At 42.9% G+C, this 72,089-nt stretch overlaps 1 protein-coding gene and 2 long non-coding RNA genes across 3 annotated transcripts; 2 read left to right on the top strand and 1 right to left on the bottom strand.

Moving 5' to 3' along the window:
- Positions 1 to 34,709: 34,709 nt before the first annotated feature.
- On the bottom strand, positions 34,710 to 40,097 carry LOC126991963 (sulfotransferase 1C4-like). Its single transcript, XM_050850626.1, has 8 exons — positions 40,039 to 40,097; positions 39,687 to 39,854; positions 38,989 to 39,134; positions 38,455 to 38,659; positions 38,008 to 38,134; positions 37,302 to 37,468; positions 36,743 to 36,851; positions 34,710 to 35,217 (listed from the first exon to the last, which is right to left on the bottom strand). Exons 1-8 carry the CDS (start codon positions 40,039 to 40,041, stop codon positions 35,117 to 35,119), a joined length of 1,026 nt encoding a protein of 341 aa, XP_050706583.1. The 5' UTR covers positions 40,042 to 40,097; the 3' UTR covers positions 34,710 to 35,116.
- A 12,343-nt stretch (positions 40,098 to 52,440) lies between these two features.
- On the top strand, positions 52,441 to 60,960 carry LOC126991962 (uncharacterized). Its single transcript, XR_007745983.1, has 3 exons — positions 52,441 to 52,573; positions 52,918 to 53,560; positions 60,828 to 60,960. It is a non-coding gene; the product is annotated as an uncharacterized LOC126991962 (long non-coding RNA).
- A 5,984-nt stretch (positions 60,961 to 66,944) lies between these two features.
- On the top strand, positions 66,945 to 70,920 carry LOC126991961 (uncharacterized). Its single transcript, XR_007745982.1, has 3 exons — positions 66,945 to 67,081; positions 68,141 to 68,212; positions 68,840 to 70,920. It is a non-coding gene; the product is annotated as an uncharacterized LOC126991961 (long non-coding RNA).
- Positions 70,921 to 72,089: the final 1,169 nt, after the last annotated feature.

Raw genomic sequence — 72,089 nt, 5'->3', positions numbered from 1 at the left:
TTGTCTCCCTTTTTGAAAATCGGCGTCACATTAGCTACTTTCCATTGATTGGGCACATACCCAGAATTTACCGACATCTTAAAGATATCGGCAAGAGGGCCACAAAGGACTTCCTTGCACTCTTTCAGAACCCTTGGGAATACTTCGTCTGGGCCTGGCGATTTGTTTTTCTTCAACCTACCAATCTCATCCTGGACTACTTGCCTAGTGATGATCACATCCCTCAACTTGTGGTTCTCGTCACCCTCATATATCTGAACTCTCTCCGGAATGGTCGTTAGATTTTCCTGCGTGAAAACTGAGAGGAAATTAATAGTTATTCATCATTTGACTCATATCTTCTCCATTCTCAACGAGCTCGCCCGTGTTTACCTTTGGGGTCCCTTCTTTGCGTGTCCCGCAGAACAGCTGAGGACTCACCAGCTGAAGGTACGTTGCTTGTGTCTCCTTATATATGTTGTCTTTTGTTATGTGTTTGTTCGTGATTTGTTTAGTGTATGTTTCTTGCTTATCCTGTCAGTCCATAAGAAGTGTGATGTACATACCTTCTTAGTTAGTACATAGTGTTTATTTATGTTTGTGTCCGTGTCCCACTATGTGTGTTTTATTGTTGCAGTGTGCAACTGCAGTGGAATTGATTGAACAATAAAACCATAGTTCTGTGTACACTTGGTTTACATCAATAAGCAAATACAATCTAAACAAATAATGTGTTAACTTTTAGAGTGAGTTGGATGTGATTCTAGAGTTTTACCAAGAAAGGTATGGCTCACCAAAAGCTAGCTCCTGTTCATTAAACTCTTGTAACACGTCCAGTCTATTAGACTGTGGCCTTGATGAGACTGTGAAATATCCATTGTGAGTCTGTAATAACAGCTAGAGCCCTGTGGGAGAGATCAGACCGAATAATTTTGGCCATAAGGGCCACAGCTTCCCTCATCAGCTTCGATGTCTAGACCTGAGGTGAACGATTGCTTCGTCCTTGTAGCTGTGCCTCTCTCACAGTGATTTCCATAGACAGTACAAAGGGAGGGCGGTTATGACAGCAAGACACACACAATGGCAGTGTGTGTGTCTTGCTGTCATAACCGATGGTTTCCTCCCAAGACGACTGACTGTTAGCACACCTCTGTCTTCTCAGCGGCCTTGCAGTTAATTTATAAACTTTTTATCCCCTCTGTGGCATGTTGCTACAGCCGAAGAATAGGTAGCAAGGCATTGTTACATTAAAAAGCAGTCGAATATGCTTCCAAAATAGGTAAAATTGTTTTTAAAACCACAGTTCAAAGTCGACGCGGTGCTCGAAGGGCCAAAAATGGCGCCCAGCAGCCTTATACACAGGGCCGCCTATGTCGGGACTCTCTCTATCAAGGGACTCTACGAGGAACCTTAGCGCTCATCAGCCGCGGACGACACAGAGTAAACACCTCGAGCACAAAATATACACAAATTCATGGACAATAATTATACATGGGAGAAGGCACCACTGTGTGGTTTCGCACTCTCAAGATAATACACTTTACAATACTAGATATCTGCTGCGTCCTGCCGACTCACAGTATCAGACAAAGAAATTATTTACTCATGAGAAATGCCAGAACTCATGGATGAATAACCAGACCTAGAAAACGATACTGCGAGGAACTCACGCCAGCAACACCACTCAAATCACGAGACATGGATATATTACAATCACCTCCTAACTTCTCACATTTACCAGAAGATCAATTGAATACTTTATGGGGGACTAACGTTACGACACGGTATGTAGCGATGAGTAAAGCCGGCGTCACACTGGACCAAATCTGGCGAGCACGAGCTTTTGCTGGCAGCTTTTGCTCGCGGGATGGCTCACTCGCGAGCTTTTGCTCCTGCGTCTAGCTCGCCGCTTGGACGGGGAGCAGTTCGGCGAGCCGCGAGCAGGCACTCAAATGAGCTCTTTGGTGCACCGATATGTGAATCATGATATTAGAGAACTTATTCACATACTCGTTTGATGTTTGATGGTGTTTGTAATAATTTATAATATTGTGAAAACTAGGGTTGGTTTTTATTTTGATTTCTGGATCCCTGACCAAGACCAAGACCGCCCAGCTGAAGTAAACACTCGCCATGACCACCTTCGCTCCTACTTCTAGAGTTCATTGGTCCTCCGGTATTATGCATTCTTTAATATTTAGAGTCAGGGACCATCCCGAGTTGTGGTACCACAGCCATCCACATTTATTTAAGTCTACGCTGAAGAAAGTTATGATGTTATGATGCTGTACACACCATGGGTCTCCCTCCCTTCTCTTCACCCATGACCGAACCCAGACTCGTCTTTTCTTCTTCTGAGCTCGTTGAATAACGGCAAGTAATGCCGTCACAGCTGCACACTTAGCCGTAATGCGAAGCGTAGGTGTAGTAGGCGCCATGGTTGAGGCTTTGTTTACATGTTGCTCGTCGCTCGCCCCTCGTAGCTCGTCAGTGTGACGACAACAGTGACTTGCTCGCGAGCAAAAGCTGCCAGCAAGAGCTTGTGCTCGCCAGATTTGGGTCCAGTGTGACGCCAGCTTAGGGGCTTGACTCCCGTGTTCCTGTCGGTCCTATGAACGCTCACAGGTTTTCTCGTCACTTACAGCGGTGGCAACGTTATTCAACCTTGAGGGGGATGTTAAATCATAAGGGTGAACATGTGTGTGTTTGTGTGTGTGTGTGGGGGGGGGGGGGCAGTGACGGGCGCCGACGGCCCTGTTAATCGGAGGAGGTATGATGAGTCACGAGAGATAAACATGGGTAAAATAAATTATTCAACTTTGTTACTCAATTGGGAGACTACTTATGGTACTAGCGAATAAGGGACGAGTCTACTTAAGGGAGCAAGGGGTTATGTCACTCGGAGGGGGTGATGAACACTGGGGCGGGGAGTACTTGGGGGTGATCGACACATACCTGCTGATCGGAGGAGGGATGATGAGTCACGAGGCCGAATGTTTCGTGTTACCGGTCCAATGTAGGGGTGGGGGATGCGGGGTGAAGCCAAGGGACGGAAGTGAGGGGGGCGTGGTTTGGGGAGTATAGTGTTTTGTGTATGTTTATGGGTGAAGGAAGGAAGTGAGGCCGTATATCCTACCCTGCGCTGTGACTTTAATATTGGCAGGTGTCGAAAACCCACTTAACGCGGCCAAAAAATCTACGAATGGACGAAATACTTATGGGGGGATAACTTTATAAGGGGTTGCATGGCATCTCGGCCAATGCGTGCGCCGCAGAAGGGGCGGAGCACGGAAGTTTCTAGAAGCAGCGTGGACTACGTGACTGGGGAGAGGTGACAAGGGTGAGGTGGAGGACGCCAAGCCAAGAATTTGGGCGGGAAGGTGGGCGTGTCTGGCCGTGTGGCGGGTCAGGGAGTATGTCTGGCGGAGAGTATAGGGGTAACGAGGAGGGAGTGGGGTGGGCCTCTCAAGTGCGAGACGCGGGGTAAATTCCACCTGGCAACAGTTCTGGCGACACATATCTACTTATAATACTTAACACTACTTTTCCTCCCTGATTTCTATTTTCCCGTACTTAACTAAATTTTAATACTTAAGACTACTTTTCCTCCCTAATTTACATTTTCCCGTACTTAACTAAATTTTAATACTTAAGACTACTTTTCCTCCCTAATTTACATTTTCCCGTACTTAACTAAATTTTGGCATTACATAGGTCCCGTTCCGGGCAGTCTAAAGCCTATACAGCTGTTCATCCTCCTTTCCGGACTGGTCGTTAAATGGGCACCCTGGAAACCTATGGCAGGTAAACAGTGCTAACCCGGAGGTCACACTGGCCCTGTGTCCCGGGGCAGTGAGTGTCTGTTACTCGCTACAGGCTCAGTGGCCAAGGAGACAGAGATAAGCACCGGGGCCACGCGCAACGATAGCGTATGCCCCAAACTTTACCTTTATCATATGAATTTTGTGGCAATATGTCCATCTGTTTTTTTAGATGTTTCGGTAACAGACCGGCAGGCAAACAAGTGAGTCAACAAACAGAATGACTAAAAACGAAAAAACTCTTATCGGCCTCCTCCAAACGGGCGACAAAGAGCCAGCCGTTCATGGCTCAAGGACAGCGTGGAGGAGGGCAATGAGTGCTTTGCTATCTTTATAACGGCCTGGGGCCTTGTGGGGCCGGTGTGCTCACCCGATGAAAACTGTGCATGAAGGATGGCGGTAGGCATTCTTTGGAACACTGTTCCATTTGGCATGTCATCACGCCATTTCCTAAATTATTAATGTTTTCTTCCTCGATTTTTTCAACAATGAGTGTTATTATTGCAAGAACTGAGGACCCAAGATCACCTTATAAATAACACAGAAATGCAAATTGAGAAGTAGTTTTCGGCAATCGGAAAATTTTCACAGTTCATTTTCCTGAGCATACAAACTTCACAACACTACTATTGCGCCGTGCAAGTCATCGATATTTAGACTTCCGAAGCTAAATATCTAAAGAGTTTTGTTAACAGAAACCAGGCTATCGCGAACCACATCCTCAAAAACTGGTTGAAGACAAATGAACGTATCAAGGAACGTACTTGTGGTGAGAAGGCCGGTGCGTGGCGTGAAGCTGCCTGGCTACGACTCAAGTGAGTGAAAGTCACCACAATCTGATACAATCTGGTTGTGTTTGGGTGAGGCTCACAGCGACCTTTGAACTGATAAGATCAAGCAACTGTGCAAGCCGACATGACTGTTCTATATACCCCGGCAGTACACTCCCTTATCGGCGTATTGATTTCAAGGCAACATACCATTGATTCACTAACCACGTTGCTCCAATAGAGACCTCAGGTCATGCGAAATGAAATGAGTCTAGGGATGGAACCCAAGAGTGTAGGACATTTTCCCCTCTGCACCTTTCCCGCCCAGATATTTTCCCTTTGACAAGCTCCCCTTCTGAACTTCCCCTGATTAGTATTACTAAAGATTTAGGCGCCCAAGTACGCATAGTAATTATTTGTCAAGGCTTTGTTAGGAGTTTTGGGCATTTCCAGGAGTAGTTTTATGGCCCTGATGGTAGTTTGACCCTTCTGTACCCTAAGCCCCAAAAGAACACTCATTAGAACCCGAGTGATCTCCTTTTTGGCCTTTTTAAATAGTTGATGTGAGAGGCAGCTGCGTCTGACAATACCAGTCATATTTCCTTCAGGACATCTTCCCCCCCTGTATATTCGTGCAGGTGTATGGTATCCGTGTGACACTTGGTAATTCTGGAGCTACAGCTGTTCATGCCTTACCACGAAACAAACAACGGCTAAGTTATAAAATAGTTATCAAGGTAGCTGTTGACAGACTTGAGGAGCTAGGATATACTCCTGATCCAAGCAGTTGTTATCACGGACTTAAAGACGTATTCCATGATTCCTGTTCAAACAGTCCTCGGTCACCATGTCCGAACTAAGGGATGCTTCCACCATCTTATAATCAAGGTCTATAGAGTACACAAGGTCTTCCACCATCTTATAATCAAGGTCTATAGAGTACACAAGGTCTTCCACAATCTTATAATCAAGGTCTATAGAGTACACAAGGTCTTCCACCATCTTATAATCAAGGTCTATAGAGCATACAAGGTCTTCCACCATCTTATAATCAAGGTCTATAGAGTACACAAGGTCTTCCACCATCTTATAATCAAGGTCTATAGAGTACACAAGGTCTTCCACCATCTTATAATCAAGGTCTATAGAGTACACAAGGTCTTCCACCATCTTATAATCAAGGTCTATAGAGTACACAAGGTCTTCCACAATCTTATAATCAAGGTCTATAGATGCTCATCCCTATACTGTCCAAACCCCTTATGCAAGAGTTAACCAGCATCTTCACTCTTTCATCCCTCACGCTGGCAAACTCTGGAACAATCTTCCTTCATCTGTATTTCCTCTTGCCTACGACTTGAACTCTTTCAAGAGGAGGGTATCAAGACACCTCTCCTCCCGAAACTGACCTATCTTTCGGCCACCTCTTTGGATTCTTTTTAGGAGCAGCGAGTAGCGGGCTTTTTTTTATTAATGTTTACTTTTTTGTGCCCTTGAGCTGTCTCCTTTGCTGTAAAAAAAAAAAAAAAAAAAAAAAAAAATACAAGGTCTTCCACCATCTTATAATCAAGGTCTATAGAGTACACAAGGTCTTCCACCATCTTATAATCAAGGTCTATAGAGTACACAAGGTCTTCCACCATCTTATAATCAAGGTCTATAGAGTACACAAGGTCTGCACGAAAAATGTTATTCTTCTCACAATATCCGAACATGTGTTTGCGTATTATATCATAAATAGTGAAGATGAACAATATACGAATCTTTGGCCAAACACCTTATTCCTTTCAGTCATACCTTTTTTTTTATTTATAAACTATAAATTACGTATACTCATAATAGCTTGAGTATTAGGCTAAACTGTCCCGTCTTGCGTTCCTACGATTAAAGTGTTCATTATGGGCCGCTTTTACAGTCGTTTTGTTTGTTTTGATCGTTACCAATGGCGGCGATCGCCGCTATAGAATTTCCACTTAAAAGTGGCGGCTGTGGGGTTAGCTAGGGTTGCCATACGTCCGGATTTACCCGGACACATCCGGAAATCAGATAATGAAATCTGCGTCCGGGGGGATTTTTTAAAATCCCACAAATGTCCGGAATTTCACCTTCTATCATTACTAAATGTTAAAAAATAACATTTATTAGATTTCCTTGTGTTGAAATGATGAGAGAGAGAGAGAGAGAGAGAGAGAGAGAGGGGGGGGGGGGGGCGGGTCACCGAGTCCGAGTGGCAGCTGCTTTGGTTTGGTTGCGGTCAAGACTCTGACGTGTACGGGTCCTGTATGAAGACGGTGCTCGCAGCCTTCCCAACACCGCCTCACTTGACGTCGCGCTTGCGCCCCAGTCTTTCACCAGCTCTGATAGGGGTCAGTTTGGATTACTGTTTGCGGCCTTGTGACCTCGTCATTACAACTATTACTTGTTCTTGTCGAGATGCCCAAACGAAAGTGTAAATTCACTGCAGAGATGCAGAACAAACTCCCGTGCTTCAAAAAAGGCAGGGATGAGTGGGAAGCAGAGTGTTTGGTGTGTAAACCAGGAACATTTGTCTCACTGGCACATAAAGGCATTACTGACTTACAGTCACATATGAGCTCTGAGAAACATAAGAGAGCAGTGCAAGAAGAAGGTTCATCAATGAAGATGACACATTATTTTGTAAAACCAGGAAGTGAAGCTGAAGATGTTAGTGCTGCAGAAGGTGCTTATGCATTTCACACTGTCAAACATCACGGTAGTTTCTTATCCATGGATTGTTCATCTGTTTTGGTAAAAATAACTTTTCCTGATTCTGAGGTGGCAAGAAAGTTTTCTAGTGCTCGAACAAAGACAGCAGCTATTATAAAAGCTGTGCTTGCACCTCATTCTGTTGATGTTGCCCTAAAAAGCCTAACAGAAAATGAAGTAGTATACTGTGGAATTGCTACAGATGGTAGTAATCACGATGCATTAAAGCTGTTTCCTGTAATTATTCAGTACTTTGACTGGAAGAATGGTGGTTTACAGTCAAAACTGATTGAGTTTAAGAACACCCCAAATGAGACTGCAGACACTATTGCCAAATATGTGAAAGAAACCCTAGATAAACATGGGCTTACTAAAAAGTGTGTGGCATTTACAGGTGACAACTGCAATACAATGTTTGGAGGACTCAAGCGTAATGAAGACGGGAATAATGTGTTTGCAAATCTGAAGAAGATGTTGGAAAAGTCATTGATTGGAGTAGGTTGCCCAGCACATATTCTGAATAATTGTGTTCATCATGGAGCAGAAAGAATGGATATTGATATTGAAAATATCATCAATAAGATTTATCAGTATTTTCATATCTACACAGTTCGCTCTGAAAAACTAAAGGAGTATTGTGAATTTGCTGAGGTTGAGTACAGGAAACTTCTCTCTCATAGTAAGAGTCGTTGGCTGTCACTATTTCCTGGCATCACAAGGCTGATACAGATGTTTCCTGCTCTTAAGTCCTTCTTTCTGTCACAAGAGCAACCACCAACAGTAATAAAAAAATTCTTTGAAAATGAAATGAGTGAGATTTACCTCTGGCACATGCACTCTTTAATGGCTGTATTTCACACACACATTCAAACAATTGAAAAGGAAAGTAACTCTGTTGTAGAGGTGCTGACAAATTTGGAGTCTGTGTGTAAAGTACTTGCAGAAAGAAAGACCCAGCATTTCATGTCTTTAAAAGTTAAAGGACTAATTGCTCAGAAGCGCACAGAAGGAAAAGAAGATGAGTGTAACAGGTTCTGTGTTGAAGTAGTTAACCTGTACAACAGATGCTCAGAGTACTTAGCTAAGTGGATGAAACCACTGGAAGAGTTCTCTTGTTTCAAGTGGATGGTCTTGAGTGAAGTACCAAACTGGACTGATGTGGAACCTTGTGTTGTGTACTTGATAGACAAGGGAGTAGAGCTTGATGATGTAAAGTGCTTTGACCAAGTTTGTAACCTGAGGCAGTTTGTAGAAAGGAACAAGGATGATGAAGACTTCAGTAAATTACCAGTACATAAGAAATGGACCAGGTACTTTGAAGCATCAAAAAATATTGAATGCCACTCAGAACTGCTCAGAATTGCACAATTCTTTTTTGCTGTAACATCCCACAAAGCTAATGTGGAGCGAGTCTTTTCGCTGATGCAAAGTCAGTGGACGAAGGAAAGGAACAAGCTGAGTGTTGATACAATGAAAGGTATTCTGACTCTACAGTACAACTACCGAGAGACCTCTTGCGTTGACTTCTTCAACTTTTTAAAGTCCAACAAGGAACTACTAAAAAAAATAAGATCTACAGGAAAATATGCATCGGCACATCAAGCAACACACGCAGTAGTTAAAGAAGAAGAAGAGTTAGAAGACAGCAAATAAGCTTATGCGGAAAACGAAAGCCAAATACATATATTCAATTGTGTAGCATACAGTGACATATTAGAAAATATAGAAGGAAGGGAAAGTGTGAAAGAAATATTAAACCAAAATAATCTGAAAACTGTGGCTGAGAAAAACAGAAGAATCATACAAAGAAGAGAATTAATAATAAAAATAAGAAGATAAAAACAAGGAACACAAAGCAAATACACAAAAACACATACATTGGAAAATAGACACAAACACATACAGACTGACAAATACACATAAAGAATTATAGCGCAAACACATACACAGTGAACATACACACACGAACACCAAAAAAAAAAAAAAAAAAAAAAAAAAACAAGGAAGAACCATTATCATGTTTGAAAGATACAATTGAGAAAATTAAGTTGCCATTGGTCGCAATATTGACTCATGGATAGGAGAATTAAATTAAGGCGCCAACAACAAGAACACTAAGTGGAGAAACGGAATTCAAGATTATCAGCCATATGCAAAGGTAAATAAGTTAAGTTTCCTTTAATTAATTTACATGTTTTCTAGTATCATATCAGGACCATAATCAGGTGTTAGTGAAGGTGTCCGGAATTTTGATAGTTCATATATGGCAACCCTAGGTTAGCCTAGCCCTGCACCTTACCACACACTCTCAACACCTCTCGCTTCCTCTGCAGCCGCCACTAGCCCATCGGCCAGTTTCACGTGGAAAATTATAGCGTCGATCGGCGCCATTGGTAACGATCAAAACAAAGTGACTGTGAAAGCGGCCCTAAAGATCTCTCTCTCTCTCTCTCTCTCTCTCTCTCTCTCTCTCTCTCTCTCTCTCTCTCTTTTTCTTTCCCTTGGTTAACGCTTTAATCTTTTGTTTATTCTGTAGTCCTGGTTTAACTATTTCACATTGATAAGAATAGATATGCCGCTTATCAAAATAGGCCACACAGTAAATACATTTATTGTGTGAAATGGTTGACAGAAACATCAGTTTGGAATGCAGTCAGCCAAGCTCCGAAGACTGTTATATGGTTAGCCCGATTTTCTTTTTTTATATTGTATTTCCATTGCGTAACACGGACAGAGTAAGATATAATGGTCTACCAGAAAATCAGTAACATCAGTAACATTGCTAGGTGAGTATAGATTGTTATGGAGTAAAATTGTTATGCTATAGCCGCAGCATTTATACGGTCAAATGTTTAGGCTAGCTAGAGTTATGACTGAAAGGAATAAATGAAGTGTTTGGCAAAATATTCCTATATTGTTTATCTTCACTATTTATGATAATTATAATGGTATGCAAGCACATGTCCAGATACTATGAGAAGAATATTAACATTTCTGGTGCGTGACATTAGTACGGTGGTCTGCGTAGTACGAGTCGGGGAGCGGGAGGCGAGAGAAACCCTTACCTTTACTGGACGGAATATATATTGCACCCGCCGGCCAGTCTTCTGAACCCTTTTTATAGGAGCAGTGATTAGCGGTATTTTTTAAATGATTGTTTCCCTTTTTTTGCCTCTGAGCTGTTTCCTTTGCTGTAAAAAAAAGAAATGACAATGCTGCTCACCCCCCCGTAGCCGCAGGTATTTTTGCTAAATGTAGCGGATCGCGGATCGTTGACAATACTGCTCACTTCTCGCTTCCGTAGCGGATCGTTGGCAACACTGCTCACCCGTAGCGGATCGTTGGCAACACTGCTTTCCTTTCACTGACTGGGCACACACTAACAGAGCTCTTGGGGAGCATGAATGTTCAGTGGATCATAGAAAAACAACTCTAGCCTATGTACAACGATAAAAAATCAGTAGTTGTATTGACAGTGGACTCCGTCATCAAATTGATAATGAGAGGAAATATTGGCACTCATTACTTTTGCGCTTGGTAGAAGTAATAAAATTTTTGAGTGAGCGTGGATTAGCGTTTAGAGGATCCGATCAAATCATAGGTTCTCCCTATAATGGTAACTTTCTTGGTATTCTTGAATTAAAAGCAAGTTTGAACCCTTTCTGGCTGATCACCTTTCACGGGATGGAAATAAAAACAAAGAAAATCCAAGTTACCTGAGGTCTACCATTTGTGATGAACTGATTTTGATAATGGGTAAAAAGGTTTGTCAACTGTTTGCAGAGACATTCAGAGTGCAAAATATTACTCCTTATGCTTAGATTCTACACCTGATACTTCAAGAACTGATGAACCTACAATCACGATTCCTATTCGGTATATTTGTTTATCTGGTGAACCAGTGGACCGTTTTTTGGTTTACCTTCTCAACAGTAGTCACGCAGGAGAGTATATGTGTGATAAGGTCCTGGACAAATTGAAAGAACTGGACATAAGATATTCAAAACTGCCGTGTACATCATACGATAATGCTGCCAACATGTCTCGCAAATATGCAGGTCTCCAAAGAAAAATCAAAGATGTAAATAATCTCGTTGATTATATACCTTGTGCTGCCCATTCATTGAACCTCGTAAGAGTACATAATGTTGGTTGCTGTTTGGAGGCAATAATTTTGGGGGGGTTGTTGAACAAACTTTATGCATTTTGCTCAGTGTCAACACATCATTGGGCTGTCTTGACAAAAGGTTTCACTCCAAATGAAAATAACAGGATTCTCACTTTAAAATATTTGTCAAATACGAGATGGTCTTGTCATGCTGAGGCAACAAAAGCTCTGTGCCTGAACTGCAGAAGCCTATATGAAAACCTAAAAAACTTGGCGGCTAATAAAGATGAGCCTGAATTTATGAGGTCAGAGGCAAATGGATTAATTACTGGCCTAGAAAAGATTGAAACAGGTTTCATGGCAAAAATGTGAAACAGAACACTTATTCGGTTCAATGAAGTTAGCCTAATTCTGCAAAAGGAATGTATCGATTTGCTGACAGCCACATCACTGCTCGAGTCTTTAGATGAGTTCACCATGCAACTCCGTGGCAAATTTGATGAGATGGAAGATGATGCAAAGAACATCATGTCATGCATAAACCAACATTATCAGTATGAAGTAAAACGTCTAAGAATACGAAAAAGGTATTTTGATGAAAGTAAATCGCCAGATGAAGAATTCACAGACTCCCCAGCAGGTAAGATGTTCAGAGTGTAAACTTTCACTGTAATCATCGATAAACTACGGACTTGTCTTGCACAATGTAAAGAAGCAAATGATTTTGCATTTCTTAAATGTTTCTCAGATCAAAATAAAGAGCATTTGCCAGCTAGAGTACTCCAACTCACATCAAAATACAGAGACGATTTTTACTCTGACTGTGCTGATGAATTTGAACATTTCTATGATTTCATGATCAGACTGAAAGAGAAATTGGATTCACCACTGTCAATGCTCAGGTTCATAAAACATCAGAATTTGGAAGCAACTTTTCTAAATGTCAGGGTAGCTTTGAGAATATTTTTATCATTGCATGTCACCGTGTGTGAAGCAGAACGCAACTTTTCAAAAATGAAACTGGTGAAAAGTGAAAGGCGTGCTACAATGAGTCAAGATAAGCTGAACTATCTTGCCATCATGTCTATTGAAAGTGATCTAACACGTGGGATTGACTTTGAAGATGAAGTTTCCCAGTTTCCTGCTATGAAAGCTCGAAAGGATAACTTTTAGTTACATACACTTTCATCAGTAAAGTTTTTCATCTAGTAAATTTGATTACTACAATTTTGTTTTATAAGAACCTAGTTTATTGAAAGACGGGTTTTTTTTTCTAAATATTCTAAGTACAACTGCTGCTAATTAATGTATGCAAATTGAATCTAACAGAGAACGTTAATTTACGTTACCTTACGGTTTATAATTTTGTGAGCTAAATTCACATATATATATATATATATATATATATATATATATATATATATATATATATATATATATATATATATATATATATATATATATATATATATATATATATATATATATATATATATATATATATATATATATATATATATATATATATATATATATATATATATATATATATATATATATATATATATATATATATATATATATATATATATATATATATATATATATATATATATATATATATATATATATATATATATATATATATATATATATATATATATATATATATATATATATATATATATATATATATATATATATATATATATATATATACTATATTTTATTTTTTTTCCTTAAAAAATAGGGGGATGGCCCGGATGGGATAGGGTAAGGGGGGCCCCTCAGGATGAGGTGCCCGGGGCCCTATAGATTGTCTTGATGCGGCCCTGAGAAAAAGGATCACTCCAGAGGTAAAATTACAGACTTTAGTGGCTGACTTTGAGGCTAGTTTTTGGAAAGCAATAAGGAGCGTATTTTCTGATATCATCATACTGCCTAAATGACCTTAAGACACTTAACTGACTTAAGGCACTTAAGAAGTGTGTGTGTGTGTGTGTGTGTGTGTGTGTGTGTGTGTGTGTAAAAAGGATTCATGAAGTACCAAACGTTATCGACACCACGACCCAAACTCATCACAGGCCATTTGGTGACACTGTCGGGCACTTCTTGCCTCTGCCCTGTCCAGACAACTTGCCTCGAGAGAGAGCTCCACCGTGCCTTTTGTGTACCAAAGTAATACGACGTAATCAGCATGCGTTTCAGTGTGATAAATGTGACAGATGGCAACATCGTGCTTGCAACAGTTTTTTTCCAGGCAACAGTATTTATATATTGTCAACGGAGACTACGAGCTACCCAGCTGGTATTGTTCTCCGTGTTCAGCTCCTGACAGTCACACCAATGATGATATCACTTCAGGGACTAACCAGTCTACCATTTTATCTGCTCCACACCCTAATGCAGAAAGTTCTCCTGTCTCGGTACCTGTGGGCGAACTGAGCCAGAATGATCTGGACATGAACCTAGAACCAGAGAGTAACGCACATACTGATATGGATGCACAGGTGAGACAGCCAGAGATCTACACTGCCATTTGCTTGAAGGAACTTTCAAGTGCCTATGATTCAGTAACCCAACAACACAAACAACGCTTTCTTGATAATTCGCTCAGCAATCATATGTAACTGATCGGCAATGTAGCAGATTCATATAGTTTTCATAATTCAAAGCTTAATCCCAATCACATTTTTCTCGCGCCCATACCACTTAACGGATCCTGATGAAAAAATATTTTTTCTAACATTGTCGTTACCCACTTTTTTTCTGTTTGTTGTTGTATCCCATTCGCAGTTTGTAACACAATCTCCAGAAACATTCAATGTCTCATCCGGCTTTGTTGTCAACTGTGATCATCCAGAAGATATCCTGCCTGAGACACAATTGCCTTCAACATTGCCCACTGTTAGACTTCATGATACTATTACATACAGCATTGTTGAAGAAGGTACCAAACGCGGACGAAATTTACTGGTGGACTCGCAAGGATTCATCTATTCGGTAAAGGTTGACAAATGCTATAAGGGTTCCAAGATAACATGGAGATGTACAGTCGCAGACTTTCGTTCACAGGCACTAAAGAGTTTTCCTTTTTTAATTTGATTCACAAGCAATAAATTTGTAAAATACCTGATAAAAACACTTACTTATAAATAAAAGAAGGTAACAGTACTTTGTTGGTGGTGAAAATATCCATTGAATGCTAAAACAATTATCACATCATTTATTTGACTTTGCTTTCTGGCAACTACCAATGGCTGATCTTTCCGCTATTTATATTATTATCATGTCCAACTCTTTTAATCAAACCGTAACATAAAATCAATAATCAACGTTAATACTTGCACATGATTTTAACTCGTATGATAAAATGATACTATTTGAGTGTGGAAGAACAATGGACGAAGATTTATGAAACGTTATCGTTCAGTGTAGGGAGAACTCCTTGGGGTGATAGGCTACACACATGATCTTATAAAAGTTATTAGCCTTATATTTTAATATGCATAATATATATATATATATATATATATATATATATATATATATATATATATATATATATATATTATATATATATAAAATGACGTGGCGGGCGCCATGGAAAATGATGCTACTATGTAGGAAAAAAGTGCTAGTGTGACACCGCCTTTAAGGCGGTGTCACACTAGCACTTTTTCCGTCGATTAATGCGATTTCCGTCGATTTTTCATCGCTCCGCATGAACTTATCGCATGAATTTGTCAGACGATCAGGATCGTTTCCGCCTGCAAATTTCCGCCTTTGTTTACATTTCCAAGACCAAGCCCGAGACTTTCCGCGTGGCTTCAACCTCTCTCAAACGCTCTCCTGCAGTGACAGCCTTCCTCATCCTGGTGTCACTTCTGGCAATAAGAGGTGTCACTAACTCCAGAACTCTGTGGTACTGGCTCTTGTCCAACCTGATCCAATTCTTCACAGTCTCATGATCCTCTAAACTCAGCTCTTTTAACAGCCTGTGGTACACACTTTCTCTTTCCCGACGAGCCAACCATGGCGCATCCATGCACGCTTTTTGGCTTGTTTAGCTCGTCTAAGTCTCACAATACACAGTATTAGGTTCAGGGCAGCGTATCTTTGCCGCAGCGTGGACTCCATGTTTGTTTACACTCCTTGGTCTGTGCCGACGGAAAGTTTCAGACGAAACACCGTTTGTGTGTGACAGGCCGCAGCCAAGATATCGACGATTTTCAGAAAAACGACGGAAAAAGTTGACGGAAAATGTGTTAGTGTGACACCGACGATGCTAGGCTACACACATCTTATAAGGATTATATCAATAGCTTAATAGTTCGTGTGTGTGTGTGTGTGTGTGTGTGTGTGTAAATATATAAATAAATAAGTAAGTAAATTAATAGATATATGAAATTAAAAAAAAATAATAAAGCATGACCCATGCTGCGTCCGACACCATCGTTGGTACCGTTAGTACCAGTACCAGTACCGGTGTGCAGTGGCGTAGTAAAGGGGGAGGCGGGGGGGGGGGGTCCGCCCCGGGTGACAGCCTGAGGTTTTTTTTTTTTTTTTTTTTTTTTACAACAAAGGAGGCAGCTCAAGGGCACACAAAAAAAGAAAACAATAATAAAAAAAAGCCCGCTACTCGCTGCTCCTAAAAAAGAAACAAAAGAGGTGGCCGAAAGCAGGGTCAAATACGAGAGGAGAGATGTCCTGACGCCCTCCTCTTGAAAGAGTTCAAGTCGTAGACAGGAGGAAATACAGATGAAGGAAGACTGTTCCAGAGTTTACCAGCGTGAGGGATGAAAGAGTGAAGATGCTGGTTAACTTTTGCATAAGGGGTTTGGACAGTATAGGGATGAGCATGAGTAGGAAGTCGAGTGCAGCGGGGCCGCGGGAGGGGGGAGGCATGCAGTTAGCAAGTTCAGAAGAGCAGTCAGCGTGGAAATATCGATAGAAGATAGAAAGAGAGGCAACATTGCGGCGGAATTTAAGAGGTAGAAGACTATCAGTATGAGGAGGAGAGCTGATGAGACGAAGACCCTTAGCCTCCACTCTGTCCAGAAGAGCTGTGTGAGTGGAGCCCCCCCACACATGAGATGCATACTCCATACGAGGGCGGATAAGGCCCCCGTATATGGACAGCAACTGTGCGGGGGAGAAAAACTGGCGGAGACGGTACAGAACGCCCAGCCTCGAGGAAGCTGATTTAGTAAGAGATGAGATATGAAGTTTCCAGTTGAGATTTTGAGTTAAGGATAGACCGAGGATGTTTAGTGTTGAGGAAGGTGATAGCTGGGTGTTGTCAAAGAATAGGGGATAGTTGTTTGGAAGATTGTGTCGAGTGGATAGGTGGAGAAACTGTGTTTTTGAGGCGTTGAAGGACACCAGGTTCCTCTTGCCCCAATCGGAAATAATAGTAAGGTCTGAGGCTAAGCGTTCTGCAGCCTCCAGCCTTGAGTCGTTAAGTTCCTGTAGGGTGGGTCTTCTATTAAAAGAAGTTGAGTAATGCAGAGTGGAATCATCGGCGTAGGAATGGATAGGACAGTTCGTTTTGGAAAGAAGATCATCAATGAACAACAGAAAAAGAGTGGGAGATAGGACAGAACCCTGTGGGACACCACTGTTAATAGATTTAGGGGAAGAACAGTGACCGTCTACCACAACAGAAATAGAACGGTCAGAAAGGAAACTGGAGATAAAGTTATAGAGAAGGATAGAAACCGTAGGAGGGTAGTTTAGAAAGCAAAGATTTGTGCCAGACCCTATCAAAAGCTTTTGATATGTCCAGTACAATAGCAAAGGTTTCACCGAAACGGCTTAGAGAGGATGACCAAGAGTCAGTTAAGAAGGCTAAGAGATCACCCGTAGAACGCCCCTTGCGGAACCCATACTGGCGATCAGATAGAAGGTCAGAAGTGGAAAGGTGCTTTTGAATCTTCCGGTTAAGGATTGATTCAAAAGCTTTAGATAGACAAGAAAGTAAAGCTATAGGATGGTACTTTGAGGGATTGGAGCGGTCACCCTTCTTAGGCACAGGCTGTATGAAGGCATACTTCCAGCAAGAAGGAAAGGTAGATGTTGACAGGCAGAGGCGAAAGAGTTTGACCAGGCAGGGTGACAGCACGGAGGCACAGTTTTTAAGGACAATAGGAGGCACTCCATCAGGTCCATAAGCCTTCAGAGGATTGAGGCCAGAGAGGGCATAGAAAACATCATTTTGAAGAATCTTTATAACAGGCATAAAGGAGTCAGAGGGGGGATGAGTAGGAGGAATATGCCCAGAATCGTCCAGATTGGAGTTTTTAGAAAAAGTTTGAGAGAAGAGTTCAGCCTTAGAGATCGATGAGACGGCAGTGTTGCCGTCAGGACTGAGGAGTGAAGGGAAAGATGAAGAAGTGAAGTTGGAGATGTTTTTGACTAGATGCCAGAAGTCACGGGAAGAGTTAGAAAAAGCAAGGTTTTGGCATTTTCTATTATTGAAAGAATTTTTGGTTAGTCGGAGAATAGATTTGGCACGATTTCGGGCAGAAATGTAAAGTTCATAATTAGCATTAGTTTGAAGGCTCTGGTACCTTTTTTGAGCTGCCTCTCTATCATTGACAGCACGAGAACAAGCTTGATTAAACCAAGGCTTTTTAGCATGAGGAATAGAGAAAGAACGAGGAATGTATGCCTCCATTCCAGAGACAATCACCTCTGTGATGCGCTGAGCACACACAGAGGGGTCTCTATCCTGGAAGCAATAATCATTCCACGGGAAATCGGAAAAGTACATCCTCAGGTCGTCCCACCGAGCTGAAGCAAAATGCCTGAAGCATCGCCTCTTCGGTGGGTCCAGAGGGTGTACAGGAGCGATAGGACAGGATGCAAAAATAAGATTGTGGTCGGAGGAGCCCAACGGAGAGAACAGTTTGACAGAATAAGCAGAAGGGTTTGAGGTAAGGAAGAGGTCTAGAATGTTGGGCCGGTCTCCATGATACAGGCTCAAGTCTAATGGCTAAATTCATTGACGTAGCTAAGGGAAGGGGTGTTGGGGTCATATAAGAAGACGCCCCCCAGGCCCCAACAAAGGGGCCCGCCGCCCCCCAAAATGGTCCATTTGGGAGCCCCCATTTGTTGCGATACTCATTTGTAGAAGCTAGTGTGTGGGGGGAACCCCACACGGAGCCAAGACCCCCGGGCCCCCGCCCCCCAGATCTCCAGCCATGCCGGCATATATAATGCCGCTGTGGATAATGATGAAGTTTTGATTACCCAGCTCCAGCCACGCGTGATACCGTGAGCGACGTCGCCTTAATTGTGTTTCATATGACTGCAGCAGATGAATGGGTTTGCTTGTAGCAGAGATGTTATTTACTATAAAGAACATATTTTTGCATAATCTTGAAGCTAAAGTACTTTATCGTGTGATGTTAAAAACTTGAATGTAAATGTTTGTTGTAGCATGAATCTCGCTGAACGGTATCGTAGGTAGGTGAGAGGGGAGACGCCTGAGTGTTTGTTGTAGCATGAATCTCGCTGTGCGGTATCGTAGGTAGGTGAGAGGGGAGACGCCTAAGTGCGTGACGGAAACAAAACAAGCTCGTCATGGAAACATCTTCGTCGCATGCTTTTGTATTATCATAATAATAATAATAATAATAATAATAATAATAATAATAATAATTATTATTATTATTATTATTATTATTATTATTATTATTATTATAATAATAATAATAATTATTGTTATTATTATTATTATTATTATTATTATTATTATTATTATTATTATTATTATTATTATTATTATTATTATCTTAATTATTAATATAATTTTATGTAGAACACCGAAATCGTCGTTAAGTGACTGAAGTATCATGCAGATATATAATAATAATGATAACAATAATGATAAGAAAAGGAAGGAGAAGAAATGAAGAAGAATTATAATAATGAGAATGATGATGATAATAAAAATAGTCAGCCAGTTATTTTCTGCTTTTCTGTGGTTGTCTCTGAATTTGTCTGGCTGGAATAGTAAGCAATGTATGGGGATAAAATAATAATAATAATAATAGCCTAATAAATTAAGGTAGGGCATTCAAAAGTTAAATCAAAACCACAATATATATATATATATATATATATATATATATATATATATATATATATATATATATATATATATAATATATATATATATATATATATATATATATATATATATATATATATATATATATATATATATATATATATATATATATATATATATATATATATATATATATATATATATATATATATATATATATATATATATATATGCACGTATATAGCAAGTCAGTATGGCCGCCGCGCCATGCCATAGAGGCCGGAGTGTTACACCGTGCACACGGGAGGCTGTAATAATTGTGAACGCCTGCTGCTGTAAGGTAGGAGTCGTTTTTTGGCAACCTTTTAGTACATGGATCTTAAGATACAGGAATGCTGGGGGCTGTGTGCACAGGGGCCCGCAGGATGGAGGCGAGGGCTGCATGGGGGCTGTGTGCACAGGGGCCCGCAGGATGGAGGCGAGGGCTGCATGGGGGCTGTGCGTTGTGGCGGTGTGTGCGTGCCGTGTGCTTGGTTATGGCGGTGACGTGTGTGGCAAAATGTGTACATAACACACCAGAACATGACAGTACAGGCTCAGGACAAACATGACTCGCGGCACCACACTAGTACTATGGCACACAGTAGGCTGAAGGAAAGGGCCGGCACACTCCGGCGGAGTGTGCCGGCCCTTTCTCTCTGAGTACTTACTTTCTACATAAAAAATCAGTATATAGGTATTATGAAAAGACTGGCTGAGTCGTCAAAGTAACGGCCTCGTGTTCAGGAGGACGCGAGTTCAATCCCCGCCCGGTGCCACCAAGCTGGGATTTTTCAGCCGCCGCCGAGTGGCTTAAAACTACCCACATGCTGTCCAGAAGACCACCTATCAACCCGGACTCTAGATTCTAGGATCAAAGATGAGCTCTGGGAGGGCAGCATGAGCCAATGCAAGATGGCGCCACTATAAACATTCGCCTGCGCCAGAACGGGCTGGGCCGACCATCAGGACCTACCGGAAAGAAGCCTTGGACCGACCATCAGGATCCACCGGGAAGAAGCCTACCGGCGCAATAGGCTGCAATGTAAAAAAAAAAACAAAAAAGAAAAACAGATATTAGCAAAGTTCTGGCGCCAACTTTTCCTATCTATTATACATACTGACAGCATATATGGTACCGGTACCACTGGTACTAGACTTCTCGGGACCGGTATTACCGGTACTCAGACTAACGGTGCCTACATATTAGTTGCCAGTTTTCGCTAGCTGACTGAATTGTTCTGAAATCTGTGTCTTCACTTCTGTCCGCGACTGTACATCTCGAGGTACTATTGGACCATGCCAAGCGAAGGTGACTCAAGATGGTGATATATATGTTCCTTCTATGCACTCACACAACCATCATGCCCAACCAGGACGAGAGCAGTTCCTCAAGACTTCTGCCAAAGTCAAGAAACGTGGTGGAAATGAAGTGTTCAGATTAGCACTCACCATCGTAGAAGTCATGGCTAGCAACATTACCTCTAATCCTTTACCCAGCAGCCTACCTAATCCTTACAACCTGGCACGATCTGTCAACGGAAAAAGACAAGGTAAGAGACCAAAGAATCCAAAGGACCTCACATTCAACCTCGAGAAACATCACATACCAGATGATTTCCTGATGTGTGATGTTGCTGTTGATGACGCTCGCCATTTAATTTTTTCAAATACAAGACAGAAAGATCTACGAAAGGATGCCAAAACGTGGTACTGTGATGGCACCTGCCCTCTTGTTAAGGCTCCTTTCATGCAGCTTTACTCGATACATGCTTTCATAAAAGGAGAGGAACAAGTCAAACAAATCAGTGAAACGCCAGCACTCCTCGAGCGAGCAGCTGGGGGGTCCTTCTGCGGCGGCGTGGTTGACCCGCCTGGTTATCCTCGCTTTGGACCCCCCCCCGCAGCAGTCAAGTCGACCAGTCGGCTGCTCGCCCGTGCACCACTACGGCCTACGGGTGTCTACTGGGCGCCTGCCCGGAGAGCCCGTGCCTCCGTCGCTGCTCGCCGGCTGTTACCCGTGGCGGGACTTGAATTGCCCGCCCCTCCTTACAGGGCCGCCTTTTGGCCAAAGGCCCTGTCCCCCTATTATGGGGGTAAATCTTAAGAAGAAGAAGTCAAACAAATCCCACACGTGTTTGTTCTAATGAGTAGGAGACGTAAAAGAGATTATAAGGAGGTCATGCAATGCATAAAAAGGATCACTCCAGTGGTAAAATTACAGACTTTAATGGCTGACTTTGAGGCTAGTTTTTGGAAAGCAATAAGGAGCGTATTTCCTGATATCATCATAAAGGGAGGTAGTTTCCATTGGCGTCAAGCTGTGTGGAGAAAGGCGAATTCTCTTGGGTTTCGAGTGCCTTATTTAATTAACGTGTGGGGCTATTCATTCCTATATTAAAGAGGCACTCGCACTCTCATATATACCTGCAGAGCACATAAAGCCAACATGTGAGAAATTGGCATTACGCGCACGACTTGCTAACCCCAAGATTCAAGAACTGATTGCATTCGTGAGGAAAACGTGGATAGAGAGTAGCTTCTGGAGTCCAGACATGGAGTGTATTTAACATGAGTGTTCGCACAAACAATGATGTTGAGGGGTGGCACAGGAGACTGAACAGTCGTGGACATACAGGTGTGCATTTTTATTAATTAATAGAAATGTTACATACAGAGGCCTCACTTGTACCTGTGCATGTGCAGTTAATATAAAAAAGAAAGCTAAAGCGTTACCAAAAGAAACATTTTAAAAATATGCAAATTCGCTTATTTAGCTTATGGGATAAATATATCAATAAAGAACTAAAAACCTCCCAGCTCCTGACAGCCTGCAGTCACCTCACAGCACCTTGTATTGAATAACAATGTCACATATGAATACAGTACCCTCTCGAGTTTCGCGCTATCCGAGTTTCGCGATCCTCGAGTTTAGCGCTTAGTCCTAAATTCTTACCATCACGACTTTCGCGCATTACCGCCACGAGTTTCGCGTTGCTTTGACATGTACGGGTCGCGTCTACCTACCGTCGGCGTCATGCGTGCTGCCTTAAAAGGCGGTGTCCAACCATTGGGGCTATGGGCAACCGCGGTTGCCCGTATGCCCGTTGCGAGTTGTTGGTTGTCCTTATGAATGGAAAACGGTTGTGAGTACGAGCGTGGGTACGTGGGTACCGAACGGCTGCATGTAAACAAACAGACGACGGCAGTGGCTGAGGAGTGAGGAGCAGTGGAAGATGGCCCACCAAGAGACTCGTAAAATGGACTGGCAGAGCTGCTTTGCTTACTACTTGATTAACAAGATAAGAGAACACCCCGTGCTGGGGAACCACAGTCCAAAACCCTTTTTCTCAAGTCTATGAAAATTGTAGATCTCCCGGTGTTGTTTTCCTTTTCTTCTTCTTCTTCTTCTTTTGACCTGTAATGCATGGCAGCGACGGTGAAAAGTAATAGTGAAAAATAGCAAAAGGGCATAGAAAAGCAAAATCAGGGAAAGAAAAGGACAGAAAAACACCCAAGTTCAGGGTGAAGTGTATAAGTGTGCACTGATAAGTAAGTAATAAGTGCATGTTGTGAAGTATAAAAGTGTGGAGAAGGACCTAAGAAGCGATACAAAGCGTTACAGGTCAAAAGAAGAAGAAGGTCCACTACACTGGCCGGTGTTGCGAGAAATATCTCCCCGATGAAATTAGTCATTCTGCTGTTCACCATGCATGCGCGCTGTGGGAATACGCGGCATTCAAAGTATTAATTTGCCTGGTTTTGTTCTAGTCTGTCCGCTTGTGATCTTTGTGAGCGGTGAGGAAAATATGGAAACAATAAGCAAGTTGAACCTCTCTGCGAGCTATTTTGCGGCGGCGGCAGCGGTTTACGTTCAATAGGCATTGAAAAGTCAATCATGATATTAGTGATTTCATGATTTCTAACAGAAAGAGTTCGCAGATTATGTCATAACACAGAAAACTACCAGAAACATATAGGTTTGTCCAACTGTCCCATAGGTGACCGCGAGCGACCACCCTTACTTTAGCAGACGACACCCGTGGATCACAAGCGTGTATTCAGAACTGCCAGCCAATTGTAAGGCAGCCGCCTTCAACTGCGGCTCAAAAACGATCTGTTCTTACTTCCAGTTTTCTGCCTATTAACAAGGTACGTATTTTGAGATAACAAGGGAGTAAAGTCGGAAAAAGTCATTATTTTCCACGGGTCGGAACCAATAAGCGCTTTTACATGGATTTCAATACCTCGAGTTTCGCGATCCTCGAGTTTAGCGCCATACCTTCGTAATGAAGCAAGCGCGAAACTCGAGAGGGTACATGTATAGGGACCGATTCCTTTTATTTTAGGATGTTATTTTTTTATAATAATAAAATAATAACAAAATAGCTGACAGCTTTTTAAGGGGAATGGATTACATACATACATAACATTGTATTATAACATTTGTTAGCCCTGATGAACCCTACAACATGGCATTATAAACAAAGTCAGATTTTTTTTATATATTTTTTTTACGTCTTGGCCTGTGGCGCAGGTAGGCCTTCATAGTAAGGCCTGATGGTCGGCCCCAGCCTGTTGTGGCGCAGGCAAGGGTTTATAGTGGCGCCATCTTTACTTCTCAGCATTTTCCATTTTAGACCCCTAGTTGCATAATATAAATTGTTGGGGGAGTGTTGGAGGGTTATGCGACGCCGATCTGTCACAGTTTTTGTGCTATTAACACTTGTTTTATAGTAATCTACGTGTGGTAGTACAGGATAGAATAGCTGAAGGCTCCTCTCCACCCACCTCTTCCTCCGGCAACGTGCTGGCAGGAAATAGTTAGAAGAGAACACCGTGTGCCTTTAAGGAAGAAAGGGACATGGAAATTTCACAGTAAAGAGAGAAAGATGAAGAAATTACTACCCTTAACTTACGCTACTGGTGACCTAAGCTATGGGGGAAATTATTAACACAAAGTGTTCAGGTTGGAGCCGTGCTGCAGTGTGCCTGAAACATACGAAAAGGGTCAGTAAAATCCTATATCCCTGAAGTACTTATCTAATGAAGACTTGAAGCTCTTGATACTCTGTGAGCTAACTACTGATGGCGGGAGTTTATTCCAGTGATCGACGACTCTATTATTGAAATAACTTCTGCGCGCCAATGCGTTACATCTGTTTCCCTTTAACTTCATACCGTTGTTGGGTGTTTTTTGTGTTGGGGTCTCTCTGAAATAGACTACCTGGGTTAATGTTTTCGAATCTATTAAGGATTTTGAACACTTCGATTAAGTCCCCCCTTATCCGTCGCTTTTTTACTAAAGAAAACATATCTAAACGCTTTAAACGCTCGTCATACGGCAAATTACGGAACGCTGGAACTTGTTTGGTTTCTCGTCTCTGTATCTTTTCTAGCAAAACTTGACCTTTGATATAATTCGGTGGCCAGAACTGGACGGCGTATTCTAGATGTGGTCTTACAAATGCTGAATATAATCTTTCATGAGTTCGGGTGATTTATAATCAAAGTTTCTTGAGATTAATCCAAACATCACATTGGCTTTTTTATTCCCCGCTGTACATTGATCGCTCATTTTAAGAGTGTTACTGATGATGACACCAAGATCTTTTTCTTGCTTTACTTCGCTGAGCTCATGTCGTTGGCTCTGATATTTAAAGTTAGGGTTCTTTTCAGTTATGTGCATTACTCTACATTTATCTACATTGAAACACATTTGCCATTTTTCGGTCCAATCGGCAAGTCTTGTTAAATCTGATTGAATATTCTCGCAATTTTTACTGTTCGTAACCATACCATACCCCCCTGGGACACACTCATTGTCCTGGGCGACTTCAGTGCTACTACTGGCTCTGACAGGGTTGGCTACGAGCTATGTGTTGGTCCCCATGGATCAATCAACATCAACATCAACAGCTCTCTCCTCCTGAATTTTGCAAAATCCAGAAGGTTGAGAATTGCGGGTTTCTGGTACCAGAGACCAGAGTTGCACCGCTGGACTTAATATAGCGATGCCGGAGGTGTAGCTAAGAAGATCGACCACATTCTCGTAAGTATTCGTTAGAGGATCCTTCAGAACTGCAGGGTTTACCGGAGTGTTGAGTTCTTTGCAACTGACCATAGGATTGTTGTTGCGACACTCAAGCTTCATGTCAGGTCGAGAAGAATCTCGAGATGCAACACTACTGTGTTCCATCTCGAGAGGCTGAAGGACCTGGCATGTGCTCAGGAGTATGCAATGACAGTCTCAAATCGGTTCGAAGTGCTTGGCACCCTGGAGGACCCTGCAGAGTTGTGGGATACCTTCAAACGTGAGACTCTGCAAGCTGCCAAGGAGTGCATTGGGGAGCGCCGGAGATCTAGGAGTGGCTTTGCCTCGGTGAAGACCCTGGAGAATATTGAGGAGAGTCGCGCTGCCAGACTTGCTGGGAACCGGGACCAATACAGGGCTCTGTCACGTAGGACGAGAGCTCTCCTGACGAGAGGCGAGGAGAGGTATGTCAGAGGTCTCGCTGAGGAAGTCGAGGGCCATCTAAGTGCGAATGACCTTCGACCTGCTTACCGAGCCCTGAAGAAGCTCCGCTCTAAGTCTCCCTCTCAGGTGAGCGCTATCCGAACAGCTGACGGCTACCTCGTATCGGATATGGATAGGCAGAGGGCGGACCCTCCACGTGGGCGGCTTCCAGTTGCTGGGTTGCAGGTGGCGGATGCTGACCCACCCATTGACGAAAGCCAGCCCTCTCTGGTTGAGGTCAGAGAGGCTGTGGCCAAGTTGAGGGGTGGGAAGGCACCTGGCACCTGCAACATCAGTGCGCAGCTGCTCAGAGCTGGAGGTAAGGCCATGATTCGCGGGTTGCATGCGCTCTTGACTGCCGTATGGCAGTCCGGTACCATTCCTCCTGACTGGAAGAGGGGGTTGGTCATCCCTATCTGGAAAGGGAAATAGGACTGCCAGGACTGCAACAACTACCGTGGTATTACACTGCTCAGTGTGCCAGGCAAAGTGCTTACCCACCTATTGGTGATGGGAATTCGCAGCCAGCTGCTGAAGCTGCAGAGACCTGAACAGTCTGGGTTCACGCCTGGCAAGTCAACAACTGACCGTATCCTAGCGCTTCGCGTACTGGTGGAGCGCCGACGTGAGTTTCGACAGGGGATGCTTGCAGTCTATGTCGATCTCAAAAAGGTGTTTAATTCAGTGAATCGTGAGGCACTCTGGGATCTTCTGCGACTCCGTGGGGATCCTGCGAGAACTATTGATCCGCTGACTGGCCTGTATTCTGGGACAGAGTGCTGTGAAGTGTGGGAAGGGCTTGTCCAGCTTCTTTCCAGTGAATGCGGGAGTGAGACAGGGCTGTGTCCTTGCCCCATCGTTTTTCATCACTTTTATGGACTGGGTACTGGGCAGAGTTGTGGGCCAGAGTCATTGCGGAGCATCCATTGGCAATACCAGGGTAACTGATCTTGTTTCTGCTGATGATGCAGTAATCCTGGCGGAGTCGCTGAAGGTTTTGGTGATGGCTCTCGAGGCACTGCACGAGGAGGCGAAGCCCTTGGGACTCCATGTCTCCTGGGCCAAGACCAAGGTACAGGTGTTTGGAGGCTTGCTGAATGACACAGTACAGTCTGTTCATGCGTGTGGCGAGGACGTTGAGATCTCAGAAAGTTTCATGTATCTTGGTAGCGTAGTTCATAACAACGGTGAGTCCGGCCAAGAAGTCTTACGGCGGATTGGTCTGGCACACGGTGTTATGGACTCGCTCAACATGAGTATATGGCGTTGTCGGTACCGGTGCAGAAGGACAAAGATTCGGATCTTCAAGTCCCTTGTGCTCCCTGTCTTACTCTGTAGTTGTGAGACTTGGACACTAAATGGAAACTTGGAGAGGCGGATTGATGCCTTTGGTAATAAGTGTCTACGCAGAATCATGGGATATCGCTGGAATGACTTTGTGTTAAACCGGCGACTACTCCGTGAGACTGATTCAACATATATTACCTGCATAGTCCGTCAACGCCAACTCCGGCTATACGGGCACGTGGCACGTTTTCCGGAAGCTGATCCTGCTCATCGGGTTGTCTCTGTAAGAGACAATCCTGAGTGGAGGAGGCCAAGGGGACGCCCACGCAGTTCGTGACTGGAGCAAGTCGATAGATCCTGCCGGGAGGTACTCGAGCTGGGAAGGGGGCCTGCATGGAGACTCGCCTGGAGGGACTCCCGGGCTTGACGTCGTAGGGTGGGCGAGGCGACGCGCCCCCCGGCGTATGCCCCCATTGATTGATGATTGATTACCATACCTCCTAATTTGGTGTCGTCGGCGAATTTGGCTACTTTTGATTGGATATCAATCTCTAAATCGTTCACGTAAATTATGAATAGTGTTGGTCCCAGGACCGATCCTTGGGGCTCGCCACTGGTTACGGGTTGCCAATTGGATGCTTCACCATTGAGAACTACACGCTGTTGTCTATCTGTAAGCCAGTCATGAATCCACGCGCACAGATGGTCACTTATACCGCGGACACGCAGTTTTGAAATAAGCCTAATGTGGGGAACTTTATCGAACGCTTTCTGAAAGTCTAGACAAATTATGTCATTGGAGCTCGTGCGTCCCAGCTGGAGTAGACGTCATTGAAGAAAGTTAATAAGTTGGTGAGGCAAGATCGGTTACTACGAAATCCGTGCCGATTATCAGTTATCAAATCATTTGTTGCGAGGAACGTGATCACTTTATCCCTGATTATTTTTTCGAATAGTTTAATTAGGACAGACGTAATGCTGATAGGACGATAATTACTGCCTTGCTTTTTATCTCCTTTTTTTTAAAGACGGGGTTACATTGGCTCTTTTTCACGCAGGGGGCACGCTTGCCTGTACTAATGACCTGTTGAACATTAACGTTATGAGTAATTCTAGCTGTTGGCTACATTCTCTTATGCGCGTGGAGATAAATTGTCGGGACCCGGAGATTTATTTGGATCTGTTTTTTTGCAGGTACACACGCACTTCACTGATATCAATTTCGGTCAACGTAAGCTTATGTTCATCATAACCTTGAAAAATGTTCCTCGGGGCGGGGATTGATGTCATGTTCTCTTCTGTGAATACGCTACTGAATGTTGAGTTTAGGACCGACGCCATACATTTATCATCGCTAACCGTATCGCCATTTTCTAATAGTGGGCCGATATTATTTTTAATAGTTTATTTGTTTCTTATGTAGCTGAAAAATAACCTAGGATTTTTCTTAGCCTCTGAGGTACTTCATTCACACACACACACACACACCAACACACACACACCCACACACACCGCGCCAGTCCACACTCTCTCTCTCTCTCTCTCTCTCTCTCTCTCTCTCTCTCTCTCTCTCTCTCTCTCTCTCTCTCTCTCTCTCGACAAAATAAACTAGACCTTGTTATAACGACCCAAGATAATCTCGTCAGTAATGTCACGATAGGAGGACACCTCGGTTCTTGCGATCATAAATTAGTGCGCGTCGACATTAGAGCTCAAACATCGGTGACTGAAAATAAAGTTAAGGTGCCCAATTTCAAAAGAGCCTAACTTCGTAGAAATCCGACGAAAACTAAAATAAATGCAACTATCAGATGACGGTAATGTAGAGGACGCCTGGCTAAGCTTTAAAAATCACTTATTCACTCAGCAGAACACATTCGTCCCCATGTGCGAGAAGCGAATTAACACTATTAAAAGCCCACCTTGGTTAAATAGCGAAATTAAACACTCAGTGAAGGAGAGAAAATTGTTTTACAGGTTAAAGAAAGAACAAAGCACGCCCGAAAACACTAGACTGTATAATGATGTCAGGCGACGAGTAAAAAGAGTAGTATTTCAGGCAAAGCGTAGATATGAAGAAAATATTGCAGCCAACTGCAAAAATAATCTGAATTCCTTCTTCAGTTACATAAACAACAGAAAGGCGATCAGAAGTGGAACTGGACCCTTAACAAACAGCGACGGTACACTAGTGACTGACAGCCAATACGTTGCAAACCTATTAAACAATTACTTTTCCTCGGTGTTTAATACTAACAGTCCTCCCACTACTACCACCAACACCAGTACTAATGTAAATCCCGAGCATGCAAAGTCCTTAAAGCCCTCCAATCACTTAAAATAAATAAAAGTCCTGGACCTGACAAAGTATATCCTACTCTGCTCAAAGAAACAAAGAGCGAAATACTCTCCTCCCTCACAACCGCATTCAATATGTCCTTGCGACAAGGCATCGTCCCTTCGGATTGGAAAAAGGCTAACGTGACACCGATTTTTAAGAAAGGAGACAAAAAAGTACCAGGTAATTACAGGCCCATTAGTCTACTGGGTAGGCGGTGGCCGAAGTGATAGCGTACTGGACCCACATTCGCCGCGTGATGGACGACGCGGGTTCGAATCCTCACGCTACCACTCGGATTTTTCAGTCACCGCCGAGTGGCTTAAAACTACCCACATGCTGTCCTGAAGACCACCCATCAACCCGGACTCTAGAGGAAGCCGTCCAAGCGAATCAAGAACGAGTTCCGGGGGGCAGCATGAGCCAATGCAAGATGGCGCCACTATAAACACTCGCCTGCGCCAGAACGGGCTGGGCCGACCATCAGGCCCCACCTGGAAGAAGCCTTGGGCCGACCATCAGGCCCCACCGGGAAGATGCCTACCGGCGCAATAGGCAACAACGTAAAAATAAAAAAAAAAAAAAAAAAAAAAAAAATCGGTTGTAGGGAAGCTACTTGAGAGCATAATTAGAGACAAAATTGTGAGTTACCTCGAAAGCCACTCATTAATTGGGGATTCACAACATGGCTTCCGTAACAAAAGATCCTGCCTATCAAACCTATTGACCTTTTATAACGACCTCTTCTCAGTTTATGAATTAACCAAATCATTGGACGTAGTCTATCTTGATTTCCAGAAAGCGTTTGATAAAATTCCACATCATAAATTACTTTACAAATTAAAGCAAATAGGTATTGACGGTCAAGTAAACCAATGGATCGCGAGTTGGTTGAGCAACAGACAACAAAGAGTGGTGATTGACGGATTTAACTCAGAGTGGGCGTCGGTCACTAGTGGCGTCCCTCAGGGCTCGGTTCTTGGCCCAGTGCTCTTCATTATTTACATCAACGACGTGGATGTTGGACTCAGTAATCGCATTAGTAAATTTGCAGACGACACAAAGATTGGTAACTCGGTTCTCACTGACGAAGACAGGCAAAGCCTCCAAGAGGATTTGCACAAAATTTCAGCTTGGTCGGATAGATGGGAGATGCCCTTTAACGTAGACAAGTGCCAGGTCCTCCAAGTTGGAACGAGGAATAAGAAGTTCGATTACAAAATGCGCGGCGTTAAACTCAAAAGCGTTCAATGCGTCAAGGACTTGGGGGTCAAAATCGCGTCAAACCTCAAATTCTCACAGCAATGCATCGATGCAGCAAATAAAGCGAACAGAATGTTGGGCTTCATTAAAAGAAACTTTTTATTCAAGAATAAAGATGTAATACTTCCGCTCTACAATAGTTTAGTCAGACCCCACTTGGAATATGCGGTACAGTTTTGGTCTCCCCATCATGCAAAGGACATTGCTAAATTAGAAGGTGTTCAGTGTCGGGCAACAAAAATTATCCCTTCCTTGCGGAACAAATCCTACGAAGAAAGGCTTTCCATCCTTAACATGTTCTCTCTTGAGAAACGTCGCCTCCGAGGAAAACTGATCGAATGTTTTAAAATACTTAATGGTTTCACGAATGTAGACAGGTCAACATTGTTTATGATCGATGACGCTTTGCGTACGAGGAACAATAGCGTAAAACTCAGATGTAGACAAGTAAATTCAGACTGCACCAAATTTTTCTTCACTAACGTTGTAGTGCGAGAATGGAATAAGCTCCCACCGTCAGTGGTCCAATGTAACACGATTGACTCCTTCAAAAACAAGCTCGAGCGTCACTTCCTTCAACTTAATATCAACTAGAGTAGAAATGCAACGTTTTGAAGCCTTCTGATTAATGTAAAATCACTTAGGTTTAAGAACAGACCACCTAGTCTGGACCATGGGGTCTGTGTGGTCTGATTTTCTATGTAAATCTATGTAAATCTCTCTCTCTCTCTCTCTCTCTCTCTCTCTCTCTCTCTCTCAGTTGTTTTTTTTCCTTTCAGGCCTTCTTTACTTTCTTCCTTGATTTCTTGTTCTTTTCCTACTTTGTTTTCTTCCTTCCCTCTCTTCTTTTTCTTCCCTTCTTCTTTCCCTTCTTCCTTCCTTCCTTCCTTGATTTCTTACTCTTTTCCTACTTTGTTTTCCTCTTTCCCTCTTTCCTTTTTCTTCCTTTCTTCCTTCCTTCCTCACTTATGCCTTTTCTTCTTTAGTTGTTCATTTCATTCAACGAAACAGTACAGGCCCGTAATTTTGGCAGACTTTGAGGGGCTAGACTCTAGCCCCTCAAAGTCTGCCAAAATTACGCTAGCTCTAGCCGCTAGAGCTAGGGCATCATAGCAAGATCATAGGTTCATGAGTTGGGGGAGGGAGGGCGATGAGCGAGGCGAGCAGCTGAGGGAATTTTTTTTAATTAAGCACTTTTAGGGGCATTTTGAGGGCGATGAAAGGATACATTTGACTGTTTAGATGATTATTCAATTTAGTGGAAATGGTATACAAATAGAACGAGACCATGATCTTGGCTAAAATAATATAAATTGTTACTGAGATATGAGTCTAAGGTTAATTTTCTTCAACAAAATGTATTTTAGACTCAGCCGCATTTTTGTTCAGTAATTTCCTAATGATCTTTTAACAATTTATATTTTTTTGGCCAAGGATCATTCATTGCCTCGCCTTATTATTTTACCCGTGTCTCTCACCACTCCTTTTTTGTGCATTTTTGAGGCCATATTATACTAAGGAAAGCTCTTCATTTGTCAAAAGGAACAGTAGATCCTAGACTATATAATATGTTCTGTTCCTCTTTGATAACAGAAGAGCTTTTCTTCGCATTATACAGCCACAAAATGCACAAAAAACGGGAGTGGTGTGGGATGACATGCGAGAAACAAGGCGGCGCCAAGCATTCCCTGCTCTTCCCTCCAATGTTTTCATTGTTTAACCAAGATATACCGAGTTTTGTCTTTCCTTTGTTTTCTCTGATAACCGAAGATTTCTACTAGTATAATACAGCCACAAAATGAACAAAAATGGTGTGATATGTATTGGAAACAAGAGTGCTGGCGCCTGTAACCATACACATGAGTGAGTGGCCATGGTGCTGAGCGGATGTGTTGCGTCTGAGAAAGTGCAGGAAAAGCTTGGATCAGTTGTTGACACAATTTGTATTGAGCGTGCTGAATCCAGTTGGGCTGAGGTGGCGAAGAGAGGCAGGAAAGTGAAGAAGAATCTGCTAACTCTGAAAGCTTCTACCCAGGAAAAGAAGGCAACAGATGTGAAGGATGAAGTCTCCCAGGCATTGACTGGTATTCATATAACTGATTCAAGATTTACAAATGGAGGTAATATTGTCATGAACTTTGATAATGAGAACACAAGGGATGAGGCTCCTCAAAAACTGGAGTCTGTTGAGCAAATTAATACCAAGAGTGTTGGAAAGATGAAACCAAAGATCATGATATGCAATGTGCATAAAGAGGAGACCAAGGAAAAAATAGAGACCATCTTGGACCGCAATGAGTTCTTACACACAATTGAGGGTGTTGAGAATAAGATTAAGCTGATTTTTAGTAAACCTGCAGCTGGCGGCACGATGCACTACATTTTGAGGTGCGACTCAACTGTGAGAGAGCTGATTCACAAGAATCACAAGTTAAAATTAGAATGTGGAATATACACAGTGAGAGACAGATACCATGCAATTATGTTGTCATTGTCAGAAATATGGCCATCTTGAGGCCAACTGTACTGCTAAGAGAAATGGAGAAGCCCCAAAATGTTTCAAATGCGCTGGCGATCATAAGTCGAAGGATTGCTCCATGGCTGAGAAGAAATGCATGAATTGTGTGAGGTACAATAAGCCTGAAATCAACCACTCAGCGAATGACCAGTGTTGTGTAGTTCTCCAGACTGAAATTGAGAGAATTCGTAACATAACTGATCATGGCTATTAATTAGTCTTTTTACTCGAAGATGAATTATGTATGATAAATGTTCAGTGAGTTGGAAATGACCGTTGGACATTTAATTGTGATACTATAACGAAAATATCAGACATGAAAACTGAACCAATGGATATTTGTGATATTATTCGTGAAAGCAATTAAGATACTCACTTACTACGATGTTTGAGAATAAGTGCATCGAGGATTATTATTGAGGCTAACATTGTAATTGTAGACGGCCCTCGTAGGGCGCTGCACCAGCAGTAGAGCAGGGCCTGAAACCTCATCAACGGTTAACGGTAAACGGTAAACAACTTACTCTGTTTAAGTGTCCACTCTCCAGTATTCATTTAAGGTCCGATAATGCCGGTGGTCACTGCTCCTAGGGCGGCTAGCCCATACACGATCAGCCAACCACAGCGCTACATTCATACCTCAATTACTAGGTTGAGGTTGAATAATTGTAAACAACAGACAGACATAATAACTAAATGCATGATATTATCTAGAACAATTCTGTCAATGCTACCAACAGTCAAGGAGGTATCGGCTAAAAAAGATTGGTGCTATATGCTATTGACCCCCTAGCCCCCCAAAAATACGGCCCTGTTCTGGGGGGGTTCTGTGGGCCAATTGTATCCTCAAACTTCCCTGTTGTTCGTGGGGTTCCTGTGGGCCGGTTGTATCCTCAAACTTCTCTGTTGTTCTTGGGGTTCCTGTAGACCGGATATATCCTCAAACTGTAATCCCCGAATTCCACTCAGCTATATCTCTCACACTACCACAGCGTCTCACAGAACACATGAGAAATTAATCCAGACCAGAAAAGTTTCACCGGCGCCAGGGATCGAGCTCGCGACCGGCGAGATGGAAAAGCCACTCCTTAACAAGTCGGCCAAGGCACCCCACTCGCGGAATAAGTTATGGGAGGCTCTCCCATCAGGCGGGTCAGGCACTATGAAACTCTTCTGTTGTTCATGGGGCTCCTGTTGTATCCTCAAATTCCTTGTTGTTCGGGTAGTTGTCTGCACTTATAATGATGGGATAGACAAACACTGAATAAACTAAAGTCCGTATATTCTATGGAAAGTAACAGAGTACAAACGTGTACGTGTGGGCGCGATCAAGGACAGGCGTGAACCAGCCTGAGGAGCCCTGAGGGCCTGAGAGGCACCGAGGGACAAACTGCTGACACTATAGAATTATTGTTGCCCATTAAAGAATTAACGGTGCCAATATCCCGAACTAGTATTACCTACACTCCTCATCTTGCCATTCGCCATTCAAGTTTCAAGGTGCTCGATGTCACCGATTTGCTCTGACGACGTGCTGCACGGCGTAATGCAGGGCCGATCTTGCAAGCTGTTCCCTCCATTCCTCTGTGCAGAATAAGTGCCGGCGTTTGGTCAGTGAGATCACGGACGGCGACTCAGCAGGTCATCAGATGCGATCAGGGTACCATTCAGATTATTTAAAGGAGACACCAAAATTAAAGTGTTTGACAATCCACGAGTCCATCTCAGCAACAAGTTCAGGAGTGAGGCTCTTCTTCCAGTCACCGCTCTTCCCTGGGAAGATTAAGGCTATTAGTAACTTAGTCGGATAAGCTCCAAAAACATAAGATAGAGAAAACGGGCCTAATGTTTGGCATTTTCTGAATACCATGTATTCACCCAACATAAAAATATTTTGTTGTCTTTCAAGTTCTTGAGCTTGTTTCCAGCAAGTAGTGGCTTGGGGAATGCCTCGGTATACTGGACACGTTTCTGTCTGGAGTGGCACTTAGCTAGCTGTATTATACCTGTAGTATCTCGTAATGTGTTATCTCAAGGCAGGAACAAAGAATAAGAAATATTTTGTCCCCTAAAATGAGTCACACAAATTAAGTTAATGCGCCCTATGACAGTATCCCACTAACACCCTCTCGTTAATCCCATAGCTGTAGTGAAAACAGATTGGCGAGATCGTATTTGCGTTGACTCCCGCGAGTCCTTTGCTCCCCGCCTCTCTGCCACACAGTCCCAACACCTGTCTCTTCCTCTCATGTATAGCTAACTTATGAGAGGAAGAGACAGGTGTTGGGACTGTGTGGCTGAGCGGCGGGAAGGAAAGGACCCGCGGGATCTTGATCTTGATAATAATGTGCATATTTGTGTTGGATGTTGGGGGGACGGGGGAGTCGAGTGTGCAGGGGAGGGAAGTGAATCAAGCGTAGTTGTTAGTGTTGGTGTTTTGTGGTGACAAGTGACTGTGTATTTGTTTACTGAAGAAGCCTATTGTACCGCAGTCTAAAATCTGTTGGGGGAGGCTGTTCCAGTCACATATGGTGCGTGGAAAGTATGAGTGCTTGTATGCGCCAGTGTTAGTGTGATATGTTTGGTATTTATGGTTGTGTGTTACGAGTGCGTTGACAGTTTGCGTTGTGTAAGTATGTATGTGGATCAATGTCAATTAATCCATACATACATGGATCATACATGTTCTTGAATAAACAAAGTCTGTGTGCTTGTTTACATATGTAACAAGGCTCCATGCTTATCTGTTGTTTGATCCGTGTTGTGATGCCAAGCATTCGAGTGTAAGTGTTTGTAATGAACCTAGCCGCCTTGGTGCTGATTAGCTCTAATCTATCAATGTTTCTGTGTGTGTAAGGATCTCACACCGAGTAGCAATATTCTAGCGTTGGTGTCACAAGTGTGTTATACACTATGTGTTTTATGTCAGGTGTAGCTACCGTTATGTAGAGTTCTCGTAAGGGAGACAACGCAAAGACGATTTCGCCAATCTGGTTTCACCATAGGAAGAGGATTTCCTATTTACCAGGGCTCCTCAGAATGATCACTACTATACATAGGCTACTACAGTATGTGCCGCTCGGCTGGTCAACAAGGTTAGCTTTATGAGGTAGCCAGTGGTCAGTCAGGACAAGCCATAACCAGATCCCATGCAAGTATTACACAATAGTCTCTTCTTGTTCTCTAGGCTCCCATTTTTTTCCCATACTTGTCTTTATCTACTAACAAATTAAAACTCTCTCTCTCTCTCTCTCTCTCTCTCTCTCTCTCTCTCTCTCTCTCTCTCTCTCTCTCTCACCCTTTCTGAAGAATCCTCCGTCTTTCTTATATACGTCTTGGTTGAAAAAGTCCTTCATTTGCTCATTGCCTCGGGTTTTCATGCTCTCGAAGGAGGTGTAGTCTGCCACCTGTAAAATACATGGTAGACACAATTATACAATACGCATACAGACATGCATATGCGTCACCTGCGCACACGCTTAGAAATACGTATGTTCTCTGAAATGTCAGTCTGCTATTCCCAAGAGATTCGTGTGTCAGCAGCTCCCTGCATGACACCACATTACCGCTCTGTGAATTCACCCTTCTCAGAGTATTATGGGATGGATGGCTGTTGATTCAAGTATCTATTTGGGCCTTTTTAATATCAGAAGACCGGTACTATTACTAACTTTGAGAATAAGAGTGTCTAAAATAATTATTCCCGTCTCGAAAGAGAAAGTCACAGGAAGGTGAAGGCAGAGACAAAGGAAGGCTGTTCAGTGTGTCCTAAAGTAATGGAGTGAAAATTTAAATGTTTGTGCAGTGTCAGCAAACATGAGGCTCTGGACTCCTACAGTCCTAGTAACTATTCGTACCTTCTTCAGCTGCTCCTCTGTCAGCTGAGTGTTCATGAAGTCATTTAGTCTGCGTAACTCCTTCATGATGTCGGCCTGCATGTCCTCGTAGAACACAAAGTGAAGGTTTGGGTGGGTGTGTCTCTCCCACCCCTCCCTTACATGCTCGTCATAGGGCCCGTACAACACTGTGGTGAGGGCAGTGAGTCAGTAGTGACGGTAGATAACCTCTAAATTTGTTTACAGTAAAACTTTATAACTCAGCACGAAAGGGGCCTTCCCGAGTTGATTAATATTCCGAGTTATATAACCCTCCCCCTCTTTATGACCCCAAAATAATAGCATGCCCAGACGAAGCAGAGAGCGCCGTCACGTGCCTCAGGCGCGTTTATGGCATACACTTTTTGAAACAGAGCAAGATGAGCAACAGCTGACTCGTCATGCCGAGTAGAGACCACTATGAGGTCACTTCTCTGCAAAATGCCAAGATGCATAATAATATTTTCCGAATTCTTTTCCGTCATTTGTTGGAATTCGAAATAAATTTTATGAATGAATGTTTCTTTGCCTTGCCGAGTTATATTAAATTCCGAGTAACAGAATGTCGAGTTATAAGAATATTACAGTTTCACTCAACATTTTAAAATAATCAAATTCAACCCACTGGAATAGTTGGCTAAATTAAGTAAATATTGCAATTTTCCAGTAATAAGGCACAGCTGCTCACAGTCTCCACCGATGAAGTATTTGTAGAAATCCTCCACTGTGCCTTGAAAGCCGTGCTCAAATAAGAGGCGTGAGTGGTGGCAGTAGGAGAGCAGCACATCCTTGGGGTTCCGGGCCACGTACACCACCTGTGAGAAGATGGAGGCTGCATGCACTTAGTGCCCACTGAGGACGCAACACACATTCTTAAGTGGGTATCAGACATCAGTGCAGTTATTGATACTCCCAGGCTGACGATCTATTCTATATAAGCAACAGTTGTCCACAATCTCATCAGCCAGGCTTTAGTGACTTATGTCTAGAGGAGCGCTGGTAGACATCATGAGCCAAGCAGAGATGAACATTTTGGCATCATCGTAAAGTTCTGCCTACTCTCAAGTGAAGTTAACCTGCTGGTGCTACTGGCCGGCACATAGAAGACAAAGAAATATACGTTGAGCATGGGAACCTTAGCTGTGTCTAGAAGTGAAGGGTGGAAGAAGGAGAAGGGCAGGTGCGTCTTTATGGTTCTTGGGACAGGCGCGGCCGCTGAGACCTGCAAGTACACTCCATCATTGGGGTCAGCGTCTGGACATAGGCGCAAAAATGATGGGGTCATTCCCGCTATTATTGGACTTTCCCTGGTCAGTCCATCTGGTAAGAACATGTCAAATCTGTTGGCAGAGAATCTGTTACAGCTAGGGACAGAAATACATAAACGATCAACCATGCTTGGCAAAACACTCACTGGATTCATGACTTACATTTTATCTTCAATCACTGTGGTTAGTTAAACTAACTACAGTGATTGAAGATAAGTCAAGTCTAAACTAACTTAGTTTAGACTTAACTCACACAAAAAAATAAACCGTAAGTTAAATGACATCAAACTGCCACTAGAACGTTGCATTTCTGCCGCAGCGAATATAAAGATAGATGGTCGAGTTTGTTTTAAATTCACGAATTATGTTGCTCTGAACCATGCACATAATGAACCACTCACTCAATGAAGGGAGCTCGGTCCATGAGGGGGTCATTGGCGCGGGGGTGGTCGAGACTGGCGTTGTTCCTCATGGTCCAGATGATTTCCTGGGTCCAGGTGGTGCCACACTTGGGGTACGTCATCAGCAACACGTCACTGCTCCGCCACTGGTGGCACAACGAACGTCACTGAGGAGCACTAACTTTGCAGAGGCATAATGTGATGCTTCAAACAGAACACTTCACTTCCTCAAACGATTTGTTGTTGATGAAAGACCTACCACCACTCAACTTACCCTGACTTACGTACCACTGAACCACTGCACTGACCACCCACCACTGGACCACTGAACTGACCGCTGATCACTGAACTGGCCACTGAACCACTGACCTGACCACTGACCACTGAACTGACCAAAGGACCACTGAACTGACCACCTCATGAGATGACCACTGGACTTACCAGTGCGAATGAGAAATCTGTGTTCCTTGGCCACTTTTGAAGGAATGATTTAGTCTATTGTTGCTAAGAAAATAATACAACAGGAATGAGGTGTTTGCCGTGATGCCACTCAATAACGCGCAGGCAATAAGGTAGCACAGGGAATGTGCATATTAAGGCATAAAACAAGACAAATATGGATGTTTGGTTTGAAGCTTGATGTAGTAGTTTATAAAAAGTAATCTTATAGTATAGTGCATAGTGCATTAATTAACAACCTTGAAGTTGTAAAGGCCATTAGCGAATTTGGTGAACTTCTTAGTCAAGAGCCAACCGCCGGGGCTGAAGCGAACCAGACCGTCCTTGTAGCCTGTGAAGTCCTTCTGCTGCTGCGCCAGCTCCTCCCCCTCCAGGAGTGTTGCCTTGTGGCCGCTGTCTAGCACCATCTTGTAGGCACAGGAATTATATAATTATTAGTGCCGCAAGCCTTAAAGATAGCTACATTAAGAGCTCTACAGTTAAGACAGTTGGACTGTCACTCAGTACAAGATGGTCAGAAATGAGCAAAATCCGTAGCAATATATATAGCGAAGCACAAGAAGAAAGTTGAGTATTAGATGCCTTGCTCACCATGTAGTAGCCAACAGCGGTGTGTCTGTGTGCACTGTGTGACGCTGGGCGCTCCGGACAGCCCCACTGGACTGGTTAGTGGTTACCCCACTATAGCCAGATTACTGATTTCATGCTCGAGAGGATGTCAGTAGTACCACTGCATCCCTGCGTTTCATGAGCGCAATTGTCTGTGGACGAAATTATATTTACGTAAACCAGCTTAATTTGTGTATAGTAAAGAGATTAGGGCTTTATTATCACGTGGAAATAAAATCTGACAATTCCCTGCGTGGTACTTTGTGGCTGGCCTTGACGCTGCCTCAGCGGGGCCTTGCAGGATGTGGCCCGTCACGTCGGCATGACTTGCATGCCAGGGCCGGGTGGGTACGCTACACTCGATCACGGCCCGTGCGGCCGTGCCACCTTGACGCGGGGGGCAGGACAGGAGGCATACACATTTCTCACTTCTTCAGCTTTTCCTGTGACGCCTGCTCACACGTCTACCACGACCCCTCCCATCCTTCCCCTCCGACATGCCTTTATTACCCTGGGCAGAATAGAGACCATTAATTAGGGCCGCTTTCAGTCATTTTTGTTAGTTTTGATCGATACCAGTGAGCGGCAATCGCCGCTATAGTATTTACACTTGAAACTGGCCGATGGGGTAGTGGCGGCTGCAGAGGAAGCGAGAGGTGTTGAGTGTGCGGCAAGGTGCGGGGCGGTATCACGGGCAAAATTGAGCTCGGGCATCCACATGCCGCTGTTATCTTAGCTCAAGCTCGTGTATGTGGGGTTCTTTACGACTGATATGGCGTCTAGAGCTAGCATGATCATCATTCTTTATTATGATGACAAAGACCATGTCAAAATTTACCACATTAAATAAGAAATTACATAAAGTTCGGCAGCTTTTCCTCGTCGCCGAGCCATCCTCCAGCCGCAGGATTTTTTTTTTTCAGAACACAGTATACATTACGTAGTTTGCATCGTGAATATTAATATGAGTGTTTTTAAAGTGCTGTTAATTAAGGTGAGGATAGGTGTTAATATGCTATCAGAATTGATATATAATGGCTCACAATATCATACGTAGGTGTCTTTCTTTATATATATATATATATATATATATATATATATATATATATATATATATATATATATATATATATATATATATATATATGAGAAGGTTTTTAGGAGCGATGTTATGTTAGGCAACACTTGATAGGGCAACTAACCTAACATGGATAAACCACGAATCTGTTAATAAATACTCACCAATGCTTTTCAAAACATTAAATCATGATAAAGTACTTGCATTAGCTGTGCCTAGAAAACATGATCGACCTAAGAGTCAATACATGAGAAAATCATGATAAGGAAACCAAGAAATTTACCAAATATTATTTATCAAAGAGCTAAAACAGGCTGCCCTACAGAAGTTGGTAAGTTAAGCTTGAAAAAGATGATTCTCTCTCTCTCTCTCTCTCTCTCTCTCTCTCTCTCTCTCTCTCTCTCTCTCTCTCTCTCTCTCTCTCTCTCTCTCTCTCTCTCTCTCTCTCTCTCTCTCTCTCTCCAATGAGGAGTGTAGAAACAATTCAATAACATATTGTTTCAGGACTGCAGATTGCGGGTGGTGCTGTGAACAAGTAATTCAAGAAGATGCAACCTTAAATTATGATATGTAGTGTGCATGAGAAGGATGGGGTTATTTTATGCAGTAGATGAAAAAAAAAAATTATATGAAATCCATTTCTGATGTTGCAAAGACAATGGAACTTTTCTAGTCTTTCATCTACATCCTACACAATGTGAGATAGACATAATGTGCACATTTGCAGCTACCACAATATTATAGATATGAAACCTATACTTGCATCACCAAATTATATCCATATCTGCATCACCAAACAGTATTATGGAAACAAATGTGTAGACTTGCATTTACTCTTTTGTATATACCTTACAAACAGCCAGAGGGTGTGAGGGTGTGATGTCTAGTCTGAGCCTACCCTCCTAAGGAATTAAGACAGATATATTGAATGCATTAAGTAATGTTTTCAATGCAGGAATAAAGGAATAATGGTATTATTCCTGTATTCCGAGACACTTGGAAAGTATCAAATAACAATTAATAAATAGAAGGCAAAGCCAACCATGCATAAGGGACTTTTAAGACCAATAGCACTAACAGATACAACATATAAGCTTATAACTGGGAACAATAAGAAATGAAATACAAAACCATCTTAAAGAAAATAGCAAGCATAGGACCAGGGTCCAGAGAGAACGCCTGCACTGAAAATAGGAAAGCAGCAAATAATTCATTAAAATGAAACTATTGTGTTCAAAGGAGTTTTGAGACCAAGAAACCGTTAATAGTTGTAAGAATTGAATTCCAAACGGCTTTTGAGTCTTAACATAGAAGCGCTAATAAGAATAATGATGAAAAATAAAATACACTTGAAATTCATTGATTTTGTTGCAAAAATATACAAGTGATAAGACTAAAATGTTCCTCAATAATCAAGATGCAATCTGATACAGGCAACTTGTTAACTTCACAGAGACAATATTTTTCTTCTTTACAATAGGACTTTTCACATGTATAAGCATCACTGACATGGTGAAACTTAACACGCAATGTACTGTCTAATCACTTACATAGTCTTTGACATAATCCCTCATCCTTGGCCAGTAATAATAAGAGGCAAAGTTTTCCTCTGTGGTATGTTGACCACAGTGGCCTGCGTCATCATGATACTGGGCAAGGGTGCCCAATATGTCCTAATGATGCAGGAGAACCTGCCGCCTCCTCCCCTCGGCCCCTTTGATGAGATATAGTTTATCTGTAAAATCATGCATGAGAATTTATAGCAATCGCATTGTCCATTGCGCTTCGTTTTCCCTTTAACCCAGCGCGTGCGCACACGCACACATACACACAGATTTGTAACTTTATATCCAGACACATGCTTTTGTTCCTGCCATATACATATAAAATATCTGACATTTGGCAATAGGAACACACAATAAACTTTTTTCAGTATATTTGTGTTGTATGAATTGTTGGTTGAATCTTGGATTTTTCACCTTAATGGTACTGTGTTTTATAAGGCAGAAGGTATAGGCCCCATTTTTACAATGACTCACACAGGCATGCATGTCAGCAAGAAGCACTGCAGTGACGAGACACAACACATCAAACATGCGACCTAGAAATCAATAACCATTTTTTTACCCACCACCAACACAGGGAAAATAAGGTCAAGCTCAATGGCGTCGTTAGCCTTGGGCTTCCGGGGCTTGAGCCCCGAATGTTTTGACTCTAGCGCCGAACCTTTTTCACCCCCGGGTCCCGTGCCCCCGTCCCTCCAAAAAATAATAAATAAATATTATCCACTGTTTGAACGGAGCTGATGTTATTCATGTAGTTCGTAATAAAGATTACATTTTGAAGCCATATACCAGTAATTTGAGCAGTTTGTAGTTTACTGTGCAATCTGGGAATGTAGCTGTATGTGTTTACCTTAGGTGCATGGTGGTGAACGCACTCTGTTAACTTCAGCCCCTGATGTTTTTCTCTTAGCCCTGAATGTTTTTGAGCCCTTGAAACGCCCCTGGTCAAGCTGAAGAGTTTTGGCACAGGAACAGATGACCTGCACTCTGCCGATGACCTTCAGGGCAACGCAAATCACAATACTAAACTCTTGTTATCTTGGTGATTTCAGTCTCATTCAGCTACAGTCATTAGTTTCTTATCCATATGTAGAATACATGCAAGACAGAGATTTCTATTTGTAATTACAGTGACAAGACAGCCAACATAATATCATTCATAATCCTGTTAAAAATAAAGCAAAGGTATATATATATATATATATATATATATATATATATATATATATATATATATATATATATATATATATATATATATATATATATATATATATACCAGCACTCTGTAGCAATCATAAGCAAAACACAACTCTGTTAAAAATAAATCAAAAGTATATACGTACATACCAGCATTCTGTAGCAATCATAAGCACAACACAACCCTGTTAAGAATAAAGCAAAAGTATATATACATACCAGCATTCTGTAGCAATCATAAGCACAACACAACCCTGTTAAGAATAAAGCAAAAGTATATACGTACATACCAGCATTCTGTAGCAATCATAAGCACAACACCAAAGCATAGTAAAAGAACCCACATGCATATTTTTGCAACATTCTGAAACATTGATATTATGTCACCTACTTACATTATTCGATGACAATTTTCACCCTGGTAGGATTGGAAAAAAAATATAAAAATCATGCAATAATATGATTAACTTAGCCTTAATAATGTCGCACATTTGCCTTTAGTTATAATAGACAAACAAAATATATTTTAATAAACATCTGAAGATAATATATAGCTTCACTGATAAGTTGGGAAAAGAAATGTTATCTTAAGTAACTACATATTTCATTTATAAGAATGGATATATATATATATATATATATATATATATATATATATATATATATATATATATATATATATATATATATATATATATATATATATATATATATATATATATATATATATATATTGTTACGTCACCAGTGTCGTAACACTGGTGTGGTCAGGGGTCTTGGGAAAGTTACAAAAAAAAAACAAAGGCAAAACAAAAACTCGGTTGGTTAGGCCTCAAAACACCAGGACCCGTATCCTCGTCAACTATTAATAATAAACTTGGTATTAACTTTCGACTTTGGTATTAACTTCACTCTCAAAGTGTATCTTCACCAACTATCAGCCTAATACCTACTATTAACTTCGGTATTAACTTGGGAGTGCTGGCGAGGACTTCTAAACACTTATAGCGTCTTCCATTAGACACAAAACCCGCAACCAGGGCGTGTTCCATATAGCGGAACCGATCAGCTGACGCCGCAACCTGCACCCATTTTAGAGGATCTGGGTGACCCGGAGAGATCCCACTGGAGAGCAGGGGGCGGATTCTGAAACGAAGTTACGGCGTCGTATCTGCTTAAGGCGCCGCAAGTCCGGCCGTAGCGCTTCCGCTGGTATACTCAAAACACCGGCGCGGCCATTTTGAGGAGAGTTACGGCGCCGCAGGTTAAGGCGGGTGTGGGCCGCCCTAAGTGAGTTACGGCCTCCTCTCCCTGCACGCCTTCGCTGCTACAAGTGGAACATACAGCCTTCATACAGGTATGAAATGCATATAAACGATGTTTACGTAGTTATACTACTTATACAACTGTAAGAAGTGAATGAACTACCAGTAAGATGTTTAGTAATACAGTAACTAGGAAGTTTGGTGAAAACTTGTGAGAGGGCTTCCCGCTGCCTCTTGCAATGATACATTTTTATTATGCAGAGTTGCAAAGAACTAGTAAGTAGATAGGTATGTTGCCATGTTCCTATGCACTAATGCTTTATGGACAGCATCACAATTGAAGACGGGGTAAATATGCATGCATACAGTTTACGCGCACGACACCATTTTCCTCATATTTCCCTTCCTAAAGCCTACAAACTTAGGGATCCACCCCCCTCCTTCGCAACGTAGTATCTTGCAGGCGTGGGTGAGCAGGGACATCACTGTGTTGCAAGTGTTGTATATATACCATAGTGCTGATAAATGTTAAAGGTAACTTTTCACAAAAATGGTGTTATAGCTTGCATATACAATATAGCATAGTCTGAATGTCTGAGGTTATGAACAAAGGTAGGTTAGGTTTGTGTCAGTGCTATTAGCATTAGTAGCTCCTCTTCCGAAAAGTTCGGCCTCCTTTTCTTCATAGGGTGCAAGGTAGGGGGTGAGGAGAGAGGCTTCATTGTCGTGAGAGTGTGGGCACCGCGGGAACGTTCACACAACAGCTGATTTGTGTTTATATCCCGCGATTGGTCGACGCTTCCTATTTGCCGACTAGAACTTGCCCCTGATTGGCCACTGAGATGCGGCCGCCTTGCAGCGGCGCGCGCCCTAAGGCCCCCTTACGGCGGCCTTAAAAAGTTTTGAGTATGGGAAAGGAATGCAGAGATACGGCGCCGTAGCGCGGCCGTAGCCAACGGCGCCTTGGTGAAGTTAAGGCAGCGCGCGGGCCTTAACTTACGGCCCTTCTCAGAATCCGCCCCCAGGGGGCGGATTCTGAAACGAAGTTACAGCGTCGTATCTGCTTAAGGCGCCGCAAGTCCGGCCGTAGCGCTTCCGCTGGTATACTCAAAACATCGGCGCGGCCATTTTGAGGAGAGTTACGGCGCCGCAGGTTAAGGCGGGTGTGGGCCGCCCTAAGTGAGTTACGGCCTCCTCTCCCTGCACGCCTTCGCTGCTAGAAGTGGAACATACAGCCTTCATACAGGTATGAAATGCATATAAACGATGTTTACGTAGTTATACTACTTATACAACTGTAAGAAGTGAATGAACTACCAGTAAGATGTTTAGTAATACAGTAACTAGGAAGTTTGGTGAAAACTTGTGAGAGGGCTTCCCGCTGCCTCTTGCAATGATACATTTTTATTATGCAGAGTTGCAAAGAACTAGTAAGTAGATAGGTATGTTGCCATGTTCCTATGCACTAATACTTTATGGACAGCATCACAATTGAAGACGGAGTAAATATATATGCATGCAGTATACGCGCACGACACCAATTTCCTCATATTTTATTTTTTTTGTTTATTTTTTTTTTTTTTTACGTTGTTGCCTATTGCGCCGGTAGGCATCTTCCCGGTGGAGCCTGATGGTCGGCCCAAGGCTTCTTCCAGGTGGGGCCTGATGGTCGGCCCAGCCCGTTCTGGCGCAGGCGAGTGTTTTATAGTGGCGCCATCTTGCATTGGCTCATGCTGCCCCCCGGAACTCGTTCTTGATTCGCTTGGACGGCTTCCTCTAGAGTCCGGGTTGATGGGTGGTCTTCAGGACAGCATGTGGGTAGTTTTAAGCCACTCGGCGGTGACTGAAAAATCCGAGTGGTAGCGTGAGGATTCGAACCCGCGTCGTCCATCACGCGGCGAATGTGGGTCCAGTACGCTATCACTTCGGCCACCGCCTACCTAAATCCTACAGACTTGGGGATGCACCCCCCATCCTTCGCAACGTAGTATCTTGCACGCGTGGGTGAACAGGGACATCACTGTGTTGCAAGTGTTGTATATATACCATAGTGCTGATAAATGTTAAAGGTAACTTTTCACAAAAATAGTGTTAGCTTGCATATAGAATATAGCATAGTCTGAATGTCTGAGGTTATGAACAAAGGTAGGTTAGGTTTGTGTCAGTGCTATTAGCATTAGTAGTTCCTCTTCCGAAAAGTTCGGCCTCCTTTTCTTCGTAGGGGGCAAGGTAGGGGGTGAGGAGAGAGGCTCCATTGTCGTGGGAGGGTGGGCACCGCGGGAACGTTCGCACAACAGCTAATTTGTGTTTACATCCCGCGATTGGTCGACGCTTCCTATTTGCCCCTGATTGGCCACAGAGACGCGGCCGCCTTGCAGCGGCGCGCGCCCTAAGGTCCCCTTACGGCGGCCTCAAAAGATTTTGAGTATGAGAAAGGAATGCAGAGATACGGCGCCGTAGCGCGGCCGTAGCCAACGGCGCCTTAGTGAAGTTAAGGCAGCGCGCGGACCTTAACTTACGGCCCTTCTCAGAATCCGCCCCCCGTTCTGCAGGGAGTTGCCGGAGCCAGTGATGCCGTCGGACATGATGCCACACTTTGAGGACGTAGCGATCATTCCTAACCCCGGGGAGCGCGCCGAGGCCATGCTCCACCTGATCAACCGCCTGCCAACCACCAACCGCCTGCTGCTCCAATACATGTTCAAGCATATGGGACACATCATTGCAAGGGTAACTAGGGATTTTCTTTATGGTACTTATTTATTTGCTTTTATATTTATTTATTTGTTTTCTCTTTGTGTGTGTGTGTGTGTTTGTGTGTGTGTGTGTGTATCTCTCTCTCTCTCTCTCTCTCTCTCTCTCTCTCTCTCTCTCTCTCTCTCTCTCTCTCTCTCTACAACAGTTTAGTCAGACCCCACTTGGAATATGCGGTACAGTTTTGGTCTCCCCACCATGCAAAGGATATTGCTAAATTAGAAGGTGTTCAGCGTCGGGCAACGAAAATGATCCCTTCCTTGCGCAACAAATCCTACGAAGAAAGGCTTTCTACCCTTAACATGTTCTCTCTTGAGAAACGTCGCCTCCGAGGAAAACTGATCGAATGTTTTAAAATACTTAATGGTTTCACGAATGTAGACAGATCAACATTGTTTATGATCGATGACACTTTGCGCACGAGGAACAATGGCGTAAAACTCAGATGTAGACAAGTAAATTCAGACTGCACCAAATTTTTCTTCACCAACGTTGTAGTGCGAGAATGGAATAAGCTTCCACCGTCAGTGGTCCAGTGTAACACGATTGACTCCTTCAAAAATAAGCTCGACCGTCACTTCCTTCAACTTAATATCAACTAGAGTAGAAATGCAACGTTTTGGAGTCTTCTGATTAATGTAAAATCACTTAGGTTTAAGGACAGACCACCAAGTCTGGACCATGAGGTCTGTGTGGTCTGATTTTCTATGTAAATCTATGTAAATCTCCCTCTCTCTCTCGTTTCCTCTTCTTTCCTCCATTTTCCTCTTCTTTCCTTCTATTTTCCTTCATATTCCTTGTGTGTGTGTTTCTCATTCCCCCCCTTTCTCTCTCTCTCTCTCTCTCTCTCTCTCTCTCTCTCTCTCTCTCTCTCTCTCTCTCTCTCTCTCTCTCTCTCTCTCTCTTTTTTCCTTCAATTTTCCTCTTTTGTCCTTCTTTTTCCTCCATATTCATTTTATTTGCCTTCTGTTTTCCTTTTTTTTCCTTCTGTATTCCTCTCTTTTCCTTCTATACTTCTATATATCAAAGAATTTGTGATCAGATTATGTATCATCTATTTTGGGGGTTTAAATCATGGCACAAATTTGGCCCGTCGCTGCTACACGGTAAAGCCACAAATTTGGCCCGTCGCTGCTACCGGGTTAATTAACGGCTGTGTCCCCCCAACATACCTTCTCCTCACCTCAGTCTTCCCCCTCAGGAGCGTGACACCAAGATGACCTACCAGAATGTGAGCATCGTGCTGTCGCCCACCATGCAGATTTCTCACCGGGTGCTCAATGTCTTCTTCCTCAACCATGCCTACCTCTTTGGGGGAGTCGCCATCAAAAAGTGAGCCTTCGGGGACTTGGGGGAAGGGACACACCCACACACCCACACAGAAGCATTGAACTATGGAATAGACTGGAGGAGGAGGTGGTTTGTGCAAGAAACATTCATGATTTTAAGGAAAAGTTGGATAAGGCTTGTGATTATTGGACAAAACTTTTGCAACCTCACAGAACACACCTTTGCAACAACAGCCTCACCCCTATACACCTTTCCTTCCGCCCCTCATAGGTACAGTCATCAAAACATTTTTCGTTACCTTTTTGGTGTGATACAATTTGACACAGCGCACGATGATTTCTGGTATAAGCACTGGGGTATGGTGCAAAGTTGGTTGCCTTGCTGTGCTGCGTTGCCAGTTACTGGGGGCCCCCACTTAGCCTATGCGTATGTCGCAATACCAATGTATGTATTCCCCTCCTGATTCTGTGTTATACACTAGGCTATACGTAACTGCAGGGGAAAAAAAAAAGTTTACCTACGCAATAACCTGCAAAGAGAGGAATGGGGAGGAAGAGAGCGGAGAGGAGGCAGGGAGGCGTACCAACTTCCACACGCTTTCACGGCTGCCGTGCAAGTATTCGTTGCGGCCTATATCGGACGGAGCCTTGGGTAACGAAACTTTTTTTTTGGTACCCATCAAAACATTGTTCGTTACCTTTAGGACGTGATACAATATTACACAGCACACAACGATTTCTGACATCACACCTGTGGTATGTTGCGGGGTTGGTTACCTTGCAGTGCGGTTGCCAGCTACCGCGGGCGTAGAGAATGCGCTCCATGAACCAGAATATGCTCTACAGAAGGAACTCAAACAACTACCCGTGTTAACACTAACACGATTATTTAGACTCCCAACAGACGACATTAGTTAGGTAAACAACCTGCAGGCAAGATCAGAATAGTCTCTCTCTCAACCTAACGTCTTAAATATAATTTATTGTGCCAGGAGCTAGTAGTAGTATTCTGAAGTAAAAGTAGTAGTAGTAGTAGTAGTGGTGGTGGTAGTACGATCATATGTCTTTCTTACGGTTAATTTGTATGGCAGGAAAAGAAAACATTGTTCTCCAAGATGTTAAACATTACTTTTATTCAGTAGGGAGTGTAGCTACCCCCTGCTGCTAGGACACAGTTCAATCTTCGTGGCATGGATTCACACACTGTTTGAATCAATGCCTGACCAAAAGGACCTCTCATATCTTCCCATGCTGTCCTGGTATGAGCAATTACCCCTGCTCTGCTCCGGTCAGGGATGTCATGGAGGTGACGTCTCTTGCCAAACTCTGCCCACACGTTTTCGATTGGGTTTAGGTCTGGTGATTTCGGAGGGTGTGGGACGAGGGTAATGAATGGATGGTCATGAAACCACTCCTTTACCACATTGCTGGTGTGAATGGGAGAGTTGTCCTGGAGCAGGTGGAATGGCATGTTGTCAGGGTAGAGTAAGGCTTGCACAGATGGAAGCAGGACCTCCTCTAGTATTTCCACATATCTACGCCCAGTGAAGCGGCCTGGACCAACATCTGCCAGCTCACCGACACCACCTGAGTGTATCCATCCAAATACCCCGGCAGTAACTCGGCCACTTCTTCGGGTTCCAACAACATGCCTGCTGTCGTACCTGGAAAAGCACAGTGAGCATTGAGAGTCAACATGACTTAACTTAATAGTAACGTGATTTTTGTTTCTTTTTTGTTGGTAGAGAGAGAGAGAGAGAGAGAGAGAGAGAGAGAGAGAGAGAGAGAGAGAGAGAGAGAGAGAGAGAGAGAGAGAAAGCTACACCATAGGTGCTGTGTCAGTAAAGGGCATTGTTATATGGCAACCACCCTACAAACCATTTCTCCCTGTAATTACACACACACACACACACACACACACACACACACACACACACACACACACACACACACACAAACTTACCGTTCGTTCTTGTGGCGCCATACTCTTGTCGTCGTTCTCTCATCAGTGGAAAAGGTCTTCGTCACAGAAGACAACGTTGTCCCAAAACGGGGCAGGCTTCTCTGCATATTCCAGTGCATACTCCATCCGGCGTTCTATGTCCAGGTCGGTCAGCTTCGGCTTCTTTGCTGGCACACGAGCGTGGAGATCCCGTTCGTGGTGGCGGTTTCTAATTGTCTCCGATGAGCAGGGCAATCCAGTTTGGTGACGGATAGCTGGGGCCGTAGTAAAAGGGGCATTATCTATGATGTTTGCGATCGCTGCGTCTTGAGCAGGCGTTGTGCAACGAGGCTCGCCTGCTCCAAGCTTATCCTTGGTATCTCCTGTTTCTATGTAGCGCTGTATCCAACGAACTACAGTTGGCTTGGACACGCCTAGTTCCCTGGCAATGTAGCCATTGCTGAAGCCCACTTCGTGGAGCGCGATGATCGATGAACGTGTCTTCTGTGAGGTCGCCATCTTCTGATGCAGATGTGTTTCGACAAAAAAAACATAACGGTTCCCATTGTTAGTTTCGAAGCTTCATTCCATGCAGGCTTCATCTGTTTCGCTCCCAAGTATCATACTCATTTTTTGTGCCAGCGAAACTTCCGGTGTATGTCTGTGGTGGCACTGATGTGTTATTTCAATACCAATCACCCCCCCTTCCCCCGTGGATTTACGGACCTTATGCATTGCATTTACTAACCTTTTGTTATATCTCATGTTGAAACGCATTCCGTGTTTGCTATTCACCTCATGCGTCCTGTTGCATCACTCTTACAATAAAGCGTTCGCATCAGTGCATGTGATCTTATATTACATATTGCCAATCATTGATATTTTGTCGCGAGTTACGTCTGCTGTTTCATATCCTAATGTAAAACATCCCGACATGGCACCCCCATTTCTTGGTTGGTTGCCTGGTCAAAGTTATATAGTCTTGCGTTGGATTACGAGTATTATCGGTATATTACACGGGTAGTCATAAGCTTTTTAAGTATATCGTACTATCAATTTATGTATCCCCAGTGCTGTGTTACATACTACGCTACACGTGACTGCAGAACACACACACACACACACACACACACACACACACACACCTGTAAAGAGGGGGGAGGGAGAGGAGGGGTGGGTAGAGAGGGAGACGGGAAGGAGTACCAACCTCCACGCGTCATCCCGGCGGATGTGATAGTGTTCGATGCGAATATTTTCGGAGCCTAGGGTAACGATAAATTTTTTGATGGCTGTACATTCCGCCCATTGGTAGCAGCAGCAGCGGCAGCAGTGGAGAGCGGAGTCTGGAACAGCTGCAAAGTGTTGCAGAGATTGAGGTGGAAATGATGAAGCAGGAATCTCGATTGGCACACCTCCATACTCAGGTGTGTGTGTGTGTGTGTGTGTCCATAGATAGATAGATAATTTGTATATATTTATCTATGCTAAATGTAAGTCAAATGCTCTTTTATATTATTGTCTGTCAATTGATATTTATTTCTCTCAATATTTTAATTATATATATATATATATATATATATATATATATATATATATATATATATATATATATATATATATATATATATATATATATATATATATATATATATATATATATATATATATATATATATATATATATATATATATATATATATATATATATATATATACATATATATATGGGGAGAGAGACAGATTTATTTATTTATTTATTTATTCTCAGGTAACCGCCGGGCAGGTGTCTCGGAGCAAGGAGGAGCAGCTTTGGGAGTCTACAGCGGCACCCTACTCAACCCACCACCACCACCCATAATATGACAGTTATTAGCACGGAGGAAGTGCCGACTAGTGAGACTGATTGTGTTTCCGACACTGTGCCACTGTTGACGAGTGCAGTGCCGTGAATGCCAGTGTTAGTGTGGCACCTCAGACGGAGGGTGATTCGGCACTCCAGGGTGATGTCAGAGTGCCAAGTGACGAGCCCAAAACCGAGGAGGAGAAGGAGGAGGAGGAAAAGAAGGAAGAGGAGGAGGAAAACAAAGCTAGTCAAGTGATCAAACTGGAGGAAAAGGAAGAAGAGGAGGAGAAGAAAGAGGAGGAGGAGGAGGAGGAGAGAGAAACACGGGAACAAATAGATGGAGAGAGGAGAGAAGAAGGAAAAAGGAGGAGAAGGAAGAGGAGGAGGAAAAATTCACCAACCTCACCACCAAAATTTCCACCAATGAAAGAGGACCCCAAGATACTGTCATACAAATAGTGCCACAGGGGACAGCGGGGGTGGCACAGGGGGCCTCGGGGGTGCCGCAGGGGAGGGGAGAGCTGCCCCCGCCCCTCGACTCGGAGCCTTGACGACACTAGGCCTAAGGGTGAGTGCAGTAGTAGTAGTGATAGTAATGGTAGTTCTTGCTTAGAATATAAATTCATTGATCTCTCTCCATATTTATTTATTTATTTTATCTATTAACATATGCACTGTCTTCATCTGTCTATCTATTAATCTATCATTTATCTTTATTTATCTATTGACCTATCCTCCCTCTCACACATGTATTTATCAGTTTATCTATCTATCTGCCTCTCCCCTCCTCTTTCTTTCCCACATGTATATATTCAAGCATGTATTATATTATCTATCAGCCTTTTCCCCCTTCAAACATGTATTTCTGTATTTATCTATTTACCAGTTTATCTATCTATCTGTCCTTTCCCATCTGTCTTTCCTTCACGCATGTATTTCTCATTCATCCATTTCATGGACGCTTGCTCCTAGGAGCTCCCACCAGGGGATGGCCACGGCAGAAGAGCTTCTCTATCCAGACACTCCCTCCTTGCCTGCTCAAAGATCTTTCCCCCCTCTCCCTAACGTACTCTTGCACCCTATCCCTCCATTTCACTGGAGGTCCAACATTCCCTCCCTCTATCTCACTCACATACACCCTTCTGGTCATCCTACTCTCCTCCATTCGCTCCATGTAGCCAAACCACTTTAAAGTCTGTCGCTTCACTTCTGCCCTTCACCCGTGTTGACACATTCCAAAACACACTTTCATTACTCACTCCATCCATTCTACTCACACCACAAGCACTCCTCAAATAACTCATTTCCACTGCCTGCACTCTAGACCTCTGACTTTCATTCCAGGCCCACGTTTCATATGTGAGGGTTGGTACTGTTATTGTATTTCTCAAATCCCTCTTTACTTCCATGCTCTCTCCTCATCTCTCTCTCCACCTCTCTCCTCATCTCTCTCTCCACCTCTCTCCTCATCTCTCTCTTCTCTTCCACCTCTCTCCTCATCTCTCTCTCCACCTGTGGTGATTTTAACCACCGACAGGCTCAGTGCAGGTTTGACCATAGGTTACGATGTGGTATGTGTCGTAAGCTTGGTCATAAGAGCCGTCTGTGCGATTACCATAACCAGTAGGAGTCCGGCAAAGAAGAAAACGCCAGTAGTAATACAGTGAAAGGCCACAATGAAAACGATTATCTGACAATAGAACACATTAATGCACAGAGCCTTCTAGGAAACAAAGTGGAGGTTGAATTATTAGTGAAAGATAGACATATAGATGTCCTTTGTGTCAGTGAGACGTGGCTCCTTCATCATACTCCAGACCAACTTATTTATCTTCCACAATATAAAGTTTACCGGTATGACACTGGACGGGGTGGTGGAGTTTGTATTTATGTTAAGGACTACCTGAGTGTTACTCCTCCCCACACACCCTGTTAGCAGGCCACCAGGTATTGAGGATGTCTGGGTCACCACACAACACCAAAAAATGCCATCTATCATCGTAGGATGTCTGTACCGCCACCCTAAAGCAACACAAGAATCATTTGATTATATTCAGGATATTCTTAGATTAGTACGTCTTCGAAAGAAAACGTTCTTTTTGCTCGGCGACCTCAACGATGATTATTTATGTACCTCAAGTAAACTCAGGAATATCATTACTAATGCCAAATTTTCTCAGCTTATTCAAAATCCCACGAGAGTTACGGCTAACACTGCAACGCTCCTTGATGTTATTGTCACTAACAGGCCAGATACAGTTATAACCTCTGATGTTCATCCATGCTCCATTGCAGACCATGACCTAATTTCTGTCACTACAAATGTACGCAAGCCTCAGTGCTGCCAACCAACTGTTGTAACAAAACGAAGTCCAGGAAATTACTCCCCAATCGTATTTTGTAATGCACTTTACAAAGAGACGATCAACTTAAGCCAAATCTTTAATACTGATGATGTTAACGTACAGACAAGTTTATTTACTAACATTTTCTGCTCATGTCTTGACCTTTGTGCCCCGATGGTGACCAAAGAGTTAAGAAGACCTCCCGCTCCATGGTTAACTGAAGAAATTCACCACGTCATGAAAGAAAGGAACACCAAACAGAAAGCTCTAAAACACGATAGATATAACATAAGCCTACAACAAGAATATAAAGTCCTAAAGAAAAAAGTCAAAGCCATGATGGGTACTGCCAGGAAGGACTATTATAAAGATAGACTTAACACGTCCAGAGGTAACACAACAGCTGTGTGGAAAATCTTGAGAGAAATAGTTCCTAATACAAAGAAACAAGCTAATAAAGTATATCAGGAATGCAATGTCGAAGACTTCAATAATTTCTTTGCTAATGTTGGAAAAAAAGCTTTCGAGGAATCTCAAAACAGTGTAAGAAACAATCACGATAACTCATCCCCTGAAAACAATAACAGTCGTAACACCTTTCGACCCCAGCCCACCGATACTGACACAATCATTCTCACTATAAAGCACCTCAAGGAATCCAACTCATATGGATCTGACAATATTTCCCTGAGATTCATCAAAGACGCTCTGCCAGCAATTCTACCATATATCACATGCATCATAAACACATCTATAACAACAGGTATCTTTCCTAATGCCTGGAAACATGCTATTGTCACACCAATATTTAAGAAAGGAGATCCAGAAGAAGGTAACTACAGGCCAATTTCCTTGCTCCCAGTTGTATCGAAAATATTAGAAAAGAGAGTCGTAACTCAATTGGTCCAATTTATGGAACGGCATTGCCTCTTTAGCAGTACTCAACATGGCTTCAGACCAAACTTATCTACTGAGACGGCACTCTTACAAGTTTCCAAAAAGATTTATGACACCATGGACAAAAGAGAAATATGTCTTTTAACTCTTTGCGACCTATCTAAAGCTTTTGACAGTGTCAGCCATAACATTCTACTTAGAAAATGTAACAAATTAGGAATAGATATATTTTGGTTTAAAGATTATTTGTGTAACAGGACTCAGTCTGTGCGAATCGGGGGAAATTTGTCCTCTACACTAGAAGTACCTTTTGGAGTCCCGCAAGGATCTATTCTCGGCCCTTTGCTATTTAACGTCTTCGTAAATGACCTGTCACAAGAAATTAAAGAATGTTTTATTATTCAATATGCTGACGACACACAATTCATTCATACTGGAAATACTGAAAATCTACCTGAATTAATTCTTAGAACAGAACAGACATTAGAAAAAATTAAAAACTATTTTAACAGGAACGGTCTCTTGCTGAACTCCAAAAAAACTCAATGTATATTTCTAGGCACAAGAGCTCTGATGTCACGAATACCGGATAACACCACTATCAAAGTAGGGGGTGCCTTAGTAAAACCTTGTCAAAATGTCAAAAACTTGGGGCTACATTTCGACAGTAACATGTTGTTTGATATGCACGTGACAGAAATCAGTAAAAAGGTATCTGGCATGCTTATGTACATCAGTCGTTTTCAAGACATGCTCAGCAGAGAAGCCAGGCTAATAGTGGTTCAGACACTTGTGTTAAGTCACCTTAACTATGGGATAACTGTTTGGGGCACCACAAATATCACACAGCTGAATAGAGTTCAGAAGCTACAGAAAGTTTGACCATGTCAGCCCACTCTTAAAAGAACTACAGTGGCCAAATATTACGCAGAAGTGCATTTTTGAACAGTGCGTCATAGTATTCAAAGCACTGAAGAAGCATTTTCCTGAATGGCTATTCTCTTTTCCACAAGTAGGACAAATAGTTGACATAAACACAAGACAACAAAATCTCCTCTGTGTACCAAAAACACACACTGACATCGGGTCCCGATCTATCACAGTCAGAGGGCCAAAACTATGGAATAACCTCCCCATAAAGGCAAAGAATTGTCACAGTCTGCATACCTTTAAGGTCAATCTGAAGAAACACCTCTCGCAAGATAGCTCAGGAAACTAATCAGACTGAATACTCTTATTACATTTTATCATATAATGATCTGCATGATGTCCTAGATATTAGTCCACACTTTATCTTTAGCACCAATTATATACTAGTTATATTTTAGGGATTATCTGTAAATTTTATCGCACTCCATATACCGTGTTCAATAGTTTTAAGCCAGTAAAGAATAACCATTGTATAAATGGAAATAAAGTTTCTGATTCTCTCTCTCTCTCTCTCTCTCTCTCTCTCTCTCTCTCTCTCTCTCTCTCTCTCTCTCTCTCTCTCATAACTTACTCACTTGTGCCCATAAACTTACTCACCAATGCCCATAAACTTACTCACCTTGCCCCCAAAATCTTACTCACCAATGTCCATAACTTACTCACTTGTGCCCATAAACTTACTCACCAGTGCCCATAAACTTACTCACCTGAGCCCATGAACTTACTCACCAATGCCCATAAACTTACTTGTGCCATAAACTTACTCACCTTTCCCCAAAAACTTACTCACCAACGCCCATAAACTTACTCACCAATGCCCATAAACTTACTCACCTGAGCCCATGAACTTACTCACCTGCCCCCAAAACTTACTCACCAATGCCCATAAACTTACTCACCTTTCCCCAAAAACTTACTCACCAATGCCCATAAACTTACTCACCAATGCCCATAAACTTACTCACCTGAGCCCATGAACTTACTCACCTGCCCCCAAAACTTACTCACCAATGCCCATAAACTTACTTGTGCCCATAAACTTACTCACCAAACCCCATACACTTACTCACTACCAGGGCAGCACATTTGAATTTTACCAGGGCACACACACACTAAGAATGATTTGTCCTGGTATAGTGTGGCTAATTCTTATGGCTCCGTGGTGTAGTGGTTACCATGCCTACCTATGAATCTGCTGACCAGGGTTGGAATCCCCCTCCCTGGACAGTCATTTAATTGTTGCCCACTTATGAATTTTCCCCAAAAACATTTGAGTAAGAATTAATTTTGTCATAGGTATGTAGGTGAGTAAGGTTAGATTATGTTCATCCTTCCTTTCAGGCGGGCTGGATGTACCTATTGTTAGACCTTGCTGTATAGATCTCTCTCTCTCTCTCTCTCTCTCTCTCTCTCTCTCTCTGCAAATAAACTTACTCACCTTGCCCCCAAAACTTACTCACCTGAGCCCATGAACTTACTCACCTGCCCCCAAAACTTACTCACCAATGCCCATAAACTTACTTGTGCCCATAAACTTACTCACCTTGCCCCCAAAACTTGCTCACCAATGTCCATAAACTTACTCACCTGAGCCCATGAACTTACTCACCTTGCCCCCAAAACTTACTCACCAATGCCCTTAAACTTACTTGTGCCCATAAACTTACTCACCTTGCCCCCAAAACTTACTCACCAATGCCCATAAACTTACTTGTGCCCATAAACTTACTCACCTTGCCCCCAAAACTTACTCACCAATGCCCATAAACTTACTCACCTGAGCCCATGAACTTACTCACCTTACCCCCAAAACCTACTCACCAATGCCCATAAACTCACTTGTGCCCATAAACTTACTCACCTTTCCCCAAAAACTTACTCACCAATGCCCATAAACTTACTCACCTGAGCCCATGAACTTACTCACCTTACCCCAAAACTTACTCACCAATGCCCATAAACTTACTTGTGCCCATAAACTTACTCACCTTGCCCTCAAAACTTACTCACCAATGCCCATAAACTTACTCACCAATGCCCATAAACTTATACTCACCTGAGCCCATGAATTTACTCACCTTACCCCAAAACTTACTCACCAATGCCCATAAACTTACTTGTGCCCATAAACTTACTCACCTTGCCCTCAAAACTTACTCACCAATGCCCATAAACTTACTCACCAATGCCCATAAACTTACTCACCTGAGCCCATGAACTTACTCACCTGCCCCCAAAACTTACTCACCAATGCCCATAAACTTACTTGTGCCCATAAACTTACTCACCTTGCCCCCAAAACTTACTCACCAATGCCCATAAACTTACTCACCTGAGCCCATAAACTTACTCACCTTGCCCCCAAAACTTACTCACCAATGCCCATAAACTCACTTGTGCCCATAAATTTACTCACCTTTCGCCCAAAACTTACTCACCAATGCCCATAAACTTACTCACCTGAGCCCATGAACTTACTCACCTGCCCCCAAAACTTACTCACCAATGCCCATAAACTTACTTGTGCCCATAAACTTACTCACCTTGCCCCCAAAACTTACTCACCAATGCCCATAAACTTACTCACCTGAGCCCATAAACTTACTCACCTTGCCCCCAAAACTTACTCACCAATGCCCATAAACTCACTTGTGCCCATAAATTTACTCACCTTTCGCCCAAAACTTACTCACCAATGCCCATAAACTTACTCACCTGAGCCCATGAACTTACTCACCTGCCCCCAAAACTTACTCACCAATGCCCATAAGCTCACTTGTGCCCATAAACTTACTCACCTTGCCCCCAAAACTTACTCACCAATGCCCATAAACTTACTTGTGCCCATAAACTTACTCACCTTGCCCCCAAAACTTACTCACCAATGCCCATAAACTCACTTGTGCCCATAAACTTACTCACCTTGCCCCCAAAACTTACTCACCAATGCCCATAAACTTACTTGTGCCCATAAACTTACTCACCAAACCCCATACACTTACTCACTACCAGGGCAGCACTTTTGAATCTTACCAGGGCACACACACACTAAGAATGATTTGTCCTGGTATAGTGTGGCTAATTCTTATGGCTCCGTGGTGTAGTGGTTAGCATGCCTACCTATGAATCTGCCGGACAGGGTTAGAATCCCCCTCCCTGGACAGTCATATAATTGTAGCCCACTTATGATTTTTTTTTACTCCGATTGCCTCACCATATTTAAACATTTTGTGTTATATTGTCTGACTACATCATACTCTGATCTTAACACTTTACTTTAACCTTTCATTATGATAACGTTTTACCTTTGTATGTTTAATACTTTTTACCTTATAACTCACGAATGTTGTCGAACTCAATTTTGATATAGGTATTTTCTTTTGTGTATTAACTTCATTTTAATGTTCTCGTAAGCGTAAGTCTCATGGAAAAGAATAACCATTGTAACAATGGAAATAAAGTTCCTCTCTCTCTCTCTCTTACGTACTTATGAAGACTCCTAAACACACACACACACACACACGTATCCTCCTCTTCCTTCTCCTCCTCCTCCCCGTCATCGTCCCCTCTAAAGTTTCCTCCACCTCCTCCTCCCCCTCCTACCCCGCCCCCTGCGCCATGTTTAAATGTTTAAAAGGCCTCGTCGCGTCATTTCGTCCCCAGGTTTAAAGCCCCGGATACCCAGCGACCTTGAAAGTGTCATAGAAAACGAAACAAGGGAAGCCAAGCTGGAGGGGAAGACAAGGGTATGGGACGCCTTGTGATGGGACGGTTAATATTTCCTGATCTCTGTTACTACTACTACTAGTATAAGAAGTGTAGGAAGAGTTGCTGAAAGTTCCGTTACCTTATTTTGAAGCTACTAATTGACCATCGCAGGAATTATTACACGTTTCATTAGTCTTCATTAATGACTGAGTGCCTGAAGTGTCTGTTTTGGCTCTGGGTGCCGCACATAACCTATTCCCAAAGCTTAAAAAGGAGGTCAATCAGGCTTTCACGAGTGTTTTCCAGGTTCAAGGTGCAGAGGAAGGGTCAAACTGCATCCAGGGTCACTAATATACCCATGCAAGTGACCCAGACTCCTAGGAAATCACATCAACACAAACCAAATTACTACAGAATCACACCCAACACACCGAATTGCACCAGAATCACACCCAACACATTGAATTCCTCCAGAATCACACCCAACACACTCAATTGCTCCAGAATCACACCCAACACACTCAATTGCCCCAGAATCACACACAACACACTGAATTGCCCCAGAATCACACCCAACACACACTGAATTACTCCAGAATCACACCCAACACTCACTGAATTGCCCCAGAATCACACCCAACACACACTGACTTGCTCCAGAATCACACCCAACACACACTCAAACACACATGATTGCCAGTTAGCTTTGTGGACTGATTCTGGATAATGCGGCGGGCAGCTGTCAGTTGCATGAAACGCATATTTGTGTTGGCTGTTCGGGGGACCGGGGAGCCGAGTGTGCAGGGGAGGGAAGTGAAGGAAGTGTAATTGTTAGTGTTGGTGTGTTGTGACAAGTGAGTGTGTATTGCTTTTCTGAATGAGTCTATTGTACCGCAGTCTGTAGAGGGAGGCTGTTCCAGTGGTGTATGGTGCGTGGAAAGTATGAGTGCTTGTATGCGTCAGTGTTAGTGTGATATGTTTGGTGTTTATGGACGTGTGTGTTACTCAGTACATTGGCTGTTTGCGCTGTGTAGGCTAGGTACGTGTGGGGGTCAGTGTGAGTGTTTGCGATCTCGTACATAAGTCTGTGTGCTTGGGAAGAGGTTTCTTTGGCCGATGACCTAACCTAACCTATTATCTATATCTATTATCTATTCACTCATTCATGATAGGTAAGGTTAGGTTACTACTACTATCCCTATGACACCACAGTTTATATTTATACATTTATCTATATGCATTTCCTTATATAGTAATACATAAATTATATATATGTTTATTTATACATTGTTTTACCCCCAGGCTACTGCTGCTAACACATGCTGGACTACTACTACTACTACTACTACTATCAGTGAGCTTCTACCATATCCACCCATGCCATAACACCACCACCACCACCACCACCACTGCAGGAGAGATGGATTTTGAAAGCCCTCATGTGGAGAAGGAGTTTCCGGGCCTGTACGCCTCCGAGTCCTCCAGACGCAGCAACAGCGATTGTGAGTCTCTCTCTCTCTCTCTCTCTCTCTCTCTCTCTCTCTCTCTCTCTCTCTCTCTCTCTCTCTCTCTCTCTCTCTCTCTCTCTCTCTCTCTCTCTCTCTCTCTCTCTCTCTCTCTCTCAAAATAATTGCATCCTTTATGTATCTATGTCTAATTATTATTATTATTATTATTATTATTATTATCATTGTTATTATTATTATTGTTATTATTAACCCCTTCCCAGTGGCAGGGCAGATGTATGTACTGTCCAAAAAAAAATCGTCTATGTATAGACGCTGTCGATTTTCATCCATACGTGTATATATAGATTCCCCGCAAGTGGGCATTCCAGATTGACGTCTATATATAGACTCTGCCGCAAAACTGAACAAACGTTTGAATCTATATATAAATGTTATTTAAGTTAGATTGGTTATATGTATATAGATATATTTATATGAAGGTTTAGAGTGTAATCACTGACAGTACATAAGTCAGGATCATCAAAATCATTCAAAAAATCAACAACTATATCCTCAGCTGCCAAAGAAGTCATTTCTTCCGGCTTAAGAGGTCTCTTTCTCCTTGACATGATAGTCTATAATAATAAAAGAAACTAGAGAAAAATGCTAAAAATTCCCAGTGTTAGCTGACGTTCGTTGCACATCGGCCGCCGACAAAGCACAAGCGGTGACTGTCCTTGAGAGGCAATGTCGGTAAGTGTAGGGGGGTTTGAAATGCCTGATAACGATTTATTTCGTTAATTTTGTTAGTAGTAAGGAATCGTCTATATATAGACGCGCCGACAAAAAGTCCCAATTTCAAAACGTCTATATATAGATCCTCCGCTGGGAAGGGGTTAAAAGGACTTGGCATGCTTGTGTGTCAGTCTGTCTATCTATCCATCCACCCATCTGTCCTTGTGTGTGTGTGTGTGTGTAATTCACCTCTTGGTCTGCTGCTCAAGCCTCATATGAACTCTGTGGGCATCCCCTTGGCCTCCTACTCTTCAAAAAATTTTATGTTAGCTTTCAGGGTTGGCAATGATTAAATCAAATTGATTTAATCAAATGATTAAATCAGATTTTTACTATAAAAATCATTATTTTTTTTATATATATATTTTTTTTTTGACAAAGTATTCCACAAGTTAAATGCTGTGCTCCAAAGATGGTAAAGTAAAACAGTCTATTCATGTGCAATGATTCATTTATTCTCTTCAAGGTTTATACCAAAAAAAAAAAGATTCCTACATTATGATAAATTTATAAGTAGGAACTGACAACTGAGATGAATTAATCCTTGAAATATGTTTGATTAGTAAAGTAGGCCTATCCTGGAGAAGATATATCTATGTTGCCTAATCTATGTATCAATGTAATATAAATGGCAAATACTGATGTAAATTAAGGAGATAGAATTTGTTTAAGATGTGTGATTCCTCATACCTGAATTTAAGTAGCAGGAAATATTTGAAGGATTCTTTTTTCAATAAAATGTAGTCTTTATTGACTAGGTCTTCACACATGCATTAATATTCAGTTAAGTACCTTAGTTTACTGTACCTAACTATGGAGTTAACCAGAGGCTTTCTGTGATGACCCTAGCATATGTTTTTTTGTAAATGAAAACCAGTTTTGCAGCTTTTTCTGTCCCTAACATATTTCTAAGCCTAGAATGAACAAGACCAAATGAAGAAAAAATCCTCTCCACTCCAGAACTTGAGGCTGTTGTAAATAATTTTTGTTTTTTAAATAAGTGACATTTCGGCAAGTTCGTCGGTCGTTTGTTTTTCTTGCAAATCAATATTTTTTGTCCCGCTTCCCCCTCCCTTTTCAATCAATGGGGGGCATACACTGGGGGTGCGTTGCCTCACCCACCCCATGACGCCCTCCCTAGGGGTCCCTCCAGGCAAGTCCCCCATGCAGGCCCCCTTCCTCCCCATCTCCAGCACCTCACGGCGAATCTGTTGACATGCTCAAGCCATGAACTCTGTGGGCATCCCGTCGGCCTCCTACTCTTCAAAAAATTAGTGATTGCCGCCAAAAAAAAAAAAAAAAGAAAGAAAGAAAGAAAATCCGATTAACGTCAAATAAATGAAAACTCCCCATAAATCAAAGTTTGCAGCTCATGCTTTGTGGAAATGCTGCGCCAGTCCTACAGTCCAGTGCAGCAAGGTTGTAATGAGACCCCAACCAAACACACAGTAAAATAGGAGGTAGCAATAAAATGTAATATATAGAACAGAAATATAACACAATGACTGAAAATAAAAATGAACTAATGTAACCTGACCCAACCTGACCTGGCCACCCCTTGCTGTCATAATGGTGCTGGGTTATCCCACTACTCAGTTTTTACTGCCCTCAGTGCTCTGGTGTTATTTTCAGTCCTTTCAGCCGATGTACCCTGTCCACAGCTGGTAGCCTGAGGGTGACTTTTTTTTTTTTTTTTTTTTTTTTTTTTACAGCAAAAGAGACAGTTCAAGGGCACACAAAAAGCAAACATTAATAAAAAAAAAAGCCCGCTACTCACTGCTCCTAAAAAGAATCCAAAGAGGTGGCCGAAAGATAGGTCAGTTTCGGGAGGAGAGGTGTCCTGATACCCTCCTCTTGAAAGAGTTTAAGTCGTAGGCAGGAGGAAATACAGATGAAGGAAGATTGTTCCAGAGTTTACCAGCGTGAGGGATGAAAGAGCGAAGATGCTGGTTAACTCTGCATAATAAGGGGTTTGGACAGTATAGGGATGAGCATGAGTAGAAAGTCGAGTGCAGCAGGGCCGGGAGGGGGAGGCATGCAGTTAGCAAGTTCAGAAGAGCAGTCAGCTGGAAATATCGATAGAAGATAGAAAGAGAGGCAACATTGTGGAATTTAAGAGGTAGAAGACTATCAGTGTGAGGAGGAGAGCTGATGAGACGGCCTTAGCCCACTCTGTCCAGAAGAGCTGTGTGAGTGGAGCCCCCACACATGAGATGCATACTCCATACGAGGGCGGACAAGGCCCTGTATATGGACAGCAACTGTGCAGGGGAGAAGAACTGGCGAGACGGTACAAAACGCCCAGCCTCAAGGAAGCTGATTTAGTAAGAGATGAGATATGAAGTTTCCAGTTGAGATTTTGAGTTAAGGATAGACCGAGAATGTGTAGTGTTGAGGACGGTGATAGCTGGGTGTTGTTAAAGAATAGGGATAGTTGTTTGGAAGATTGTGTCAGTGGATAGGTGGAGAAACTGTGTTTTGAGGCGTTGAAGGACACCAGGTTCTTCTTGCCCCAATCGGAAATAATAGTAAGGTCTGAGGCTAAGCTGCCTGCAGTCTCCAGCCTTGAGTCGTTAAGTTCCTGAAGGGTGGGTCTTCTATTAAAAGAAGTTGAATAATGCAGAGTGGAATCATCGGCGAGGGAATGGATAGGACAGTTCGTTTTGGAAAGAAGATCATCAATGAACAACAGAAAAAGAGTGGGAGATAGGACAGAACCCTGTGGGACACTACTGTTAATAGATTTAGGAGAAGAACAGTGACCGTCTACCACGGCAGAAATAGAACGGTCAGAAAGGAAACTGGAGATAAAGGTACAGAGAGAAGGAGGGTAGTTTTGAAAGCAAAGATTTGTGCCAGACCCTATCAAAAGCTTTTGATATGTCCAGCGCAATAGCAAAAGTTTCACAGAAACGGCTAAGAGAGGATGACCAAGAGTCAGTTAAGAAGGCTAGGAGATCACCAGTAGAACGCTTCTTGGAACCCATACTGGCGATCAGATAGAAGGTCAGAAGTGGAAAGGTGCTTTTGAATCTTCCGGTTAAGGATTGATTCAAAAGCTTTAGATAGACAAGAAAGTAAAGCAATAGGACGGTAGTTTGAGGGATTGGAGCGGTCACCCTTCTTAGGTACAGGCTGTATGAAGGCATACTTCCAGCAAGAAGGAAAGGTAGATGTTGACAGGCAGAGGCGAAAGAGTTTGACCAGGCAGGGTGACAGCACGGAGGCACAGTTTTTAAGGACAATAGGAGGCACTCCATCAGGTCCATAAGCCTTCTGAGGATTGAGGCCAGAGAGGGCATAGAAAACATCATTTTGAAGAATCTTTATAACAGGCATAAAGGAGTCAGAGGGGGGATGAGTAGGAGGAATATGCCCAGAATCGTCCAGAGTGGAGTTTTTAGAAAAAGTTTGAGAGAAGAGACTTATCGGGGAACTTGTCACAGTAATTTCCGCACCCCAGCATGACACAGAAGGATGGCATTTGGGCAAAAAATCTGTCTTTGGGTATTAACGGTGAGGCTCATTGGTCCTCCAGAGCTTGCCGTAAAGAGAGTAATCCCATTGCTAAGTGTGAACAGTTAGTTACTCTCATGCACGCCACATATAATTTTAAGTTTGATCACAGTTCCTCCATGTCCTCTTTTTTTGTTTTGTTTTTTACAGGAGAAGAAACAGTTCAAGGGCAACAAAAAGGAAACAATGATGAAAGAAAAAGCCTGATACTCACTGCTCCCACAAAAGAGTCAAGAGGCTGAAAGATAGGTCAATTTCAAGAGGAGAGGTGTCCTGATACCCTCCTCTTGATTGCTATACCACAGTGTTCTACAAATTTTTCAAATGTCTTTCTGGGTGTGTGTTGTGCCGGGCTGTGTGAAGCTTAGTGTTTCCCTTGTTACAGGTGGACAGCAAACATTGTGGAAGCAGTCCTCTGAGTCATGGGGAGGGCAACGCCACAACAGACTGGTAAGTGCTGCTGTTCACACTAGTAACCCTCTTGGTGCACTACATGTTTTCAGTGCATATTAACACTGTCAAGGAAACTGTCTGCCAGGATCTTATTTATTAGTGAGTTATGATAATTTAAATATAATAATAATCACTCAAGTTTTGGGTCACTAGACAAGTATATAATATTTTTTTCTGGAATCATCATTATTTGTAAAGAAGACATTTCCATTTACTGTTGATGAGGTTTCAGGCCCATGAACAAAATATCATGTTAGCCAAAAAAAAAAAAATAATAATAATGATTTTTTTTTTTTTTTTTTTTTTAAACCAAGGAGACAGGTCAAGGGATGCAGTTGTTGATAATGTGGTAGTGAATGAGTGGTTACTTTCCTGAAGGTTACTGGTGTGTGTGTGTGTCATCTCAATAACCTTGGCATTTTCATAGTCACATTGTCATGTTTTGGCTCGCCCTAAAATATCAAGATCTTTTCATATATAGCATCACAAATATCCGAAATCTACCAGGACAAAATAGTTTCGTCCTCACAGATTTCAGTGTGTAGCAAAACAGGGCCTTTTTTTCTTTCACCCCCATCTATTCAGTCTGAGAAATTAACGACCTACAATAACAACCCATCTTTACAAAACACACCAAATCCTACCACAAAGAACTGTTAGGCTGCTGCTACACCAAATACGTGTCGTCCCGTCCCGATCCGTCACGTCCGCCAGTCATGAATCGCCCCCCCAGTTTTGTTAACACTGGATTTGTGGATTATTTGAAATGCGTTAATGCGTCGGTTCGCAGTCACGCCACGCCGCCACGCCGTCGCCGCGTCAATATATATAGAGTTCTATTTTCTTTCTTCACGCGACGCGGACGTGACGGACGGACGCGCAGACGACGTGTGGTGTAAACGCTTGGTTAGGCAATCTCCAAAGGTCTGTCCCCTGAATCAATGAAGCAGACCAAGGTGCCTTTTTATCAGAGCCAGCGAGGGAAGAAATCTTTGCAGTTATTGCCCTAACTGAAACATTAGTGCATGGTCTTTCAATGTCACTGTGTGTTTTCAGGATGATGCAAGTGAAGGGGAGAGAGGACCAGGGAATGATCCAATGTCTTGCTGCCCCACTCACTGAGACAAGGTGTGTGTGTGTTTTATTTTAATGTGTGGGTGTGTTTCAGAGTGACTACATCCTGTTATTATTACAGTATCTTGCTTTATAGTCAGACAGCTAATCTGTTAGTATTGGCACTCACTCACCACATGACTGCCAGGCCTGTTCCACTCACCCACCAGTCTGTTAGTATTGGCACTCACTCACCACATGACTGCCAGGCCTGTTCCACTCACCCACCACTCTGTTAGTATTGGCACTCACTCACCACATGACTGCCAGGCCTGTTCCGCTCACCCACCACTCTGTTAGTATTGGCACTCACTCACCACATGACTGCCAGGCCTGTTCCACTCATCCACCACTCTGTTAGTATTGGCACTCACTCACCACATGACTGCCAGGCCTGTTCCACTCATCCACCAGTCTGTTAGTATTGGCACTCACTCACCACATGACTGCCAGGCCTGTTCCACTCATCCACCACTCTGTTAGTAAACCAATTCTTGCCTGTGTCCCTGTTGAATCTGAATATATCCAGTTTAAACCCATTACTACATGTCCTGCCTATTTCTCTAACCATCACAATATTATTAATATCCCCCTTACTAAAGTTCTTCATGCTATTATAAGATACACAACACTTCATTACAGCCGCTGGACCCACCCATCGCCAAGTGTTCCAGGAGGCAAGAAGAAGCATGGGAGTGACTCTACACCAGGAAACTTTGACAGACCTCCTCCCCCTGCCTTCAAGTCTGGCCAAGTAAGTGTGTGTGTGTGTGTGTGTGTGTGTGTTTTTCTAAAGGAGTGACTAAAGACTCTCTATTCTTCAACAACACTCAGCTGTCACCTTCTTCAACACTAAACATCCTTGGTCTATCCTTAGCTCAAAATCTCAACTGGAAACTTCACACCTCCTCTCTTACTAAATCAGCTTCCTCGAGGTTGGGCGTTCTGTATCGTCTCCGCCAGTTCTTCTCCCCCGCACAGATGCTTTCCATTTATAAGGGCCTTGTCTGCCCTCGTATGGAGTATGCATCTCACGTGTGGGGGGCTCCACTCACACAGCTCTCTAGGACAGAGTGGAGTCTAAGACTTTTCCTCTCATCAGCTCTCCTCCTCTTACTGATAGTCTTCTACCTCTTAAATTCTGCCACCATGTTGCTTCACTTTCCATCTTCTATCGATATTTTCACACTGACTGCTCTTCTGAATTTGCTAACTGCGTGCCTCCCCCCCTCCCGCGGCCCCGCTGCACACTACTTTCTACTCATGCTCATCCCTATACTGTCCAAACCCCTTATGCAAGAGTTAACCAGCATCTTCACTCTTTCATCCCTATACTGTCCAAACCCCTAATGCAAGAGTTAACCAGCATCTTCACTCTTTCATCCCTATACTGTCCAAACCCCTTATGCAAGAGTTAACCAGCATCTTCACTCTTTCATCCCTATACTGTCCAAACCCCTTATGTAAGAGTTAACCAGCATCTTCACTCTTTCATCCCTATACTGTCCAAACCACTTATGCAAGAGTTAACCAGCATCTTCACTCTTTCATCCCTATACTGTCCAAACCCCTTATGCAAGAGTTAACCAGCATCTTCACTCTTTCATCCCTATACTGTCCAAACCCCTTATGTAAGAGTTAACCAGCATCTTCACTCTTTCATCCCTATACTGTCCAAACCCCTTATGCAAGAGTTAACCAGCATCTTCACTCTTTCAGCCCTTTACTGTCCAAACCCCTTATGCAAGAGTTAACCAGCATCTTCACTCTTTCAGCCCTATACTGTCCAAACACCGTATGCAAGAGTTAACCAGCATCTTCACTCTTTCATCCCTTTACTGTCCAAACCCCTTATGCAAGAGTTAACCAGCATCTTCACTCTTTCACCCCTATACTGTCCAAACCCGTTATGCAAGAGTTAACCAGCATCTTCACTCTCTCAGCCCTTTACTGTCCAAACCCCTTATGCAAGAGTTAACCAGCATCTTCACACTCTCATCCCTATGCTGTCCAAACCCCTTATGCAAGAGTTAACCAGCATCTTCACTCTTTCAGCCCTTTTCTGTCCAAACCCCTTATGCAAGAGTTAACCAGCATCTTCACTCTTTCATCCCTATACTGTCCAAACCCCTTATGCAAGAGTTAACCAGCATCTTCACTCTTTCATCCCTATACTGTCCAAACCCCTTATGCAAGAGTTAACCAGCATCTTCACTCTTTCATCCCTCACGCTGGTAAACTCTGGAACAATCTTCCTTCATCTGTATTTCCTCCTGCCTACGACTTGAACTCTTTCAAGAGGAGGGTATCAGGACACCTCTCCTCCCGATTTATTTATTTATTTATTTATTTATTTTTTATTTATTTTTTTTTTCCAGGACAGCGAGTAGCAGGCTTTTTTTTCACATGTGCTTCCTCTTTTTGTGCCCTTGAAGTGACTCCTCTGCTTTATAAAAACAAAAGAAGTAATAAGTACCAACACTAACAAATAGTCATAGCACGGTTTAGCAGCTTGATTCCTTATATTATTTTCCTCACAAACCGAAAAGTTCAAACCAAAATGAATGTACTGCTCAAAACACCGAGATCGCACACTACAGCACAAGCGTAAGTGTTCAGGAGGGTGCCACCTCTGTGAGTGTACAATGCAGCCCATTCACATTGTTTTATGCTCTGAGCGCTCTGGTCTTGCAGCACAGAGGGCTTCGTGGTGCAGTGGTTAGCACACTCCAGACAACCGAGAGAGCACGGGTTCGATTCCTGGGTGGAGCGTAAAAATTTGGGCGGCTTTTCCAATACCTTATGCCCCTGTCCACCCAGCAGTGTACCAGGTAGTAATCGGGGGTTGTGTCCCATCTCCTGGGGTCTGTTCCATTCTCCTATAATTCCTTCCCCTTCTGTCTCTCTCCGGCATATGACCACAGATGTTGCGCCGACTAAACCAAACTTTCCAACTGTTCCCTTCTCCTATAATTCCTTCCCCTTCTGTCTCTCTCCGGCATGACCACAGATGTTGTGCCCACTAAACCAAACTTTCCAACTGTTCCCTTCTCCTATAATTCCTTCCCCTTCTGTCTCTGTCCGGCATGACCACAGATGTTGCGCCCACTAAACCAAACTTTCCAACTGGGCTTTACGCTGCCGTCCCTGACTGGTACAAACGGGTGCTGCTCCTACACACCACTCGTACACTAAGGCATTTTCAGGGAATTTTGATGCTTGTAAATCCAAACACTCTTACAACTTGTATAATGTAGCTGCTGTGAACCGAGGTATCACTGTGCTGTCAATTATCCTGAGTTAAAAATTCCTTGTTCTGCCGCATACAACTGTTTCCTTAATATACAGCATGTTAATTTTCTTGGTGGGGGGGGGGGGACTTAGGGCCGCTTTCACAGTCGTTTTGTTTGTTTTGATCGCTACCAATGATCGCCGCCGTAGAATTTCTACTTAAAACTGGCCGATGGGGTGGTAGTGGGGTTAGCCTAGCCTTGCCACACACTCTCAACACCTCTCGCTTCCTCTGCAGCCGCCACTACCCCATAGGCCAGTTTCACGTGGAAAACTATAGCATCGATCGGCGCCATTGGTAACGATCAAAACAAAGCTTCCCTAAGTGCCGTAAGTCTGTCAAAAGCAGCCTGAATTTAATCTAATTCACCCTAAAGCAACCTTACTCTGTCTTGAATGACCCTAAACTAATGTAATTCACTCATATTACCTAAAACTACAGTTGAATTACCCTAAACTTGCCTTAAAATGATCCCCTTAATGTAATTCACTCCAAGGTAACCTGAATCTGACCTATCCTGACCTTACCTTAATATCCTAACCTTACCTTAACTTATCCTGACCTTACCCTTAAGTGAGGGTTTCAGGACGGTACAGAATT

The sequence above is a fragment of the Eriocheir sinensis genome, unplaced genomic scaffold (assembly GCF_024679095.1).
Source record: "Eriocheir sinensis breed Jianghai 21 unplaced genomic scaffold, ASM2467909v1 Scaffold375, whole genome shotgun sequence".
In the NCBI taxonomy this organism is placed as follows: domain Eukaryota; kingdom Metazoa; phylum Arthropoda; class Malacostraca; order Decapoda; family Varunidae; genus Eriocheir; species Eriocheir sinensis.
Note: the sequence above shows the minus strand (reverse complement) of the source record. Positions and strands in the feature narration are given on the sequence as shown.

Excerpts from the sequence above, each read along its gene's own strand:
- LOC126991963 (XM_050850626.1), bottom strand. Across the intron at positions 38,135-38,454 it reads CACTTCTAGACACAGCTAAG|GTGGTGTACGTGGCCCGGAA; the intron begins GTTCCCATGCTC and ends ATCTTCTCACAG. Across the intron at positions 35,218-36,742 it reads CGGAGGATTCTTCAGAAAGG|GGAAGAGCGGTGACTGGAAG; the intron begins GTGAGAGAGAGA and ends TAATCTTCCCAG.